A 72,089-nucleotide genomic window follows, 5' to 3' on the forward strand; every position below is an offset into this window, starting at 1 on the left:
GCATACATGCATATCATTTGATCTCAGTCCAAGGTTTTAAATACTGTTTTGCAAACTCAGCCATCTTTCTAAGATTTGAAAACTTAAATGATATTTCTAAATGATATTTCGGGCTGAGAACTACTGTTTTACAAATGCCCAAGGGGCTTATGATGATTTCTGGACTGAGCATGGATCGGGCTGCGCGCCGCAGCAGTGTTATATTGATATTGAGGCCGAGAGCCTGGTTGATTACATTGATATTGAGGCCGAGGGCCTGGTTGATTACATTGATATTGAGGCCGAGAGACTGGGTGATTATACTGATATTGATATGAGGCCGAGGGCCTAGATTTGATGTCACGAGATGGCTTTATATTGCGCTTGGGCTGTAGGAGCCCCTACGGAGTCTGTACACACCCCTAGTGAGCGACGTCGACGATAAATAAAATGGGTGGCTCGGGCTGCACACCGCAGTGGGTACTAGAGAGTACCATCATATGCATTGCATTGCACTCTTGTATAGAGTGTACCATCATATTCATTGAATTGCACTCATGCATTTGTTTTTATCTGTTATACATGTCTCAGTAATTGGTACTCTGATTTAATTGACTTGTTGCTTCACTAATTGTTGTTCTAAACTGCCAGTCATAGTTTACTTTGTATTTTTCCACGGTTTCTTATTCTCAGCCTTTATTTATGTTTATTACTCACTGGGTCGGAGTACTCACATTACTCCCTGCACCTTGCGTGCAGATCCAGGTACACCACAGGCTGAGTGAGGATTTGTTAGCTGAGCAGCAGTATCCGGGAGTATTGAGGTAGCTGCATGGCGTTCGCAGCCTTGATCTCTCCCCTATATCTCTATCTTTTATTCCGCATTTTTCCTAGATAGACTTGTAATAGGTGGATATTCTGTATTAAAGGCTCATATTCGTGACACCGGATTCTATTGGGCTATGGTGTGGTATTTTAATTGAATATCCGCAGATTCTATTATTAATTATACACTTAAATGTAATGACTTAGTAAATTCTCTGTGATATTTATCTATAATCTGAATAAGAATTTGGGTTAATGTTGTTGAATGGTCGGGCTTGCCTAGAAGTGTGTTGGGCGCCATCATGACCGGGGTTGGGGTCGTGACAGGACCAAAACCCATTTACTAATTAATTTTCGATCCCGATTATGTTATTGGTTTTAGAATCCGACCTCAAATTGAGGTCTAAATCCCTAATTTGCAAAACCCCCCAATTCTTACTAAATCCCTAGTTTTCTACCATGGAAGAACAAAGATTATGCTAAAAATTAATGGGTGATGTTAGAAATAGAAGAAAATGAGTTAAAGTGTACAAACCTATGAATTGATGTTGAGTTTTTTTTTCAAATCACCTCTAGGTCGAGCTCTAATAGAAGGTTTATGAAAAATGGGAGAAATCCCATTTTGGTTTGTTTTTAATCACCGATGCCAGGCCTTCTTCGCATTCGCGAAGGGCCTGACGCGATCGCGAAAGGCAGCGGCCCGTTGGCCTTTTCATTCGCGAAGGGTTGTAGGCATTCACGATGGTCTAACCCCCCTGGCCATCGCGTTCGCGTAGAGCAAGCCCTACTCCCCCACCCAGACCACTTACTCATCGCATTCGCGTAGAGCTGGACGTGTTCGCGAAGGGTGATCCCACCACTGCTTCAACTTCACGTCCTCAGCCTCGCGTTCGCATAGAGGAACATTCCATCCTAGCCCAGTTCACTTTTTGCGATCGCGAGAATGCCTTCCCGTTCGCGAAAAAAGAAACATCAGAAACAAGTAGAAGTTTAAAACCAGCAAATTTCCAAGTTCAAATCATCCGTAGCCTATCCGAAACTCACCCGAGCCTCGAGGCTCCAAACCAATTATGCACACAAGTCCAAAAATATTATACTAACTCGCTCGTGCAATCAAAACACCAACATAATACCTAGAACTACGAATCAGATACCAAATCAAATTAAATTTTCAATGAGACTTTAGAATTTTTATTTTAACAACCGGACGTCCGAATCATGTCAAATCAACTCCGTTTCTCACCAAATTTGGCAGAAAAGTCATAAATATAGTAATGGACCTATATCGAGTTCTGAACCAAAATACGGATCTGGTATCCATAAAGTCAAACATCAGTCAAATCTTTAAACTCTTTAAACCTTTAAACTTCAAATTTCGACAAAAAAGCGATAACTTGATGTAGGGACCTCCGAATTTGATTTCCGGCATACACCAAAGTCCTAAATCACGAAAAGGACCCATTTGGACCGTTAAAACACGGATTCAGGACCGTTTGCTCATAACGTTGACTGAAGTCAACTCAAATGGAGTTTTTAGGCATAATTTCATATTTATCAAATTTTAACATAAAATTCTTCCAAAAAAATACCCGAACTATACACGCAAATTGATAAAGACTTAAAGAAGCTATCAGAGGCTTCGAAACACCTAATTAAGGTTTAAAATTCTAGATGACCTATCGGGTTATCACATATAGATAAACACTAAATAAAAAAAATTAAATTATTATAGAACAAAAACTAATGTATAAAGAGGAGAATAGATATAATGTGATTCTATCCACAATTCAAATTTATTTGATAAAATAAGTAAATGAATAATACTCAAAAATATATTGATAAATTTAAATATCGAAATAATCTATCTATTTCATTCTATATAGAATAGCAGAAGCAAATCAATGTGATAATGCCATGTACCACAAAAAAATTCAACAAGTGTCAAATTTAACAAAATTAGTTAGGTTAGTTAATAATTAGTTACTCTTTTTTAATTTAAATTAAAAAATATCTATATATTTTAAGGAGACTATTATAAAAAATGAAAAATATATATATAAATAAATAATTTCAATGTAGAGATATATACAATGATAAGACTAATTTATTTTTTGAGATGAGAAAGTTTTTGAATAATAATTCATATGGTCATGCTATATGGATAAAATCATGTAACTAAAAATATTATAATAGATAAAACTGAAGACAAAACATAAACAATAATTTCAAGAAATAAATAAAATATATAAAGATATAATTTAACTTATTAGGTAGTAGTTTTAATAAAAAAATTAAACTTTCATATTGTCACGATCCAATTAAGGATCATGACCGGCGCTTAGGAGTAAATGCCCCCAAGTAAGCCTCATCGGTATTTTACAGAAAATCGGACAGAGTTTCCCCTATTTTAGGACTATCCACAAATTACCTATCTCAAAAAGCAACAACAAAACCAATCAATATCCAACAAAACAGCTCATAATCATCATCGACTACCCAGTCAGATCTCCATCACTATTAATCAATCACTTGTAAGACTGTGATGCTAAATCTATCTCCAAAATACGATAAGAAAGTTTGATCTAGTGAACAAGTCGAAAATGATAATTAATTCACATGACACTATTAAAATGACTATGGAGCGACTCTAAGAGTTTTAAAGAAAAGGACGATAACCATTAAATAAACTCTTTGCCCACTCGAAGCAATGCGGGGCTCACCAGACTTTCCAACTCGTACGCTCTAGCTAATAAGATCCTCGCATAATTAAACTGTTGTCTCTGGAAAAAAATATAGCGAGGAGTGAGACACTTGCTCAGTGAGTACTAACACTTAACCACAATAGTTTTTAATAGGGACAAGTCAGAAAATATGCCAGTATAATAATCAGAAAATATCATAAGAATGCCCTTTTAGAAACAATAAACAATAATCAGTCTCATCATGTATTTTCTCTAATAAAATTAATTTAATAATTCGGTAATAAACTCAGTAAATACTATATCATAGCGAATCTTTTTGTTTAGGAGATTTCTAAGAAAGGATCATGTAATCTGTATCACTGTGTGGACCCCTTCGTAAAAGGAGTCAAATATAACTGTAGGTCCCTACTCGAGGGAAAAACTGTAACTGTATACTAGTTCTACCTTCCCACTAGCGAGGGCTATAATTGTACTCAGTAATCGATAAATACAAGGTGCACCAGGTCTAACGAACCCGTCGTTAGCTACGGGATCCTTCAAAGTCTCCTCCCATTTATACTTTTTCTTGTAACCAATAAATATTCATAAGAAAGCATTTTCAAAATAATAAAGGGCATCTCAATTCTTATTAAATCATGTAAATCCATTTCGGTAATGGTAACAATATCACAAGTAACAGTAAAATATGAACATTTTAAATAACGGTTAACATCTCCAGTAAACTGTTCAGTACCATATCTAGTAAAGGACTTGTCACACATGCAATTCCAAACATTCAGTAACACATTTTATTTTCAAAATAACGTATAAACCATACAGGTTGTGAAAACACAAATTGTGGTAAGATTACTACTCACAGTTCTCGTACCGAAATATCGAACTTGTTGCTGCGAGCACTTCGTCCGACTTCTTCAACTACCTATATCGCTACAAAACAAATCTACGTATCAACTCCACAAGCACTAGTATAGTCGGTTAAATTTTGTTGATCTTAATTTTTTCCCTATTTTCATTCCACGGGATATGACTTGCTTTCTGCAAATCAATCAGTATACTTAACTCTCTGGATATTTCGTTTAATTCTTAAATAACCTAAGCTAGTCCAGTATCTCCTAAGAAAAGTGTTCAGATAGTTTATTAGCTATAATGTTAAAAAAGAAAAAAAAAATCTTTTTCTGGATGTACGAATCAGCCGTAACTAAGTCCTTTTTCTTGTCTCTGCCCTTAGTTAAACTTCAATAACTAATAATAGGCTAGGTATTAAGTAAAGAAAATCTCAGATAAATTACTAAGGAAAGAGGAATTCAATTACCTAGCTTGTTCTTCTCCACTCCATAAATTCCTTCGCTAGAAAGAAATAACTTTCTTTTCCATTGACTTCGATTGCTTCTGCCGAAACTCAGTGAATTGATGTTCATATTATTTCTTATTGGTATTTAGTTTTCAATACCCTATGGAATCCCACAACACATAAAACAAAACTAAAAGATTTGAAGTTCAAGTAACACCCGAGATAAGCATTAGCTTTAGATTTTTCTCCATTGTTAATATGGTTCCGAACATTGCATCGACTTTCTTTTTCCCTTTTGTTTGTTTCAAGTTTTGCTGCTGTGTAGAGCCAAAAATTCAATCCCTATATTCTCTTTTATATTGTTACGTTTGCAACCAATAATTAGGTTGTATTCTTATGGGCTTTAGCCTATTTTCCCACACCTTTATTATTTTATTTTCTTATGGGGTATCAATATGTCTTTATTTTAAATATAAGATATTACATTCTCCTCACCTTATGAAATTCGGTCCCCGAATTTCGAGTAAGCATGTACCTGTAGACTGAAACTGAAACAAGTGAGGATACTTGACTTATATAGTATCTTCCACTTCCCAAGTAGCTTCTTCAATGATATAGTATCTCTACCAGACCTTCAAGAACATAATTTCTTTCAATCGTAACTTTCTTATTTGTCCGTCAACATTAGCGATCGACTCTTCGTCATAAATTAACTTCTTATCAAGTTGTGTAATTGGTGCTTCACGCATATAAGAGGAGTCCAATATAATTTATTTTTTAATATATAGAATGATGACATGGAATACTAGATAAAAAATATAACTTAGGAATACGTATTAAATGGTAAACAATGACTCCTATCCCTTCAATTATTTCTTATAATCTTATAAACCTTGGATTCATCTTTCCTCTTTTTCCAAATTGCACCACTCCATTCACAAGAGAGACTTGTATGATCACTTGGTCTCTAACTGCAGATTCTAAGTCTAATTTTTCTCGTCCACTCAAGAGTTTGTTGCTTTGTGATGTAAGTAATATCTATCTGATTGGTTGGACCTTATCCATAACTTCTCATACTACTAAGTATGAACCTAATACCTTAGCCTCATTATTTTTTAATCATCTAATAAGGGAGCGACATGGTCATAGCATTTCATACAATGTCATCTTAATACTCTTACTGAAAGCTATCGTTGTAGGTAAATTTAGCTTAACGTTGGGAATCATCCCAACTACCTCCAAGAGAAAATATTCAAGATCTCAACATATCCTCCTAGATTTGTGTAGTACATTCAGACTGTCCGTCTGTCTGTGGATGAAACGCAGTACAAAGATATACTCATGCATCAATAATTATTGAAAAGATTTCTAAAAGTGTGAAGTAAATTGTGATCCTCTTTCAGAAATGATGGGCAATAAAATCCTATGGAGTCGGACAATTTTGAATTCATGTATATCTGTGCATATATCACCTCACTATAAAAGTATTTACAAGTAAGAAGTATGCTTACTATGAAATCCCATCTAAATTTTCCCACATATAATCATAACTTCTTATTGTTTGTGGTAGTTCCATCATAAAATTCACTATAATTATATTCCATTTTCACTTTAAAATCTCGAGTTGTTATAGTGGTCCAGTAAGTCAGAAATGCTTGCCTTGACATGCCAACAAGTCAAATAGTTAGAAATAAGTTAAGAAAATTTGAAATTGGTTCTTTCTTTTCTTACAAATACATTTTTTTCTAGTCATGGTACATCTTATTGGACTCTGAATGTATAGTGTATCAAGAGTTGCGAGCTCCTCACGAATAACTCGTCTTAACCCATTTACGTGTAGTACATGTGAGCAGTCACCTAGTCAAAGAATACCATCACTATCAATAATCATATCCTTGCTTTCACTACCCAGGACCTCACCACGTTACATAGTCGCTTGTTTTTATATTGAGTGGCCTTTATATACTCTACTAGTGAAGACTTAAGCTTTAACACAAGCCATCAATATCTCTGAATTCCCCATACTAAATTTGATACTAGTACCCTCTAGTTTATGCATATCTTCAGGCAAAAATCTCCAACTATACGTCCAAACTATCTATAGATTTTCTGCTCAATGCATCAGCCATAACATTAACTTTCCCAGGATAATACAAAATAGAATAATATTAATCCTTTAGAAGTTCAATCCATCGACGCTATCGAATATCCCAATCTCTGCTATAAAATTTACTTCAAGCTCTTATGGTCAGTATAAATCTCGTCAGTTTTGTCGTATGAGTAATGTCTCTAGATATTTAGAGCAAATACCATTACGGTCATCTCCAAATCATAAGTAGGACAACTCTGTTCATTTTTTAAGTCGTGTTAAAGCATAAGCTATCACATAATCATTCTACATAATAACACATCCTAATCCGACCTTTTGAAGCATTACATAATATCATGAATCCACTAGAACTTGATGGTAAAACTAATACTGATAGTGGTAAAATATGTCTTGAGATTCTAAAAGATCTACTCATATTTTTCGTTCACTGAAACTTTAAATTATTTTTTTTTCCTATGTTAACTTGGTAAATGGCGCCGCTACTATGGAGAAATTCTATAGAAATAGCTTGTGGTAGTTTCCCTAGCTCAAGAAGTTGTGAATCTCTATAGAGGTAGTTCATCCTTACTACTTCTGAACTGCTTGTATCCTTTTAGATATAATGTAATTCAATACCTAGTTATAATATGCCTGAGAAATTCTACTGATTCTAGCCAAAATTCATGCTTCGCGAACTTGGTAAAAAGCTAATTTTCCTCAGATGTCTTTAACACATTTTTCAAGTGATCCTCGGGTTCTTCCTGGCTATGAGAATATACCAGAATATCGTAAGTAAAAACTATAAAAAAAAATTCCAGAAACAACTTGAGCACTATATCCATTTTATACATCAATGCAGCTGGAGCATTAGCCAGTCCAAAAGGCATCACAAGTAACTCCTAATGTATGTACCGAGTTCTAGAGACGGACATCAAATTAGATGTAGTTGATGTACATTCTTAGGGACCTATTTTCTTTTCTTTTTTTAATTTTTTGTTTTCTTTTTAACAATATTGGTGCACCCCAAGATAAAACTTTTGGTATGATGAAAACCTTATCCAGTAGGTCTCGCAATTATTCATTTAGCTTTCTCAACTCTGTTAGTGCCATATGATATGGTTTGCCTGTTAGGTGTCAATTCAATACCGAAGTCTATTTCTTATATTAGAAGTAGTTCTAGTAAATCCTTACGAATATATTGGAGAATCTCTCATTATGATATTTTTTCTCAAACTAAGTTTTTTTTTTTCTCTCGTGTCCCCTTATCATATCTATGAGACCCAAACAACCTTTCTTCTATAACTGTTAAGCCTTCAAAATATATAATTTGCTCATCTCAAAAACCTATAATCCCTTTTTTTGGGCAAAACTAGCTTTTAAAGTTCATCAAACTTAATAATCTTTCCATAATAATCGAGGGTAGCCTGGTAAGAAGATAATTAATCCCTACCCATCAATACGTTAGAGTCGATCATATCAAGTACAACTTGGTTAGCTAGGGTTTCCTTCTCTTAACTTGAATCTTAAAAGTTTTAAACATATGTCTAACTACTATAAATTTTTCACAGATGTGGCAACCCGAAAAGGATCGCTTAATATCTCAAAACATTCTTGATTTTTAAATCTTTGACTCATATTAAAATCCATACTAAAAGATATTCTAATCTCGATCTTCTTATGTGAGTTCTTGCACGCCTATTATGTCCATATTTTCAATCTATCTAGTAAGTGCAACTGCTACAGAATAGGCTTAAGTCTTCATATATGCGGGTTACTATCTTGTTTAAACGATTAACCAACCTTTCAACAAGCCTCTAAACTTAAGATGTTGCTTGCGTATCCAGCTGAGAAAGTTTGGTGTTATATGTAAGTATACCCAACGTCTAAATAAATTTCTTAAATGATATAGCAGGAAAGTTCACGTCACAAACTGTCAAGAAGGAAGTGATTCATAAACACTTTAGTGAAATTATTCCCAAATTAGTTGTGTTGCTCTTGTTGGTATCTCTAAGAGTACAATAGCATTTCATGTATTCTCCATGTTCTCTAGTCTAAAAGTTTCATGTTTCATAGGCCTCTTCATGAAATATCCTATAGCTCATGTCACACCCCAACCTTGGGAGGTGTGGCTAGCACCCGATGCCTGAAGGCCCGAGCGAACCAACCATGAGATATGATCTGAAATATAATAACCTGCAGGCAGAAGAGCCCAAAATGACACACACACACACACACACACACACACACACACACACACACACATATATATATATATATATATATATAACCTAGGCCAACAAGGCTGCAACAACAGTATAACAACTATCCAGGAGGCCGATAGGGCCATACAAAAAATATATATATACAATGACCGCTAGTCTGCAAGCCTCTAAGAGTGTAAGACAATCTCAACAGGGCGGGACAAAGCCCCCGACATGCCCAAAACCACACATATACATCTGTAATAGTACCTATGGACTCAAAGTCAGCAACTCCGAAGAAGTGGAGTGCGAAACCCAACGCTGATCCTGGGGGTCCTACTGAGGAGGCACACCACTCTGTCTATTCGAACCTGTGGGCATGAACACAGCGCATAAAAATGCGTCAGTACGAAATATGTACTGAATATGTAGGGCGACAAGTGTAACATGAAAAATGTAATTAACAAGAGAAGAGACATAGAGATAATTTAAATTCTGAAACTAGCCTCGGTAGGAAACTAAAATTCAACATGGATATAAATGTATGCTCGTGAAATCGTCGTTCACTATTGCTACTTATAATATATCACATTATATAATAATAAATCCCTCTGTGGGGCTATAATATCCATAACATACCCGGCCATAATAAAGGCTCGGTAGAATCGTACCTGGCCACGTGAAGCTCGGTAATCCCAACTGATCAGTGGTTACACAATATGTGTCATACCTGACCGTCTATAGTGCGGATCAGTAATGAAAGTAAATACATACATATACTAAATCATGAATTATATAGGTGCAATGCGAAACCAACCTTAAAAGACGTATTCTAAGAAGAGTCAAAGTGGCCTACCATCATTATTCCTCGACTATCATGGTTGTTGCTAAAATATTTAATTTTTTTACTACGAGCCAACAAGTACTAAGAACATGAGAGTTATGTATTATGAATACCTTTGAAGTAAGTGTTACTTATTCATGATTTATATGAACGTCGAAATGAGAACAAGTAAAAACATTCTAGTTCTTTTTAAGCAAGGAACAAGGAAATCCGAGAATTCATAGATATCCTCTAGAGTAAGCAATCTATGAGAAAGGATCAGGTCTAAGCATCTTTATCAGTTGAAGGTGAAATAACTCCAATCCGATGAGACAATTCAATAAACGTTTATTCGAATTCTAGTTATGCCGAAAAGTATAGCGAAAGCCCTACATACCTTGTCGATGGAGTTATATACTGTTTCCGAGACCTCGAAAGCCATAGGAATGATTTCCTACATAATACGAACCATTCAAAATCAAATTCAAGCTCATAGCTTATATAATTCTTCATTTAGACATTTACGCGAACAACTTGTGGCCATGAATTTGTAGACTCTTTTGTAGATTAATTTCCCCCCAACACACCACCAAATTTTACTTTACTACATCTCCTCATCGACAGGATTCCATCCATGTCCTTACGGATCTAAACAACACAATAAAACCATATAGAACAACCCCAACAATCAAGCCATATTAAGAGAGGTTTCTTAAATAAATCAAGAACATTTCTATCGAGGTTTCAACCATTTCTTAGGAATTCTTATGATAGAAGTTTACAAAGATCAAATAGGAAGTTAAATCATACCTTATGTGACTAGAATTACTCAAAATTCGAAATTACTTCAAGGCGGAGTCTTGCTATGAAAAGTGAAACACCGAAGAATTCACGATTCCGAAGTTACCATGGTGTTCTCCATCTTGAGGATGACTAAATTGTTGTTATCATTGGCTAGATGGATGGGAGAAGTTGGAGAGGAAATCCCTAGGTGTTAGGTTTTGTTTTGGAGAGGATAAAACGCAGGGGTTTCAGTTTTAAAGAATGACTTAAATAATTTTTTTTTAACTAAACCCGACTAAGCACACTGTTCTCGTAACAGTGTGCACCCCTGTACGAAAAGGTTAATAGATCTCTACTGCGAAGTCGTATAACTGAATGGTTTATTGCATTGGAAACTACACTCATAGTCCTTCGATTAGGTAGGTAGAACACACCATAACTCCTAGTATATTTAGAGAAAAGCTCATCAACATTTTATCCAAATTCCAGTGAAATTTAAACCCGTAACTTGCAGCGATCTTTGTCGAATTTTTAATCACAACTTAAATGACTTCCAATCTTAACGTATAACTATCGCATCATTTAAATATCTCATAGAAATTATCTTCATATTGAATTAGCCCATTTACAACATGATAACGCCGAATACACAATGTATAACATTCTCCCCTCCTTAAGAACATTCGTCCTCGAATGTTAGTGGCTAACCTAACTTCTGAATTTTTTTTTAAAATTTCGCCAGAGTTTCCGCTATAAATAGGACTATCCAAAACCTTTCATCAGCCCAAACATACATATCTAAGGCCACACAGCATCATAATAACATCAACTTGGCCTCACACGACCATTTACTTATACAATAAATAAATAGGACTATCCAAAACCTTCTTATACAATAAGAAGGTTAGCCGTAACTTAATTACCTCAGTTGTCACTGGTTGATATCTGTGCAACACCTGCCATATTTGTCTCAAGCATATCACCTGAAGACTCAAATAAATGAGGGTATTTGGACTTCATGTCCTTCTCGGCCTCCCATGTCATTTCCTCTACATTATTTCTCCTCCAAAGTACTTTTACTGAGGCTACCTCTTTAGTCCGTAGCTTACGGATTTGACGGTCAAGAATGGCAACAAGTATTTATTTATTTGACAAGTTCTAGGAAACTTCAATATCCTCAATAGGGCTGATGCAAGAAAGATCACCTAAGAATTTGCGAAGCATGGAAATGTGAAATACCGGATGGATTGTTTCTAATTCCGGTGGCTGGTCAAGTTTGTAGGCTACTCGCCCAATTCTTTGAACAATCTGATATGGCCCGACATATCTAGGACTGAGTTTTCCCTTCTTGCCAAATCTCATTACACCCTTCATAGGCGACACTTTCAAGAATACCCAGTCTCCCACAGCAAATTCCAAGTCTCGACGTCGGTTATCTGAATGTGATTTCTGTCGACTTTGAGCTGTACGCAACCTTTCCTGGATCAAATTTACCTTTTCTATAGCTTGCTGTACCAATTCGGGTCCTAGAAACTTTGTCTCGCCAACATCAAACCAGCCAATAGAAGATCTGCATTTCCTCCCATATAGTGCCTCATAAGGTGTCATCTGAATACCGGTGTGATAACTGTTATTGTAGGCAAACTCAATAAGCGGTAAATGATCTTCCCAACTTCCCTTGAAGTCTAAGACACAAGCTCGCAACATATCTTCGAGTGTCTGAATAGTGCGTTCGGCTTGTCCGTCGGTCTGCGGATGAAATGATGTACTAAGGTTAACAAGAGTACCTAAACCTTTTTGAAAAGACCTCCAGTAATTAGCTGTAAATTGGGAACCTCTGTCAGATATAATAGAAAACGGAACTCCATGTAGCCGAACTATTTCCTTGATATACAGGCTCGTATATTCTTCAGCTGAATAGGTGGTCCTAACTGGGAGAAAGTGAGCTGATTTCGTTAGCCTATCCACAATGACCCAAATAGAATTGAACTTACGGCGAGAATTGGGCAATCCTGTAATGAAATCCATATTAATCGATTCCCATTTCCAAGCTGGAATCTCAATATTTTGAAGTAGCCCTCCAGGTTTCTGATGTTCAGCTTTAACCTGCTGGCAGTTGGGACACTGAGCCACAAATGTGGCTATATCTTTCTTCATGTCGTTCCACCAGTATAGCTGACGAAGATCATGATACATTTTGGTTGAACCAGGATGAACTGAGTACCGAGACTGGTGCATCTCTGTCATAATTTGCTTACGAAGCTCCCCAACATTAGGTACACACCATCGACCTTTATATTTTAGAATTCCATTATCAGATTGCTCGAACAAATGCTTCTTCTGGAAAGGGATGCTCTCTTTAATCTTGACTAGCTTTGGATCCTCAAATTGATGCATTTCTACCTCAGCTACTAGTGATGACCCCGCAATATTTTGGACTACTACACCCTGGTCACCTGTATCATGTAGCCGCACACTCAGGTTAGCCAATCGATATATCTCCTTAGTCATTTCTAATTTCCCAACTTCTACATGCTTCAAGCTACCCATGGATTTGCGACTCAACGCATCAGCTACCATATTCGCTTTGCCCGGATGGTACAAAATATCCACATCATAGTCCTTCAGCAATTCAAGCAATCTCCTTTGTCTCAAGTTCAAGTCTTTCTGCTTAAATATATATTGTAAACTTTTGTGATCTGTATAGATATCCACATGAACACCATAAAGATAATGATGCCATATTTTCAAGGCAAATATAACGGCTGCTAACTCAATATCGTGAGTCGGATAATTGTATTCGTGCTTCCGCAACTGCCTCGAAGCATATGCAATAACCTTTCCATGCTGCATTAGAACACATCCCAATCCCACCCTGGATGCATCACAATATACCACATAACCTTCAGATCCCTCAGGAAGTGCTAGAATAGGTGCCGATGTTAAGCGTTTCTTCAACTCATGAAAGCTCCTTTCACATGCATCAGACCATTGGAACTTAACAGCTTTGTGTGTCAATTTTGTCATGGGAGCAGCAATAGAAGAGAAGTTCTCAACAAATCTCCGATAATAACCAGCTAAGCCCAAGAAACTACGAACTTCCATAGGAGTTGTGGGTCTAGGCCAATTTTGTACTGCTTCAATTTTCTGACCATCTACTTTAATACCTTCATCGGAAATGATATGCCCAAGGAAAGCCACTGAATTCAACCAAAATTCACATTTGGAGAATTTAGCATATAATTTCTGATTTTTCAAAGTCTGCAACACCACACGCAAATGATCCTCATGTTCTGCTTCTGATCAACAATATACCAGAATATCATCCATGAAAACAATTACAAATATATCTAGAAATGGCTTGAAAACCCGATTCCTTAAATCCATGAAAGCTTCTGGCGCATTAGTAAGACCAAAAGACATCACAAGTAATTCATAATGTCCATATCTAGTTCGGAAAGCCGTTTTCAGAATATCTCTCTCCTTAACTCGCAACTGGTGATAGCCGAATCGAAGGTCAATATTTGAGAAATATTTGGCACCTTACAACTGATCAAACAAATCATCAATTCTGGGTAAGGGGTACTTGTTCTTGATAGTCACTTTGTTGAGCTGACGATAGTCAATACACATTCTTAACGAACCATCCTTCTTACGAACAAACAACACTGGTGCACCCCAGGGAGATGTGCTGGGCCTGATAAAGCCCTTATTCAGAAGATCCTTCAACTGGGCTTTCAATTCTTTTAACTCAGCAGGAGCCATTCTGTATGGAGGAATAGATATTGGCTGAGTATCTGGAAGCATATCAATAGCAAAGTCGATTTCTCTTTCTGGAGGAAGACCAGGAAGTTCATCAGGAAATACATCGGGAAATTCATTCACGACGGGAACCGATTGAAGAGTTGGAGATTTCACCTCCATATCATGCACTCGTACCAAATGATAGATGTACCCTTTCAAAATCATCCTTCGAGCTTTAAGGTAAGAAATTAACTTTCCCTTAGGCGCTGCAACATCACCTTTTCATTCAATAATAGGCTCACCTGGAAAATTAAAATGAACAATCTTTGTCCAGCAATCTACATTGGCATAACAAGAAGCCAACCAATCCATACCCATAATTATATCAAAATCAACCATTTCTAGCTCATGCAAATCAGCTAACGTATGGAGGTCATGAATCTTCATGTCACAACTTCGATATACCCGTCTAACTACAACAAACTTACCCATTGGCGTAGATACCTCAAATGACTTATGCAACAATTCAGACTTTTTATCCTATTTACTAGCAACAAAGGGGGAGATATACGACAATGTAGAACCAGGATCTATCAAGGCATACATATCGATAGAAAAGACGGATAGTATACCTGTAACCACGTCCGAAGATGACTCTAAATCCTGATGACTCGATAAAGCATATATACGATTATGCTTACCTCCTGAACCAGAAGCGCCAAATCTTCCCCTACCCCTGCCAGCTGATGTCTGCATACTCTGCCTAGGAGGACGTACCAAAGAAGAAGAAGAAGCCTCTGCAGGTGCCGTCGGTTGAGCCATACCCCCTCCACCTGTCATCGGACAATGTCTTATAATATGACCTGGCTGTCCATATGCATAACATGCATCAGAACCCTGGCAACATGGTCCAAAATGATTTCGGCCACATCGATCACATCTAGGAAACTGAGGCCTCATCTGACGGAACTTGCCTCTAAACTGTGGACCTGGGGTACGTGAACTCTGACCTGGACCAGAATAAGTGGTCCGATCATGTCGCTGTCCTTGAAACTGTGGCGGCGCACTAGCTACCGGATAAGATTGACGCCGGGGAAACTGTGGCCTAAATCCACCTCGAAACTCTCTTGTGTTACCTGTGAATCGCGCCCTCTTCTGTTGACCTCTATTATGCTCTCGATTGGCTCGTTGTTGCCTCTTGCGATCCTCTAGACCCTGTGCATATGCTTGAAAATGGGCAATATCCATTCCTTGGTTTAGAGAAGCTGTAGTGCACTCATTTATCAAATGTGCCCCCAAACCACTAACAAACTGGTGTACCCGATCACTCATATCAGCAACAATCGTAGAAGCATACCTAGCCAAAGAGTTGAACTGCATGCTATATTCTCGAACGCTCATATTACCCTGTTCTAAGTGTAAGAACCTATCTCGTCGGGCTCTTCGAAGCTCGATTGGCAAATATTGCTGTTAAAATGCCTCAGAGAACTCCTTCCATGTCACTGGTGGCACATTATGCCCCCGAGTCTGCTTCCAAGTCTCATACCATGTCACAGTAACATCACGTAGTCTGTAAGAAGTAAACTCCACTGACTCAATATCCGTGGCATGTATAATTTGTAAGGTCCGTTGCATAAGATCCAGAAAATCCTGTGGGTCAGCATTAGGATCAACCCTTGTAAATACTGGAGGATCCAAGTTGATAAAGTCCCGAACTCTCGCACTCACGGACCTATCAACAATACCGAGGGTCTAGTGTTGGGCCTGGGAGGCCACTATTCGAGTCAGTAATTGTACAACACTCCGCATGTCTAGGTCCTGATCAGGAACAACTGGGAGAGGGACTGGAGGTATGTTAGCTCCTCTACGCCCTTCTGGGGGTGGTGGGGGTGCTGCCCCGGAAGCTTGAGAATCAGGCTCATTCTGTGGCTCATGTTGATCTACATTAGCAGGTGGCACCTGACTTGTGTGCTCTCCCACCTCCTCATCCAACCTTTGAATAAATTTCATAGCCACTTGTCGTCTCGTAGTATTAGGCATCACTGAGAAGGTAAACAAAAAGAGAATTAGGAATGAACACTTATGATTAGGCTCTATTGCACGATCTAGATCAAGAAGAAAGTAATAATCCTAAATGCCCAATAGCCTCATGTTTATAAGTGTAGTGCACAACACACCATAAACAAGACTCTACTAGACACGGCTTGCAGACTCCCTAGGATTGACCTGCTCTGATACCAAGTTTGTCACACTCCAACCTTGGGAGGTATGGCTGGCACCCGATGCCCGAAGGCCCGAGCAAACCAACCATGAGATATGATCTGAAATATAATAACCTGCAGGCAGAAGAGCCCAAAATGACACACACACACACACACACATATATATATATATATATATATATATATATATATATATAACCTAGGCCAACAAGGCTACAACAACAGTATAACAGCTATCCAGGAGGCCGATAGGGCCATACGAAAAATATATATATACAATGACCGCTAGTCTGCAAGCCTCTAAGAGTGTAAGACAATCTCAACAGGGTGGGACAAAGCCCCCGACATGCCCAAAACCACACATATACATCTGTAATAGTACCTATGGACTCAAAGTCAGCAACTCCGAAGAAGTGGAGTGCGAAACCCAACGCTGATCCTGGGGGTCCTACTGAGGAGGCACGCCGCTCTGTCTATCCGAACCTGTGGGAACGAACACAGCGCATAAAAATGCGTCAGTACGAAATATGTACTGAATATGTAGGGCGACAAGTGTAACATGAAAACTGTAATTAACAAGAGAAGAGATATAGAGACAATTTGAATTCTGAAACTAGCCTTGGTAGGAAACTAAAATTCAATATGGATATAAATGTATGCTCGTGAAATCGTTGTTCACTATTGCTACTTATAATATATCACATTATATAATAATAAATTCCTCTGTGGGGCTATAATATCCATAACATACCCGGCCATAATAAAGGCTCGGTAGAATCGTACCTGGCCACGTGAAGCTCGGTAATCCCAACTGATCAGTGGTTACACAATATATGTCATACCTGACCGTCTATAGTGCGGCTCGGTAATGAAAGTAAATACATACATATACTAAATCATGAATTATATAGGTGCAATGCGAAACCAACCTTAAAAGACGTATTCTAAGAAGAGTCAAAGTGGCCTACCATCATTATTCCTCGACTATCATGGTTGTTGCTAAAATATTTAATTTTTTTACTACGAGCCAACAAGTACTAAGAACATGAGAGTTATGTATTATGAATACCTTTGAAGTAAGTGTTACTTATTCATGATTTATATGAACGTCGAAAGGAGAACGAGTAAAAAGGCTCTAGTTCTTTTTAAGCAAGGAACAAGAAAATCCGAGAATTCATAGATATCCTCTACAGTAAGCAATCTATGAGAAAGGATCAGGTCTAAGCATCTTTATCAGTTGAAGGTGAAATAACTCGAATCCGACGAGACAATTCGATAAACGTTTATTCGAATTCTAGTCATGCCGAAAAGTATAGCGAAAGCCCTACATACCTTGTCGATGGAGTTATATACTATTTCCGAGACCTCGAAAGCCTTAGGAATGATTTCCTACATAATACGAACCATTCAAAATCAAATTCAAGCTCATAGCTTATATAATTCTTCATTTAGACATTTACGCGAACAACTTGTGGCCATGAATTTGTAGACTCTTTTGTAGATTAATTTCCCCCCAACACACCACCAAATTTTACTTTACTACATCTCCTCATCGACAGGATTCCATCCATGTCTTCACAGATCCAAACAACACAATAAAACCATCACTACTAGAAATCCGGAAAAAAGCGACTGCAAAAAGCGACTAGAGTTGGTCGCTATTGGCTAAAAAGCGACCAAAAAGTGACCAAAAGGGCCTGGTTGCTATATTGATGGTCCCTTTTATTTAGGGACCAAAGTTGGTCGCTAATTAGCGACCAACTTTGGTCTCTAAGCTAAATGGACCAATTTTTCCGGATATTGACTATAGAGACCAACTTTGGTCGCTTTATTAATTTAATAATATAAATTTGGCGACCAAAGTTGGTCTCTAAATATAAAATACGTTATTTATTTATTTATTATTAATCATTAAAAAGCGACCAACTTTGGTCTCTAATCCAAATATTATATTTTAAAATCTGGAAACTAGAGACCAATGTTGGTCGCTTTTTTATTCAATTATTTATTTATTTTATTAAACTAGCGACCAACTTTGGTCCCTAAATACATGAATTTAATTTATTTTTTAAATATTAGCGACCAACTTTGGTCGCTATATCACCAGAAATTTTATTTTTTTAATGAAATAGCGACCAAGTTTGGTCGCTTTTTGTAGAAATCTGGGTAAATAGCGACCAACGTTGGTCGCTATTCTCCAGAAAATTATTTTTTTTAACATGAAAAGCGACCAAATAGAGACCAACTTTGGTCACTTTTCTGTGTATTATTTTGGCAGAAACTACCTGTTTTGGCAGCTACACCACCTGCCAGTCATACCAAAACCCTAACAAGCAACAACAACAACAATTCAAACAACAATTCCAATAACAATACCAAACAACAACCCAACAACAACAACAACAACACAAAAACAACATTAAAAGCTACATTAAAACCAAGAAAGTGTAAATTTCAATAGAACTACCAAACTAAGTTAACTCTTATTACAACCCAATGGAAAACAAATTGTATTTGTCTAGTTCAAATTGTCTAAAATTCATTCATTGTTTGGTACATCATTATCATCACCGTCTGATGAAGTTTCATCATCATCACGGTATTGAGAAGGGTCTACTTGTCGATGACGGGAAGAATAATCACGGGGAGGACGGGAAGAACTGCCACTTGGAGGACGGGACGAATGAGCACGGGGATGGGCAGCCTCTGGAGATGATGGCCGAGACCGGGGAATCGAAAAAGATCCAGCTAAGAGATTTTTGATCTGTTCTTGCATGCTCTGGCACTGAGCGACCACGCCAATATACTGAGCATCTCTAAGCTTTTCTCTTTCCTTGGACGCTTCTAGTTCGGATGTGAGCTTTGTCAAAGTCTCCCACATAGCGGAGAGGCTCTCCCCATCAAGTTGCTCGGCTTGCGAGAAAGTCCCTATTCCTTGCATTCCACACCTATAGCGATGGAATTTCTTAGTAGGAAGGCCGTATACCTTCCCCCATTTTGGACCGCCTGCAGCCTGCGTCCATAGTCTTTCAACATCCTCGGCCAAAAGTTGGAATGGCGCGCCCGACTCATTAGGTGGCTGGCCGCGTATGAATTCCTCAGCTTCAACTTTGAAGCGATCCTATAAGAAAAAGTAAATTGAATTAGTATTTCAGTCGAGGCACGTCCCTCGACCCACCTTTCTTGATCCGTCTCTTTCTTCTTCTTCACAATATGAGTCTCCCTGAATAGCTCATCTTGGTTCATCGGACGACCCAACTTCTTTTCCTGAAAACTCATAAATTTTAATTAATAAATAGAATAGATATACTTTGAAAATTAAAATAAATTAAGCAATTACGTACCATTCTTCTTTTTATTGTCCCCTGGCTGACCGCACCTCCAGTGTGCAATGATCCTCCCTTCTCAGATGCGCGAGCTTTCTTTCCCTTTTCGCTCTTCTGTAAGAACTCTGCAGTAAGTCATTGCCTTTGCAAATAATCCCAAAACTCCTGAAGCAACCAACCAGGCTTCTGGTTCAGCTGTTTAGTTATGGAGAAAGAATGCGACAACCGCTAGCGAGCTTTGAGATTAAAATTTGCAGCCACGTCCGTGCTATACTGGTGTTCCCATACACACTTGCTCTGTATTTCAAAAGTTAAATATTATATGGAAATATCATAAATATAAATAATTATACTGCTTAAAAGAACATTTATACCTTAAATTCATTGAAAATTGCCTCCTTCAGTGAGAATGGGAATTCACGCCAAGACGCATAAGGGGCATCATAAAGCTTTCTGGTTGCTTTGGTGATTATCCTCGTAGTAATATTACTCGGGAGGAACCTGCAATTTAATAAATACAACAAATTAATATCTTAGTAAAAACTGTACAAAAAAATAAACATAAAAATAACAAATAACTCTTACCCATCACCCTCAAGGACTATGATGATCCTGCCATACTGATCATAATGCACCTCCTCGTCAGAAGCAGTAGCAACATCAGCATCATCGTCCGAAACATGTGCATCAGAGGTATGTGTGGAAGGATTAGGGTGGTCAGAGCTACTATCCCGCAAGCGAAGGCCTCCAATAGGTGGAGTCGCTGATGACGATAGATGTAATCCCTCTGACTGTGACATAGCTGCACGGATCGCAAGTGGTTGTGATACTGACTGCTGTGACCCAAGTGGCTGTGACCCGACTGGCTGTGACACTGATGACTGTGATCCATGTGGCTGTGACATGGATCGATGTGATCCATGTGATGCTACTGGGTGGGATCCACGTGGTAGTGAGGCAGGTGGACTGTATGTCGGACGGACAGTCCGATGGCCCTGTGAAGAAACACCCGGGGTCTTCATGAAGGTGTAGGGCTGGTGATGCTGTGGCAGCTTAGTATAGCTATGGGGTAGAGGCTGTGGCATAGTGATAGGCAAATCAGAAGATGGTGGAAAAGATTGATGAGTAGTATCTTCTACCCTCCTCTTTTGCTTCCTAGCCTTTTCTCGACCCCGAGAACCACTACCTTCATTGTTACCTTGACCCTTGCCTGTCATCTGCATAATATAATACATATTTAGATTGAAACATATAAGGAAACTATCTATAAACGAGAGTTATCAAAGAAACCAATTTTTTAAAGCTCATCGACGTATTCTTCCTCGTCAGAGAATTCTTCTTCCTCACTAGTTTGAGCTTCATAAGTTGATTCTTCTTCCTCGTTTTCTATAATTCTTACTTCATTTATATCAACTTCTTCCAATATGTGTTCAGGATGTTCCAAATCATTTTCTAAAAGTTCGTCCACTATTTGGTGAACACTGGAGATATCGTTTTGATATGCAACATCCAACACATTCTCGACTTTGACCCTACCTACAGGCTTAGTTTTGATTACAACCCACCAATCAGACTTATTCCGCCGAAATGGATAAGGAGCATAATACACTTGCCTAACATTATGTGCAATTATGAAAGGATCATAGCGATCATACTCCCTCGTATGATTAACCTCAATTATGTTGTATTGATTGTGTACTCTCGTACCTCTTGTTGGATTTGGGTCAAACCACTTGCATCTAAAGAGAATAATTTTCTTAAATGGCCTACCTGAATATTCTAGTTCTATTATTTCTTTGAGCACACCATAATAATCAATATCTCCAACTTGGTTGCCATCACCACCTTGAACCCACACCCCACTGTTGTTGCTTTTTTTTATTTTTAGAGCAACCCTCTGTATGAAACTTATAACCATTCACAACGTACTTGGAATATGTTGTGACCTCAACCCCAGGTCCCCAAGATATATCTTTCAAAAATTGATTTACACCATTATTTGGATCATTTACCTACATATTGTTAACAAAATTCATAAGTTAGCATAACTTCCAAACATTGTTTACCTACATAGTGTTAGAATATTTTAAGGATATACTTACAAATTGTTTGAACCACCTATGAAATGCCGTATATACAGCATCTTGGCCAAATTGACCCACGAAGTGACTGTGACACATCAAATATTTTTAGTAGTTGCATTGAGATGTAATCACAGTAAATTTTATATTTTGATAACTATTAAATCAATACTTACTTGAGAAATGGTACTACTTCGGGACAATTTAGCAACACATGAAGTGTAGCTGACTTGAACTCCATATCACTCAAATTTCTCTTTCTACCATCCTTAGAACATCGGCCTGGTTGATTGAATATGGACATAGGCGGATATAATGGATCATTCGTAAGGTCGACCGTGTGCCTGTTGGGCCTATTCCTAGCACATGGCACGTTGCTCTCAAAATAATAAGAACAAAAATGAGCAGTTTCCTTTGCAAGATAAGCTTCGCATATAGATCCTTCAATTCTATTCCTCCTGCTTAACAAATTGTTTGCATTTGCCAATTGTCCTACATAATTTCAGGTTAGCCAAGAACATTCAAATAAAACAGAAAATTATATATGGACTATAATATTACCTCTCAAAGGGATACATCCATCTGCATTGAACAGGCCCTCCAAGTCATGCCTCGTGTACAAGGTGGATTGGAAGGTGTTCCATCACATCAAAAAACCCACATGGAAATATCTTTTCCATCTTACCCGAAGTTACACGAATGTTCTGATCCATTCGGCGTAGGTTTTCTTCCCTTAATGTGGAAGAACACAAGTCTTTGAAAAACAAACTAATCTCAGTGATGGGTTTCCAGATTCTTTCAGGCAAACCAGAAAACGCAATAGGCACTAAGGTCTCCATGAAAACATGACAGTCATGACTTTTCAAATGGCTCAACTTCCCTACCTCCATATCAACTTTTTTCTCAAAATTCGACGCATAACCCTCAAGCATCTTCAATTTAGTTACCCAATCACAAATCTGTCGTCTTTCCTCCAAAGTGAATGTGTAACTTGCTTTGGGCTTGAATAACTTACCATTGTTTGCGGTCTGCAAGTGTAATTCAGGCCGCCTGCAATATTCTTGTAAGTCCATTCTAGCCTTTGGGTTATCCTTTGTCTTACCTTTAACATCCATCACTGTGTTGAACAAATTGTCAAAATAATTCTTCTCAATATGCATGACATCAAGGTTGTGACGGAGAAGATTATCCTTCCAATAAGGCAACTCCCAAAATATACTCTGTTTGGTCCAATTATGAGTAACACCGTATCCGGGGAATCTATGCGGTGGAACTTCAGTAACTTTACTGAAGTTCTGGACCCTCTCCCAAATTTCATCACCTGAAAGTATCGGAGGTGGATAATCATATTCCAGTTTATTCTTTTTGAAAGCATTTTTCATCCTTCTAAACTCATGACCCTCAGGCAAGAATTGACGATGACAATCAAACCATCTTCACAACAATCAATTCTCATTGACGAAAGTCCTAACTTAGAAACTAATCTCTTTGCCTTATAGAAATCACCAGGTAATTCGATTTCCTCGTCAACTAGTTCACGCATAAGGTCAATGAAAGAATCCATGGCTGCTTGAGAAATATTCCAATCAGATTTGATACTTAGTAATCTAACTGCAACAGACAACTCAGAGTGCAGACGTCCTTCACGTAGTGGACGACTAGCTTCCTCTAACTGTTCATAAAAATGTCTTGCTTCATCATTAGGAGTTTGTTCAACATTTTCGTTGGGCTCACCCCCAAAGTGCATTCCAAAAGCATTCGCAACCATATCATGAATTCTGGAATCACTATTTCTATTCTCCCTCGACCTACTACTTTCACCAACAACCATGTTATGAAATATCCCATGGCTACCATCCATCTCTCCATGATTAGTCCACACAAAGTAATTCGCTATAAACCCCACCATATAAAGATGAACCTTAACTTCCTCCGGTTTTCCAAACTTCATACAGTCGCACTTAACACAAGGACACCTAATTACTCCTTCTTTTATGTATGACGGAAGTGACATTGCATGTCTAATAAAGTCCTTAACCCCTTCTACAAAATCCTCCCGCAATCCCCGCCGATTAGGATAATTCCTATTGTACATCCAGGAACGATGTTCCATCTATTTAAATAAAGCAAGAACAAATTAATTAGTTAATTCATAGCCTAATCTTTTTTTAGTTAACTAAAAGTCCAATTCATATTCTATTATTGTTGCTTCATAAAATGAAATTTAACCCCATATATAAATTAGTCTACCTAAATAGTTAATTTAATTGAACCCTAAATTAATAAGTACCCTAAAAATTGCAAATTGAACCCTAACATGGAGAAATTGAACCCTAACATGGAGAAATTAAACCCTAACATGGAATTAATTTTGAACTAAACATAGTTGAACAAATAATATGTAACTTTGAACCCTAATATATTGCAATTGAACCCCTAAAATCAATGTTTTTTTCGGAAAAATAAAAGAAAGGAGAGAGAAACTAACCTTGGGAGTGGAGGTCGCCGGAATTTGCTGCTGCCGTCAGGGGTCGCCGGTGGCGGGGGCGTCGTTGCTGCTGGAAGTCGGAGGGGGGAAGGGGTTTTGAGTGTTAGAGGAGAAAGATTTTAATTTGGGGAATAATTTTGAAAGAATGGACCTAAAACCCGTTTTGGCTCCTGTTAAAAAAAATAGCGACCAAACTTGGTCGCTATTTTGGTAGCCAAATTATTTTTGACTGTTTGACCAAAATAGCAACCAATGTTGGTCGTCGCCATTTTTGACCGTTTGACCAAAATGGCGACCAACTTTGGTCGCTATATTTGAAAATAAATAAATAAAATAATTATTTTCCTCTTTTATATATATATTTATATCCTACAAAAGCGACCCACTTTGGTTGCTTTTTGGTCAAACGGTCTAAAATGGCGACCAACGTTGGTCGTTATTTTGGTCAAACAGTCTATACTTAGTGCATAGTATAGCGTAAATATATATATTATATATATATATATAAGCTATATTCGATACGGTCTTACCTAATACACTTATACTTAGTGCATAGTATAGCGTAAATACATATATTATATATATATAAGCTATATTCGATACAGTATTACCTAATACACTTATACTTAGTGCATAGTATAGCATAAATACATATATTATATATATAAGCTGTATTCGATACAGTATTACCTAATACACTTATACTTAGTGCATAGTATAGCGTAAGTACATATATTATATATATATAAGCTGTATTCGATACAGTATTACCTAATACACTTATACTTAGTGCATAGTATAGCGTAAGTACATATATATATATATATCTAAGCTATATTCGATACAGTATTACCTAATACACTTATACTTAATGCATAATATAGCGTAAGTACATATTATATATATATATATATATATATATATATATATATATATATATATAAGCTATATTCGATACAGTATTACCTAATACACTTATACTTAGTGCATAGTATAGCGTAAGTACATATATTATATATATATAAGCTATATTCGATACAGTATTACCTAATACACTTATACTTAGTGCATAGTATATAGCGTAAGTATATATATATATATAAGCTATATTCGATACAGTATTACCTAATACACTTATACTTAGTGCATAGTATAGCGTAAGTACATATATATATATATATATATATATATATATATATATATATATATATATTATATATTTATAAGCTATATTCGATACAGTATTACCTAATACACTTATACTTAGTGCATAGTATAGCGTAAGTACATATATTATATATATCTAAGATATATTTGATACAGTATTACCTAATACACTTATACTTAGTGAATAGTATAGCGTAAGTGCATATATTATATATATAAGCTATATTTGATACAGTATGACCTAATATACTTATACTTAGTGCATAGTATAACGTAAGTAGATATTATATATATATATATAAGCTATATTCGATACAGTATTACCTAATACACTTATACTTAGTGCATAATATAGCGTAAGTACATATATTATATATATATATAAGTTGTATTCGATACAGTATTACCTAATACACTTATACTTAGTGCATAGTATAAAGCGTAAGTATATATATATATATATATATATATATATATATATATATATAAGTTATATTCGATACAGTATTACCTAATACACTTATACTTAGTGCATAGTATAGCGTAAGTATATATTATATATATATATATATATATATATATATATATATAAGCTATATTCGATATGGTATTACCTAATACACTTATACTTAGTGCATAGTATAGCGTAAGTACATATATTATATATATATATAAGCTATATTCGATACAGTATTACCTAATACACTTATACTTAGTGCATAGTATAGCGTAAGTACATATATTATATATATATATAAGCTACATTCGATACAGTATTACCTAATACATTTATACTTAGTGCATAGTATAGCATAAATACATATATTATATATATATATAAGCTGTATTCGATATAGTATTACCTAATACACTTATACTTAGTGCATAGTATAGCGTAAGTACATATTATATATATATATATATATATATATAAGCTATATTCGATACAGTATTACCTAATACACTTATACTTAGTGCATAGTATAGCGTAAGTACATATATTATATATATATAAGCTATATTCGATACAATATTACCTAATACACTTATACTTAGTGCATAGTATAGCGTAAGTACATATATATTATATATATATATAAGCTATATTCGATACAGTATTACCTAATACACTTATACTTAGTGCATATTATAGCGTAAGTACATATATTATATATATATAAGCTGTATTCGATACAGTATTACCTAATACAGTTATACTTAGTGCATAGTATATAGCGTAAGTATATATATATAAGCTATATTCGATACAGTATTACCTAATACACTTATACTTAGTGCATAGTATAGCGTAAGTACATATATTATATATATATATATATATATAAGTTATATTCGATACAGTATTACCTAATACACTTATACTTAGTGCATAGTATAGTGTAAGTATATATATTATATATATATATATAAGCTGTATTCGATACAGTATTATCTAATACACTTATACTTAGTGGTATATATATTATATATATAGACACACACGCCCGCTTCGTAGTACTATTCATCCCTTGTATTACAAAAGTGTTAACGACTTACATTTATATTATTTACATAGTAAATACAAAAGTGATTTTTAATTTTGACCATATAGAGACCAACTTTGGTCGCTAACTGTAAATGAATTTAATTTAGCAATCAAAGTTGGTCACTAACAGTACATGAATTTAATTCAGCGACCAAATTTGGTCACTAAATTTTAATCAGATTTATTTATATTTTATATAATATTTAAATTAATATTAAAAATTGTTAAACGTTAGAACTGGGTCCCACATTGGCGACCAACGTTGGTCTCTATTTCATTAAGCGACCAACTTTGGTCGCTAGCTTTTGAATTATATTTATTTATATTTTAATTTTTTTAAATAAATATATATTTATTAAAATATTATAACTGGGTCCCATGTTAGCGACCAATGTTGGTCGCTATCAACTTATCCTTCAATTAGCGACCAACGTTGGTCGCAAGTTTTAAATTATATATATTTATATTTTATAAGTTTTATAAAATAATAATAAAATTATTAACAAATTTAATGTGGGTCCCACTTTAGCGACCAATATTGGTCGCTAATCTCAGTATATATTTGACCAAGCAAGTCTGACCAGTCCAGTCAATAATTTGACTAAATTTGCGGCCAAATAGCGACCAACTTTGGTCGCTAAAGTATTTCAAATATTTTTTTATTATTTTCGGCAGTTTGGCGACCAACTTTGGTCGCTTTTCTTGATAGACCAAATTTGGTCGCTAATTTTTGGTCGCTTTTTACAGGAATTCTAGTAGTGCATATAGAACAACCCCAACAATCAAACCATATTAAGAGAGGTTTCTTAAAAAAATCAAGAACATTTCTATAGAGGTTTCAACCATTTCTTAGGAATTCTTATGGTAGAAGTTTACAAAGATCAAAGAGGAAGTTAAATCATACTTTATGTGACCAGAATTACTCAAAATTCGAAATTACTTCAAGGCGAAGTCTTGCTATGAAAAGCAAAACACCGAAGAATTCACGATTCCGAAGTTACCATGGTGTTCTCCATCTTGAGGATGACTAAATTATTGTTATCATTGGCAAGATGGATGGGAGGATTTTGAGAGGAAATCCCTAGGTGTTAGGTTCTGTTTTGGAGAGGATAAAACGCAGGGTTTCAGTTTTAAAGAATGACTTAAATAAATATTTTTTAACTAAACCCGACTAAGCACACTGTTCCCGTAACAATGTGCACCCCTGTACGAAAAGGTTAATATCTCTCTACTCCGAAGTCTTATTAACGAACGGTTTATTGCGTTGGAAACTAGACTCATAGACCTTCGATTCGGTAGGTAGAACACACCATAACTCCCAGTATATTGAGAGAAAAGATCATCAACATTTTATCCAAATTCCAGTGAAATTTAAACCCGTAACTTGCGGCGATCTTTGTCGAGTTTTTAATCACAACTCAAATGACTTCCAATCTTAACGTATAACTATCGCATCATTTAAATATATCATAGAAATTATCTTCCTATCGAATTAGCCCATTTACAGCATGATAACGCCGAATACACAAGATGTAACAACTCATAACATGGTAAGTATTTTACTAAAACCCTTAGGGATCCTTTGAACTATAACTTAGTAGTTTCAAATTTACCATGTTACACAAGGTGTAACAGCTCATAACTGTTTCAATCCGAATATCTTTTATCCTTGACAAAAGCTCGTGGCGCGCAATAATATTTACCAACCACGTTTATAATGAAGAACCATAAGCGGCTAACTGATTCAGCTATAGTGAGGGATCATACATTCAGGAGCATACATAACTCTATACAAGATTCCAAGACCCATTATGTGCAACAACAATGACAGAAAAATCAATCAAGAAGTGCTTTCATAAAATATAGCACTTTCATTTCTAAAGATGGCAAGTAAACGAAGCCCGTAGGAAGAGCAAAAGAATAATGTAGTGGAGAATTAAACACCGCAGGCTTCCAAAGCAACAGATGCATACATACAAATGTTTGGAAATTTTCTTCTCAGACCTTCTGTTAATCCTTAGTAACCCACCTTCGACCACGAACTTGAATACCACCAAAGTTCTGATCAGTGCTACTCTCTCCACCACTTTCTGCACTGGTATTTCCAGATTTTTTACGGTGCTTCTTCTTCCTAGAAATGCCACTATCACTAACGCTACCGTTCAAAAGGGGATCATCTATCCCACGTATGACTCTTCGTGTTGGAGATGATGTGGTAACGTCACTGTCGTCCTTAGTTTTTCTCCCTTTGTCGTGTTTCTTTATGTTCTGAGAGATTTTATGTAATTTTTGAATTCCTTTCTCTACAGGTTCCACTGCATGGGTTACTGTGAATTTCAAGTCATTCACTATCTGCTTGCAGGACCAGAAAGCATTGTTAACAAGGGAGACCATGTAACTAATGTAAAATGGTCCAAGATATCTCTTACATTGTATGCCTTGTCTTTGTAGGTATCCGTATATGGCTGTGGTTTTAAATTTCAGTCAATCATGGGCATTGTATTGCTTAGTTCAATTTTATACTATTACAAAGGATGAATTATCTCACATCAAGCCGCTGTACAAGTTTCTAATATTCAAGTCAATTGTTTTCCTAACTTGGTGGCAAGGCGTGGTGATAGCCCTGTTTTCTACACTTGGTTTCTTTAGAAGTCCAATAGCTCAAGCTTTGCAGTTTAAATCCAGCGTTCAAGATTTCATCATATGCATTGAGGTAATTTTTTTGGGGTTGGGTATGTTTCTATTACTTCTAATACTATACATTTTGGTTGGCTATCGGGATTTTTGCCTTTGTTTATTGCTTCTGGTTAATTGCACACAAATCTCCTTGTTATGCTATTAAGGGGTGGGCAAGAAGCTTGAAAGATAGCTTTAAGCATACATGATGGTTTTTGCATTTGCTCAACATGTTTTGTTACAACTGATGCATGCTTATGTGCCAACTGATCCGCACGTATGATGCATACTTATGTGGTATTGGAACTGATGCATATTAATGTTGAAAGCTACTCTTATATTAAATCTTCTTGAGACGTTTAACTACTTGTATAGCGCTTTGCTTGGAGATGGCTGCATGTCCATTGACGAAATTTGACGTCTTTAAAGTTTGAACCTCTAGCCAAATTCTATTATATGATAATTGGTCTGAGCCATATACGAATAGGATAAGTAATGACAGATTCAGTTATTTGACCCTAATCGCCACATACGTACAGAGGAATAAGAAAGAAAGACACAAATATCCTATCACGTCCTCGAAGAATCACGATTATGGGAATGACCAGTTACATAACCATAATTGAGATTCTACTACTGATGTGTGCTCATTAGTCACAAGAATAACCTGGCTCTGATACCAACTTTGTCACGACCCAATTAAGGATCATGACCGGCACTTAGGAGTAAATGCCCCCAAGTAAGCATCATCGGTATTTTACAGAAAATCGGACAGAGTTTCCCCTATTTTAGGACTATCCAAAAATTACCTGTCTCAAAAAGCAACAACAAAACCAATCAATATCCAACAAAATAGCTCATAATCGTCATCGACTACCCAGTCAGATTTCCATCACTATTAATCAATCACTTGTAAGACCGTGATGCTAAATCTATCTCCAAAATACGATAAGAAAATTCGATCTAGTGAACAAGTCGAAAATGATAATTAATTCACATGGCACTATTAAAATGACTATGGAGCAACTCTAAGAGTTTTAAAGAAAAGGGCGATAACTATTAAATAAACTCTTTGCCCACGCGAAGCAATGTGGGGCTCACCAGAATTTCCAACTTGTACGCTCTAGCTAATAAGATCCTCGAAAAATTAAACTATTGTCTCTGGAAAACAAAATATAGCGAGGAGTGAGATGCTAGCTCAGTGAGTAATAACACTTAACCACAATAGTTTTTAATAGGGACAATTCAGAAAATATACCAGTATAATAATCAGAAAATATCATAAGAATGTCCTTTCAGAAACAATAAACAATAATCAGTCTCATCATGTGTTTTCTGTAATAAAATCAATTTAATAATTCAGTAATAAGCTCGGTAAACACTATCTCATAGAAAATCTTTATGTTTAGGAGATTTTTAAGAAAAGATCATGTAGTCTGTATCACTGTGTGGACCCCTTCGTAAAAGGAGTTAAATATAACTGTAGGTCCCTACTCGAGCGAAAAACTGTAACTGTATGCTAGTTTTACTTTCCCACTAGCGAGGGCTATAACTGTACTCAGTAATCGGTAAATACAAAGTGCACCAGGTCTAACGAACCCGTCGTTATCTACGGGATCCTTCAAAGTCTCCTCCCATTTATACTTTTTCTTGTAACCAGTAAATATTCATAAGAAAGCATTTTCAAAATAATAAAGGGTATTTCAATTCTTATTAAATCATGTAAATCCATTTCGGTAATGATAACCATATCTTAAGTAACAGTAAAATATGAATATGTTAAATAACGGTTAACATCTCCAGTAAACTGTTCAGTACCATATCAAGTAAAGGACTTGTCCCACATGCAATTCTAAACATTCATTAACACATTTTATTTTCAAAATAACGTATAAACCATGCAGGTTGTGAAAACACAAATTGTGGTAAGATTACTACTCACAGTTCTCGTGCCGAAATATCGAACTTGTCGCTGCGAGCACTTCGTTCGACTTCTTCAACTACCTATATCATTACAAAAGCAATCTACATATCAACTTCACGAGCACTAATATAGTCGGTTAAATTTTATTGATCTTAATTCTTTCCCTGTTTTCATTCCACGATATGACTTGCTTTCTCCAAATCAACCAGTATACCCAACTCTTTGGATATCTCGTTTAATTCTCAAATAACCTAACCTAGTCCAGTATCTTCTAAGAAAAGTGTTCAGATAATTTATTAGTTATAATGTTAAAAAAAAAAATCTTTTCTTGGATGTACAAATCAGCCATAACTAAGTCCTTTTTCTTGTCTCTACCCTTAGTTAAAATTCAATAACTAATAATAAGCTAGGTATTAAGTAAAGAAAATCTCAGATAAATTACTAAGGAAAGAGGTTTTCAATTACCTAGCTTGTTCTTCTCCACTCCATAAATTCTTTCGCTAGAAAGAAATAACTTTCTTTTCCATTGACTTCGATTGCTTCTGCCGAAACTCAGTGAATTGATGTTTATATTATTTCTTATTGGTATTTAGTTTTCAATACTCTATGGAATCCCACAACACATAAAACAAAACTAAAAGATTTGAAGTTCAAGTAATACCCGAGATAAGTAGTAGCTTTAGATTTTTCTCCATTGTTAATATGGTTCCGAACATTGCATCGACTTTCTTTTTCCCTTTCGTTTGTTTCAAGTTTTGTTGTTGTGTAGAGCCAAAAATTCAACCCCTATATTCTCTTTTGTATTGTTACGTTTGCAGCCAATAATTAGGTTGTATTCTTATGGGCTTTGGCCCATTTCCCCATACCTTTATTGTTTTATTTTCTTATGGGGTATCAATATGTCTTTATTTTAAATATGAGATATTACACATATAAATTACAAACGGAAAGAAGAATTCAATTTTTTTTTTCTTATTGAAAATAATACAAAATTAATAATTGTTACAATTATTAGTAGATTTATGACATATAATAAAAGAACTTCTCTATTTAGAGGGCGTTTGAATTGCTTTTAAGCTGGTCAAATCAGTTTTTACGCTCTTTTTAGTTTTTTTTCATATTTGAAAAAGTTAAAAAGTGCTTAAAATAAATTAAAAATTGCTTAAAACAAGCCAAAAGCAATAGGCTAGGCATCCCCAACTTATTATTTTTTTAACTTAAAAGTTATTAATGCTGAAAAGCTATTTTTTAAACCAATCTAAACTGGCTCTTAGCATTTGAACTAATTCAACACCATCCATTTAGAAAAATAATAAAATAATATTCATATTATAGATAAACACTAAATGAAAAAATTAAAATATTGTAGAACAAAAACTAATATATAAAGATGAGAATGGATATAATGTGATTCTATCCACACTTTAAATTTATTTGATAAAATTTAAAAAATAAATAATATTAGTAAATATTATTGATAAATTTAAATATCAATATAATTTGAGAAAGTCATACAGGATAAAGTCAATTTAAATTTCAAGAGTAATACAAAATTATATTCATTGTATTTAAAATTCATATGTTAGTAACAATAAATAAACTATACACAATACTTAAAAGACAATTACCCTGTATAATTTTCTATTGATTGCCTGAAATAAATACTAGACATAACTTGATATAATATGTTAAAATCTTTTGAGTAAATTATTTTAAGCTATTATAGTAATAGTTTAGTTTATATGATACACTTTCTATATTTAGTATGTCCAAAAAAGAATGACATATTTTCATAATTATAAATAATTTAACTTTTGATTTTTTATTATTAATGAAATGATTTTATGTCCTTAAAAATATTATATCTAATACCATAATTTAAAAAAAAAAAAAGTTTCTTAATTTCATACTCATCAAACACTTTCACGTAAAAGGAAGAGTATATTGGTATAGCAATTGTCACGTTGGTAAACAATTATACATCTAGTAGGTGAGTCAGCTCTGACGACAAGAAATGTTGATGTGACGCACTACAAGATGCGACCAAAAAATCTAGGTAGTATTACGTAGCAGCTAATCAGAGGATCAACTATACCAGAAAAAAATGTCATGCATTTGCACCACAAAAACAAAACCCCAGAAAAAGACTACCTTGTTAATTAAGGGGAAAAAAAACGTATAAAATGGTTAAGCTATATGTTCTCTCTCTAATTTTTTCTCTTCTTTCTCTCTTTTTAAGGAAAAAACTGAGAGTTTTGTAACTCTTATTGATTATAAAAATAAAATTCTTCCATTCCCCATTTCCCTGTTGGGTTCTGTTTTTGAGAAAAAGAAGAGAGAACAAGAATTAGGTACGTGTAGAAAAGTCATATTGAACAGAATATAGGCAGTGCCGTGGTTTTATAGATAGTTTAAAAAAATAATTATGGGCTGTTTCCCTTGTTCTGGAGATGGAGATACATCAATCAAGAAACCGGAGAGAAAAATAATTCATACCAATAACCAATACAAAAGGGTTAATCATCAGCCTCAGCCTAAACAAGGTATGAGCTTTATACATGATTGATTCGTAAAGATTATTCCTTTTTTGTGCATTTTGGAAATTTTAATGTGGATTTTTGCCAACAACTTTTGTTCTGAATCAACCCGTTTTGTGAATTTTTCGTTTGTTTTGAACTGATCGTCTGTTTTTATTGTTGCATGCATCTAATATTTGGCTAATCTTTTTTGAATAATTTTCATCGTTAGATCATACATAGATGTGACATGTTAAAGTTGTATGTTCTGTACATCCATTTACAATTGGTTTCGCGTTTAAAAACCAATGGTTTGTCTATGCAGCTCTCTTTTTGCCTATATATTCTCTTTTTATGCATGTTTTATGGGATGTGAAATTCCTGATGTTCTTTGAAATTTCCATGGAAGGAATAAAAAGGTTGAATATTTGATGGGCGTGTCCATTCTGCTTTTAGTGGCTTGAGTATTTTGAATCAGGGTGATGTATATTTACTATTTAGCAACAATTGCAGACGTCATTTATTGGTTTTTCTGAATTCTATCATTTGTTTTTTTTAAGAAAACTTGTTGGGTATGGTTTGGAATTTGGATGGTGGTGTTTGTTGCAGTACCACAGAGTAGTATATTTTGTTGAAAATCTGATTCTCTTAATTTTGTCCTTTCTGTGTATGAATCTTTGTTTGCAATTCTTTGTGTACTACAATGTGAAAATCTTTGCTGGAATCAGTAATTTGGCCATTTACTATCCATGTGCTCTTTCAAATGAGGCCTCCTTCGTTTCAAACTCCCACGTTTTTGGTGCCTCTTGTTTTTTTGTGTGCCTTAGATACGCTGGTGGCTAGTCAATTTAAATTTGTGAAGAATGAAGAGGCTAAAGATGCAAACCGATCTACGTCTAGGAAAGAAGGGGATTATAGCAACAACACCCCTCCCACAGATGGAAAAACTGGTGGTGCTAAGGCGCGGCGGTTTAAATTTGATGAATTGGTAGCTGCAACAGATAGTTTCAAGGAAGATTACTTCTTGGGAGAAGGCGGTTTTGGCAAAGTATATAAAGGTCATTTGCTGGATACTGGTGAGGTCAGTTCAACTACATTCTTGTGCTCCTACTTATCAATTTTCCCTTAATGGCTGCAATAAACAACAGGATTATTTGCATATGTCTCCTTTTTTTTATAAATTTACATCCCCTTCATTCTTGCAGTAAGTGAGTGGTTTAACATTAGGAATAATTGGTCTGTTCACTTAGGCCTGAGGATGTTTGTTCTTTAATATTTGTTTTTGCTAATGCAGATTGTCGCCATCAAACAACTCGATCCGTATGGATGTCAAGGAGTTAGGGAATTTGTTGTTGAAGTACAGACACTAAGTAAGGCTGACCACCCTAATCTTGTTAAACTTATTGGTTGTTGCGCCGAGGGAGTTCAAAGGCTATTGGTCTATGAGTACATGCCTCTTGGTTCATTGGAAGACCATTTGTATGGTATGTTATAAATAATTGTTTGCTTTTCATGTTATCTTCTTCCAATCTTAGCTCCCTCCATCCTGATAAACATGCCTATTTTGCGCAGACCCCTGGCCAAATCAAAAACCTCTTGATTGGAACACTAGAATGAAGATAGCTGCAGGTGCTGCAAGAGGCCTGGAATATTTACATGATAAGATGAAGCCTCCTATAATTTATCGTGATCTCAAATGCTCCAATATTCTGCTTGATGAGGGGTATCATCCAAAGTTATCTGATTTTGGCTTGGCTAAAGTGGGTCCTAGTGGAGACAAGACTCACGTTTCCACCAGAGTGATGGGCACATATGGATACTGTGCACCAGATTATGCTATGACTGGCCAACTGACTTTCAAGTCTGATATCTATAGCTTTGGAGTTGTTCTTCTGGAGATAATCACGGGCAGGAGAGCGATTGACTATACAAAATCTCTCGCGGAGCAAAATCTGGTTGCTTGGGTGAGTTTCCTTTCTCTCTATCATTGCCACGTGATATGTTTTTGTGAGTTCTCCTTGCCTCCTAGCTACTTAATTGACATCATTCTCATTTTTCTAAGAGGAAATCGATGTTACTAAACTACTTCCAATCAATTTGTTGTTATTTGTACAAGTCTTTCAGTCATTTTTTTTATCAGAATGGAGGTCGTCTGTGGTTTATGAGGTTGAGATAAGAGGCTCTTGACCTTATAAATATATGGAGATTTCTGCTTGAGAAAGTCGATATGCATTTACTGGAATCATCTTTCATTTTTGGTACATTTAAGGTGTCATGTATTATTTGTTTGGGTAGTGATTTACTTCCACTGCCTTCTCTTTTTCTTTTCATAGTAAACATTGTACATAGTTGGGCAGCCAGGTGAATAAGCGCTAGTACAAATGTTCCAGAGTGCTTAATGTGAGTGATTAAAAGGGATCGTTCTTTTATGACTCATAAAAAGTTTCTGTCCATTTCTTGCAAACTTGTAAGAACAGTACAGTGCCAATTTGGAATATAATACTGCTTTAAGGACTAGATATCTGTTGATATAGTGTAAACATGCATATTCCTGCCTGTCTTGCCCACTTCTGGACGCAGCAATATCAGATAAACAGCTGAATTAATTCCAGTTGCTGCAATTTAATTTTGTGGTGTTGGATGATTATGTTGTTATCTGTGTATGTTTGCAAATCAAATTTACGCTTTGTTTCCTGATAGAGGAAAACGGAGTGCTTTGTTAACATTATGACACCCCTTTCAAGATTTGTGTTAAGTCAGGAGTGAACTAAGGCGAGCCTTATATTACTTGTGCATATATGCTACTGAATCCTTCGTTTGTTAACCATGTGTGACCACCTCTTGTAAAAGGTTAAATTGTTAGGGAGGGTACACCTTTTTTATATATTTTCAAGAGATGCCAATCTTCATTTGCAGGCAAGACCATTATTCAAAGACAGGAAGAAATTCTACAAGATGGCAGATCCAGCACTTGAAGGTCAATATCCAATTAGGAGCTTATACCAAGCTCTTGCAATTGCTGCAATGTGTGTCCAGGAACAACCTAATATGCGTCCTCCCATTGTTGACATCGTCACTGCTTTGAACTACCTTGCCTCCCAAAAGTATGACCCCGAAACTGAGCCTCCTGTCCGAAAGTCCACCAAAAGTCAATCTTTTCACAAATCTAAAACAGATGAAAAATCCTGGTAATGGTGATGGACATGATAACAACAGAGCTTGAGGACTAAAACAAGAGAAAAACACACAAAGTTACGTGGTTGTCATATTTTTTGGGTCACATAAATTACAGGTGCAGATTTAAAATCATATAATGGACATAATAAAGATGTCCTATGGCACAATCTTCTGTATATCCTACAGTCCCCAACTTATATGGCACTATGGTGTAAATCCAAGTTCCACTTCATAGTATATATGTAAAAACTCGACGCTTCAATGATATACTAGAATAACAACAGCTATGTCTCAATCCCAGGTATTTTGTATTGCGAGGATTCATCATAAATAGAATAGTTTTTATGATGGCTGTCAGCTTGTCGGAGCTCTCATTTTTTTTTTTTTTTTTTCTGGCTTCAAACTGGCAATGAATAAACTTTTTAACAGAAAATTCTTCAATGTTGTCGATGAACTGCTCGATTTTATTATTTTTATTTTAAAAAATAAAATAAATTAAAGAAACATTAAATTTTACCTTAAAATCGGACAGTTTCACAAAAGGAAGAAAATAGATGTCACAAAAAATTAGAGACAAGGGGCAAAAGCATCCTATTCTGATGAGTGAAAGAATCATTTCACCTGCCAAACTGCATCATCCAAGAAGGATATTAACAACTTGAAATTCCTATCATCCTCTGAGAGTCGATCCATATACAGAATGTGAACAATGAAACTGCAGCAGACACGATGAGCAATATTGTGGAGCATTGAATGGGGTTGATCAAAATGACCAAAATTGAAAATATAATGAAGTGTCCCCAACACACGAGGAGCAATATTGTAATGGGTTCTTATTAGTTCCTCTTGAGGTCTCCACAGATATGAAGTGAGATTTGAGATAAGAAATGGAAGAATAATTATGCTCAACGACATTCCTCTGTATCCGAATGATAACCACCTTCATTTTGCAATTATGGAATCATCAAATAATAGCTTTTTGTTTGTTATTATTGCTCGTTGACTCTGTAAATAGTTGTCTCTTAGGGTGAATTCATTTAGAAAAGGTAGTCTAGTCTAGAGTTTTCCCATTTTTATTCCGTTTGATCTGTTCCAAACTGGACAAGTAACATGAAAGTACCGAGTAGGAATTACTATCGTTTCAACCAGAATTAGGGGGCAATGTCTCAACTATAATTAAAAGTCATTCCTTCATTTCTGGATTCTCTTTGTTCCTAAAAATCATTCTTAGTGTTATTATCTCTATGTTTTATATTCTGATTGTATTTTCTGGACATGTTTAGGTTGGAATCTAACTTTTCATGCGGTTAACATAGCTTTGCAGTATGTTGGTTAAAATTTGTATATTGCTTTTACTAGCTGAAGCAAAATACATTTTTGGCTATCCACTGTGTGTTAGTCTAGTACTAGCATCATTTAAGTTGCAAAATTATAAAATTCTCTGTTCTCAACATAGAATATTTCCTATCCTAATCTACAGGTACAGCTGATGAGTAGAAAAAAGTAGAGTAAGAAAAACTATAGCCCTCCTTCTAACAACTACATTTCACTGGTTTCACCTTTTCCGCAATTGTCTACCCAAATGTACAAATTGGAGTTGTTTGATGGTAGAACTTTACAACAATCCCTTCTCGGTGCCTGCAAATCATAATATAATCCACTTAGTACATAGTCCTTAGGGATCAATCTTGAGAAATTTCACGACAAGGTAACTTACTTTTTGCCAACGATCGTTATCGGGCTTTTTCAAGACAACAATGGCGTTGATATTCTCAGGTGACTCAATTTTCCACCTGCAATAAGGATACGACTCTCTATGACGATGGTAAATCCCAACGATCTGATTTTTGCTTCGATCAAATTTGGCTGTGCTAATGTAGTAGACGAAAGGCTTCTGGCACGGGTGCTTAGTCACGGGCCTAGTGTTGAATGCATAGGCTGTGTAATCAGCTCTTTTGTACCAGTTAAGAAATGTTCTTGTGGGCATTTCTAATTCTCTAGGAGAGATATTACCCCTTGTGATCTGAACCACATAGCCCCATGACACTGAAATAGACCAGTATTTTTGCTTGTCGTAGCAGATTGACTGCTGCATTATGCTGGCTGTGTCATATTTCATCGATTCAAAAAGGCGTTGGAGTCCATCAACTCTGCTCATTCTTGGGATTATAGGATCCACTACATCTAGATGGTGAATTGATACCAGAGGTGTTACAGGATGTGCTCCCAAAAGGCCTAGCAAGTTCCCATACACATCATACTATACTACCACAAATTAAAGAAAAATTCATCAACTTCAGTTAAAACTGCTTTTATTCGATGCATAAACAAATGATGTAAAATAACAATTTTCAATAAGGAGTTGATAGTCATAGAATGAAATGAGAGTGAGTTTCTCATTTACTTGGATTGTTTGGTATCGTGGCTCTTGGACCAAATATTATAGTTGCATAGCCTAGTAATGCATGAAAGTTTGGTTACGACTCTTATGAACAATTTGACTTCTATGTGTAAAGAAGTTTTACACTATCAGTCTATTTTACTCAGTTATAGCAGCTTATTTGAAACATCTATGTTACCAAATTAGGATTACTATAAACAGTTTCCTATTATTTTAAGTAATATTAAGAAAACTCTATATTGTCAATGCACAAAAATTAAACTCTTCGCAGAAGAACTAGTTTGGATATATATATATATATGCTCCAAATAATGCGGTCGAAAAACAAGACTTCCATCCAAGTAACATGAATCAAGGATGATTGTCGAAGCCTTTATTTTCCAGATTATTAATCCAACTAATTATGAAAGGTTACCTATAGTTATCTTTTAAGCGGAGCAAAAATTCTTTTACACTATTAGTGTATAGAAGTTAAACTGTACGAACGATACAAAAGGAACAACTTGTGTGTGATCCAAATAATGTGCTAGGAAAACAAGAATTTCATTCAGTTAAATTACCTGATGAAATCCAGGTTCTCGAGTAAGAGGGACACCAAGCTCAGCCATACAAGCTTGAATTCGATCATCACTTCCATATAATCCAGGGTATCGCTGAATGCAACGATCTTGAATTTTCTCTAACTCTTTAGCCAATGGATAACTAATAGCAAATCCACCCCCACCATAAGCCATGGCATATGAGAAAAATATGTTCTGAATATGACTTTCTGAAGAGCTCCCAATGTAATAATACTGGTTATGGTCATATTTTGAAAGCACTCTCACAACATTATCCACAGCAAAAACTGTGTCATCATCTCCCATTACAAACCATCTCACATCTTTAAGACCTAACCTTAATGTCTCCGAAACCACACGTGAAATCCTAAGAGCTGATCTGTTCCCCTGTCGATTCGTGTAAAGAAACTTAGTTGTGTTCCCTGAAATACGAATTTCGGGCAAACCTTCATTTTTCTTAATTGTAACATTTTTGTCTAACCAAACTACACCCCTCATTTCCCCTGGCTTCCACCATAATTTTATGTACTCTTTTCTTTTATCCCACAAATTCGAAGACGCTGCTATTCCAAATACAATGTGTTGTAGCCCTGTTTCAGGCTCCCCTGAATTTTCTTGAAAAGATGAGTTTTTGGAATGAGAAGGTGGAGGTGGAGGGAGAGAAAAAGCTTCTTTTGTGGATAAGTCTGAGGAAGAATTGGTACATTCAGAATCTTTATTGAGAATTAGGGTGAAAGAGTAAAGAAGATAGATGATTAATAAGGTGATAAATAGCCAAGTTACAGTTTTGCGAAGGTAGCTAAGGCCAAATGCCGGTCGTTGAGAAGAAGAAGAAGTCATTATTATTATTATTGCTCCAACGACTCATTAAGTTTGTTTATTTTAGAGTTTCAAAGTGTTATGGTGCTGAATTCCCTGTTGAGCAGAAGCGGTAGAGTAGGAGGAAGAAGAAAGTGAGTGATGGAGAAGGAGGTTGGATTGAGATTTGAGAGGTGCTCGGATCTAACTAGGTAGGAGAGGAAGCGAGGGATTTTCTCAAGTTTGTTTCATGAATATTTTTTTTTTTAAAAAAAAATTCTAAATCAAAAAATCATATAAATAATTGAATATGTAAGAGGTGATTAAGTAGTATGCACACATATTTAATTAGCCGTTGTCTGAATTCTACTTTCCATAATGAACTCATAACAAATGTCTCATCGATTAAGACCACCATGGTATGTGACCTTTCTCGTGGATGACCCTCATACAATTTCCCCAACACTTAATTAGTTGAAAAAGGAAGTTGAAATATATTGGACAGAGTTTGACAGTGTATTTATAAATTAAGTAATTTATAATGTAATTACAACTCAATTTCTATGATAAGTAGGAGTTATTTGTAATTACAGGCCAATTTCTATGATAAGATTTTTTTTGTTGATATTAATTGACTTTATTTACCAAGTGAAAATATGTACAAGAGAGACAAACGAGCAAACTACCCCACCGGACATGTAGCTCCAATTTGGGTCCTTCTACAATTCTACTTTCCTACTTTTCTAGCCTCTATCACTGTTCCATTGTATCCGGGTACCAGTTCACTTTGGTCATATTCCTTTCTAACCTAGGAAACATGGTGGTTCTAATGTGGATTTCCTGAATAGCAGATAAAGAGCACCATCACCTTACTTAATGCTTCCTGACCTCAACGAGATTCCAGTAGGCCTTTCGCCTGCTGAAATAGCTATGGCTCCTCGATTGCACCGTTCTTCGAAAAGAATTGGTTGCTGCTGTTCTTCTTTTCTGTTTGAAGATGATATTGTTTCTTTCCTGCCATATACAATAAACTGCAACAGCTAAAGTCATTCTGCATAAAGCTGCTCCTCCACTTCTTCCTTTTGCTACTCTTTGTATCCATGCCAGTTCTTCTTGCCATTTCAGCTTCTTCCTATGTATTTCTTGCCAATGTAGCAGTTGCTGTCATATTGTTCCTGTCATTTCGCATTCAAAGAATAAATATTGAACTGTTTCAGTGCCTTGTTGGCATAGTGCACATGTGGTCTCTATATTTACTCCTCATCTTGCTAATCTTTCCTTTGTTGCCAATCTTTCCAGAATTGCAATTCTCAATATGAATATCCATTTTGGAAGTCCATAGTTATTGCATATTATTTTCCTCCAAGCTACCTTTTGGAACTCCCCTTGCATGGCTTTATACATTTGTTTGATTGAGAAGCTGTCTATCCTCTGCACCTCTTGTTCAGTGTAGCCAGTATTTTCAAAATACTCTTTTGCCTTGAAGATCTGTTGAATGACTCAAGATGCATTCTTATGTGTTGTACTCCATACTGTATTCCCTTTTATGTAATAAGCATTAACCCATTGTATCCATAACTTTTCCTTCTGCTTGCATATGTTCCATAGTAACTTGCACTATATTAACCTGCTAGCATAATTTCTATGATAAGAATTAAATGGTAATATATTAACCTGCTAGCATATATTAAAAACCACACTAATAATGGCATAGTTACATAGTTTCAAAGATGGTCAAGTGAACATTGTTCGCCGAAAAATTATACGGCGTATATAAGCCAAATAACACCTTTTATGGGTATACATTATATTTTGAACAGAAGCAATTGTGAAAGGTAGGCTAGAGTAGCGACAAAGAGTATTCAAATTTAGTTGGAGTTCATGAGTTTAAATCCCTATGTTAACATTTTTATCTGCCTATTTAATTTTTCAAAACTAAACGAGGACCACATTAATTGGTCTATTCCACTCTTTTTTTTTTAATCTAAGAATTTCCTAATAATAACTCTTCAAGCTTAATATTTGTGTAGCAACAAACCAGCAATCTTAAAAGTAGTTTTTAAACTAAAAGTTATTTATTATTTTATAATTTAAAAATCAAGCTTAAAACAAAATTAACAAAAAGATTTCTACAAACCCTTTCGTCTCTCTCTTTCTTTTGGTCCTATGTTTATTTTATTATAGAATTTCTATTGTTATCCTTTTTATGTAAGTTTTAATTTATAAAATTGTAGTTATATTATAAAGTATTTTTATGGTTTAGCTAATGCGTGGTTTGATTTAAAATTTCAATGCATCCATTCATAAAAAAATTATTGGCTTCTTTATAGTAAGAACACCTTTCGCAAAGTTCCTGTCTAGCCACCGTTTTAACACTAATAATGTAAAAGCTATTTGCACTATTGTACATATCAATATAACTATTGAGATCGATGTACATATATCAATACATTTGTAGTTTGTTGTTAGTGTTGTGTGGACGATGTAATTGGCGAAAGAAAGTCAATTACATTACATGCTTTGCCTAGGAGGATCTAAGATTAGTTGTCACGATCCAAAATTCTCATCCTCGGGATTGTGATGGCGCCTAACATTTCATTTGCTAGACAAACCAACGTTAGAATAGTTTTGAGCTATTTTTAACTATTCAGATTAAATAATAACCAAGAAACTAAATAAACTGAAATCGAGTGAGAAAACTATAACAATAATAATATCTAGATGCAATTCCAGAACTGGTATCACAAGTATACGAGCGGCTATGTAACAACCCAACCAGTCGTTTTGAGCATTTGTATTACGTTCATTTGTTTGAAGCCTTGAGTAGTTTCATATGGTATTATGACTTGTGTGAATCATCGGTTTTGGTTTTCAGATGGTCCGAAGTTGGTTTGAGAGAATAATTCTCAACTAGAAAACTTTAAGTTAGAAAGTTGATCAAGTTTGACTTTTGTATTTTGACCCCGGATTGGAGTTTTGATGGTTTCTTAGGTCCGGATAGCGATTTTGGACTTGGGCATATGCCCGGATTTGCATTTGGATATTTTTTGAAGGTTCTAGCATTAATCGGAGAAAGTTGGCAGTTTGAAGTTTTGAAATGTTCATAAGTTTGACCGAAAGTTAACTATGGTGATATTGGGTTCAGATTTTGGTTTCAGGAGTTGGAATAGCTTCGTTATGCCATTTGAAACTTGCGTGCAAAATTTGAGGTCATTCTAAGTTGATTTGATATGGTTCAGCACGAGTTTTGGAAGTGGAAAGTTCATTAAGTTTGATTTGAGGTACGATACGTGATTCGTATAGTATTTTAAGACTTGTTGGTATGTTTGAATGGGGTCCCAAGGGGTTCGGGTGTGTTTTGGATCATTGATTGAGAAACTAGTTAAGTTAAGGATATGGAGTTTGACCATAGTCAATATTGGGTCAAGAGGACCTCTTTTCAGTATTTTGAGTGCACGAGCAGGTTCGTAGCATGTTTTATGATTGATACGCATATAGTCAAACCTCTCTATAACAACATCGTTTGTTCCGAAACTTTTTAGCTTTTATAGTGAATGACTGTGATACACCTATAACAACATTTGACATTTAAATGTATTTTGGCTGTTATAGACAAAAATTATCCAAAAACTAATTGTTTTTCCTTTTTAATCTTATATAAAAGATTAATAAAATATTTAATTCAAAATCTCAAAAGATATAAATATTTCACGAATTAAATGCTAAAGAAATCTAATACATTATTAAAAAAATTCTTAATTAAACGCACAAATATTTAAACTCTAAGGCACACAATTAAAAAATACGAATAGATTATATTTACATATTATTGGTAATTGTCCAATATAAGATATATCATGTGTACATCTTCAAATAAAAAAAATAATGATATGCATATCTTCAAAAAGTATAAATAGATCTTTTAAGTATCTTTTGGCATTTTTCTAATGCAAGATATATCATTTGTAGATCTTTAGTTATAAAAATATTTGATGTGTATATGTTCATGGAACATACTACTATCCTTAAGATAATATATATAGCTATTATAAGTTGTACATTAAAGTTATAAAATATTTGCTTAAATATTTAGCATTATTATTAGTAATAATCTTAGAAAATTTGCATGGCTAGTATAGAATGATAATTTTACAAAGAGTATACTGTCATAAAGATGGATGTTGTTGTTATAGGCAGAATGCTGTTATAGAGAGGTAAAATATAACATTGAAAATCGGTTCTGAGAAAAACTAGGCTTTTATAGTGAATGACTGTTATATAGGAATGCTGTTATAGAGAGGTCTGACTGTATATAGTTTGTGTTTGGGAGATTCCGAATGAGTTTTGGGTGCTAAAACAAAAATTCTTTAGTTGCTAATTTTCTGGTTTAAAATAATTACGAAAATATTATTTTTATCCGTTAAATTTTCAGACTTTATTTTAAACATCAAAACATCATATCTCCCTCATTTTAAGGCCAAATGTTACACCCCATGTTTTCGTACATAAGAGTACGTTGTAAGTCAATTGATGTAAGCTCGGAAATGAATCATCTTTGAAAAGTTTACAAAGTTAGTTAATGATGTTAACGTGGAGATTACAAATATTTAAGATCATGAATACCAAGTACCAAGAGGGTTTGAAGCCTTAGAAGCTAAACGAATTGAAGAAAATAAGTTTCGTCGAAAGTCGACAAGTTGGAATGTTATAACATGTACTTTTGGGGTGAGACTAGGGTTCTTAACATTATAAGAAAATTATTTTATGAGTTATTTTAGTCGTATGATAGTCGTGTGTTATTTTTTGAAGTCAAGCGAGTTGTGGAACAAAAGTTGAAAAATGTCATCACAAATTCTATTCATAAATGTTTTGAAACTTAGGCCAAATGTAGCTGAGCTTTTCTACCAATATACTTGGAATTATGGGATGATCTACCTACAAAATTGAAGATCTAGGAGTCTAGTTTCTAACGCATTTAACCGTTCATCGATACGACACTGGAGTAGAGAGATATTCTCATTACACAAGACTGACACACTTGGGCTAAAAAAGGGACGCATAAAGTCAGGGGGAACTTGTGAGCTCCTGTTACTTTATCTGGTTCTCCTTGCTCTAAATACACGTTATCAATGTTTAAGTTTGTCATCATCAAAAAGGGGAAAATTGATGGGTTTTCAATGTCTTTGCCTTATGTTTTGATGATCTAACAAACTTACTGTCAAGAACCAGATAGGGAACCTGACACACTTGGGCTACAATGCAAGGTAACGGATTCCAGCTAAATGTGAACTACTATAGCTTTAGAAGATAGAGAACCAAACAAGTACCTGATACCCTTGTGGTTCCCTCATAGCAGTACGAAGTCAATTGGACACAGCTGGAAGCGACGTGACTGCCTTCACTGTTTCTGCCTGCACTGCACTGTTTCTAGTGGCCACTTATCCTTTGACCAACTAAAGTTCTTACATCATTCAAGTTATGTCATCAAGGTGTATTAACAAGGAGTTTATATCAAAACATCACTTGAACATTTGAGAATTTTCAAGCCTTCTGCAAAACAGTGAACTTAATTCTCAAGAGCTTGAAGAACAAAGTTAAACGCTACTACGGACCAGTTCCTAAATTTAGTATTTTGTTGTCCTTAATTGAGTTGTAACTTTGTGATTGTTCTTATTGTATCTCCTAAATTGCTTAGCTAGAAGCGTTGATTAGGAACCCTCTTGTAAAATTCATAAACTCTCTGGGTTTGTGTTGTGACTAAAGTTGGTCATAAGTTAAAGTCTTTGTAACTAGAGAGTGACAAAGTGGCTTGTGGTAAGAGTATCACAAGTTAGTTGAGTTGAAGTCTTTGTAATGGAGTTATTACAAAGTGGTTTGTAATAGATATTTACAAGTTAGTGAAGTTGAAAGCCTACAAGTGTAAGTCGTAGTTTTTGTCCCCTTGATTTAGGATTTTTCCACGTAGAAATCCCGTGTCTTATTTACTTACTATTTCATTAGCATTCTCAATAAAACCTCATAGAGGACCATGTACTCTACTATTTGGTGGACTCATACAAACTAACAATTGGTATCAGAGCAGGTTCCTCCTATCAGGCTAACACCTAGGAAGGATCCTTATGGCTGCTCCACCAAATTTTGAAGAAGGTCAATCTACATGCAGACCACCCAGGTTCAATGGACAATACTATGGGTGGTGTAAGACAAGAATGCATGATTTTATCATGGCTAAGGATTCTGAGTTATGGGACATCATATGTGACGACCCTTATGTCCCAATAAAGGTATTTGAAGAACTTCCATTCTCAATGCCAAAAACTAGAAAAGAATACATCGACACAGACAGGAAAGCTGTGGAGAAGCATTTTCGTGCCAAGAAAATTTTGGTATGTGGAATAAGACCTGGTGAATACAATAGAATCTCTGCTTGTGACACTGCTAAGGAGATATGGGAAGCTTTGCAAATAGCTCATGAAGGAACCACCCAAGTAAAACAATCTAAGATCGATATGCTCACTACCAAGTATGAACTCTTTCGGATGAAGGACAATGAATCTATTCAAGATATGCACACAAGATTCACTTCCATTATAAATGAGTTACACTCACTTGGTGAAACCATTCCTAGAAACAAGCTAGTAGGGAAAATCCTCAGTATTCTGCCTAGCTCTTGGGAAAGCAAGGTGAATGCTATCACTGAAGCAAAGGACTTGCAGGAGCTGACCATAAACGAGCTGGTTGGAAATCAGAAGACCTACGAGATGAAGAGGAAGATATACAGTGAAAGAAGAGAACCAAACAAAGAAAAGAACCTGGTATTCAAAGCTGATAGCAATGACTCAAGTGAGGAGAATAGTGACATGGCTTACTTAGCCAAAAGATTTCAAAAGATGGTCAGAAGAAATAGAGGAATGCTAAAAAGGGGCAGCTCTAGCAAACCAAAAAACTATGATCTCTGTCATAAATGTGGAAAGCCTGGGCACTTCATCAAAGACTGTCCTGTCCTGAAGCAAGAATTCTCCAAGTACAACCCTGAGAAGGAAGCTAAGCAGAACCCGGTTCCTGACAAGTACTTCAAAAGAAAGAGATCTGCTGACAATGTGGTGAAACAGGCTCTTGCAGCATGGAGAGACTCCTCTAGTGAGTCTGAAGATGAAACTGATACTGGAGATACTTCCATGATGGCAGTTGAAAGCGAGGAAAATGAATATGACTCAACTTTTTCTTTGATGGCCCAATCAGATGATGATGAAGACGATGACAACATATAGGTAAATTTCAGGGATGTTCAGAGAAATCTGAAATCCTACTCTCATAAGAAACTTATGTCTTTAGCTAATGTATTGATCGATGCCTATCATAACCTTGTGGAGGATAAGGATGCCTTGATCTTAGAACTAGGGGAAGCTGAACAAACCAGAGATAATCTGGTAGTGTGTGTAGTGGATCTGAAGGAAACCATTTATGAGTTGAAGAAAGAAAATGACCAAAAAGATTGCCAACTTAGAGCATGAAAGAGATGACTTAGTGGTAGTAGTAGTTGACCATAAGGAAACTATTGAGAACTTTAGTGAAGAAAAGGAAGCCCTAGCAAAAAGAGTGACTGAAATTGAGGAATAAAGAGATGATCTCTTGGTAGTAATTGCAGATCTGAGGGAAACAATGGAGGGACTAGGAACTAAGTCTAAACCTGGAAATACTGGAAAAGGAAAAGAGATAGCCAGTGAGGAACATATTAGGCTTGAAAACGAGTTGAAATCTGTGAGAACTAGGATGTGTGTTGAAACTGAGAAAAACAAGCACCTCCAAACTGAACTGGAAAGAGTAAAAAATGATCTTGAAAAGTCCCTAAAGTGGACTTGGTCCTCAGAAGCTATCACTGCCATGTACACTAATAATGGTGGAAATAGGCAGGGAATAGGGTTCCGAAGGGAGAAAACCCCTTACAACCCACATAGCAAATGTGTGACTGTACCCGAAAACTGGCTGAGTACCCACTATGGGAACAATGGAAATTTTATGGAAAATTGTCAAGCTAGGGTCCAGTTCACTCTGAAAAACAGAATGGTTGCTGAAAATATAACTACTAAAAAGGGACCTGGTTCCACTCACAAAAAATGCATATTATCTGCATGGACTAAGAGAGCTCTTATTCATCCTCCTGCCTACTACAAGGGACCCAAACTTGCTTGGGTTCCTAAAACTAACTCTTGATCTTCTTGTGCAGGGAACAGTGAAAGGAAGCGATCAACAATGGTTCATGGATAGTGGGTGTTCAAAGCACATGAATGGGAACACCGTAGACTTTCTTTCACTAAAAGCCCTGCAATGAGGGAGTGTATACTTTGGTAATAGGAAAAAAAGGGTACATTCTTAGAGTTGGAAAAATCGGGAAATCACTCACTCATTCTATTAAAAATGTGTACTATGTCAATGGTCTTAAGTACAGTCTCTTGAGTGTCTCTCAGATCTATGATAAATTAAACAAGGTGGAATTCTTGTCCAAGATATGTACAATTACTAATCTGGTAACTGGTGAAGTGGTACTTGTGGCCAAAAGATTCAAGAAAATCTATGTTGCTGTTTTCGAGTCCTTACAAAGTGGTGATCTGAGTTGTCTGAAAGCCGTTGATGATGATGCTGAACTCTGGTACAGAAGAATAGGGCACACAAGTTTCTCTCTTCCGAACAAATTAATTCAGAAGGACCTGGTCCATGGTCTGCCCATGTCAAAGTTCAAGGTACAGAAAGTTTGTGATGCCTGTGCTAGAGGAAAATATGTGAAGTCCTCTTTTAATTACAAAAGGGATGTGAGCACCTTAAAGCCACTCAGGCTTCTACATATGGACCTATGTGGCCCTATGAGAGTGCAAAGCAGAGGAGGAAAAAAATATATTTTTGTGATAGTGGATGACTACTCCAGATTCACATGGACTCTGTTTCTTAGAACTAAAGATGAAATCTTTGAGGTGTTTTTGGCCTTTGTGAAGAAAATCCAGGTGAAGATGGAATCTAGAGTCACATGCATTAGATCAGATCATGGAACAGAATTTGACAATGCCAAATTTGATGATTTCTGCAATGAAAATGGCATCACTCATAACTTCTCAGTTCCCAGAACCCCCTAGCAAAATGGAGTAGTGGAAAGGAAGAATAGAACTCTTGAAGAAATGGCAAGAACAATGCTAATCGACAGTTGAATTGCAAAGAACTTATGGGCTAAAGAGGTCAACACCACCTTCTACTTGGTGAATAGGTGCATGATCAGATCACTCATGAACAAAACCCCATATGAGTTGCTGAATGGAAGGAAACCCAAACTGACTCACCTAAGAACATTTGGATGCAAATGCTATGTTCTCAATAATGGAAAGGATCAACTTGGTAAATTTGATGCCAAGAGTGATGAAGGAATATTTCGGGGCTACTCTTCTCAAAGCAAAGCGTACAAGATATACAATAAGCGGACTCAATATTTTGAGGAAAGTGTTCATGTTATTTTTGATGAGTCTTATCCATCCTGTGAGAATAGTGCTGAAGAGGATCAAGATGGAGAACTCTTACTAGTCCTTGGTGAAGTCATTGACATGACAAATGGAAAGGCAGATATGATGAGCCAAGTAAAAGAACTGAGTGAAGATAATACTGCCTCGTCTTCAATGGAACCAGGTACTTCAATTACAGCCACTGAAGCTGAAGAAAGAGTGGTTGATGTAGTTCAGGGTACTCCACTAGCACCTGAGAGAAGAACACAGGAAAACCAGTTAAATGTACCCATATTCTCTACAAATGAACCTCAAATGTCTAACTGGAGACACAAAAGCTCTCATCCTCTTGAAAACATAATTACCCCTCTAGATTCCGGAGTACAAATCAAGTCAAAAGCCAGAAATTCACTTGCCTTCTCAGCCTTTCTCTCCTAAATAGAACCCAAGAATATCAAGGAAGCCCTGAAAGATGCCGATTGGATTACAACCATGCAAGATGAGTTACATCAGTTTGAAAGGAACAATGACTGGCACCTGGTACCTAGACCCTCAGATCGAACCATTAGAGGAACCAGGTGGGTATTATGGAACAAGCTTTATGAACATGGAAATACCACAAGGAACAAGGCTAGGCTAGTGGTTCAAGGCTACAATCAGGAGGAAGGGATTAATTATGATGAAATATTTGCTCCGGTCGCTTGCATGGAAGCTATTAGAATTCTAATCGCTTTTGCATCTCATATGGAATTCACCTTGTTCCAAATGGATGTCAAAAGTGCATTTCTGAATGGGCTTCTTAAGGAAGGAGTCTATGTGAAGCAACCTCCAGGGTTTGAATGTCATAAACACCCTGAATATGTGTTTAAACTGGACAAAACATTGTATGGGTTGAAGTAGGCTCCTCGAGCTTGGTATGAAAGGCTGTCAAAGTTCCTCTTAGTAAATGGTTTTAAAAGAGGGAAATTTGATAACACCTTGTTCCTAAAGAAATGGGGAAGGAACCTGCTCATTGTTCAGGTCTATGTTGATGATATCATTTTTGGGGCAACAACTAATTCTCTTTGTGAAGAATTTGCAAAACTTATGGGAAGTGAGTTAGAAATGAGCATGAAGGGGGAACTGAACTTCTTCTTGGGTCTTCAAGTAAAACAGTCCTCAAAGGGTACATCCATTTGTCTGCAAAAATACATCAGGGAGCTCTTGAAGAGGTCTGACATGGAAGCATCAAAGGTGATAAACACTCCCATTGCTACGACCACTCGACTTGACATGGATGAAACTGGATCCCCTGTGAATCAAACCATGCATAGAGGTATTATTGGGTCTCTTCTATATCTCACTGCCAGCAGACCTAATATTGTTTTTAGTGTGGGGATATGTTCAAGGTTTCAATCAAATCCCAAGAAATCTCATTTGAAGGCTGCCAAAAAAATTCTGAGATACCTTAAAGGAACACATGACCTGGTTCTTTATTATCCCTCAGGTGACATTTTTAATCTCGTTGGATATGCTGATGCAGACTATGCAAATTATTTTGTGGACAGGAAAAACACTTCTGGAATGGCTCACTTCCAAGGTTCATGTCTCATCTCTTGGGCACAAGGAAGCAAAACTCAGTGGTTCTTTCAACAGCTGAAGTAGTTTATGTAGCTGCAGCATCCTGCTGTGCTCAACTTCTATGGATTAAGCAACAATTGGAGGATTTTGGGGTACTTACTGAGAGTGTGCCCCTTCTATGTGATAACACCAGTGCACTCAACATGACCAAGAATCCAGTTCAACACAAAAGGACCAAGCATATTGATGTGAGGCATCACTTTCTGAGGGACAAAATGGAGAAAGGGTTGATCTGTATGAAGTTCTGTTGCACAGAAGACCAAATTGCAAATATCTTCACCAAAGCATTAAGCAGGGAACATTTTGAAAGAAACAGGGTGAAGCTGGGACTTTTAAAGCCCAATTGAGAACCTGATTCCTTATCATTTGGCTATGAAAGTCACCTTCAGGTAAAACTAGCTAAAGTGTTTTCTGGCCAAGTCTAACTCACTTCAATACTGTTACAGGTAAACATGCATGATGAGTATAGAAGCTACAGATGCAGTGCATAGACGATTAAAGAGGATTGATATTCAAATAATAGGTCAAGAACTGGATCTTGCACCAAAAGTTAGTAGTTCAGTGCATTCTTTAATACACGTCTTAAAAAGGTACAAAACTCAACTGCTATGTCATCCACCTTTCCAGACCCTGCTATCACGTCTCTTCACTTCAAATCATTCTATCTTCCTCTGAAACGTTGCACTTCTCCATGCACAACCGCCATTTCAGAACTGTTCCCTATCTCTCTCTTCATAATTAGGCATTTTTAATAAAACCCTCCTCTTTTCTCCACAAACCATAAGTCTTCCAGTGAAACTTCCCAAAGTACCTTCACTCCATCTTTTCAATGGCTGATACGAACTCCGACATCCCTGCCTCAGTCATCCCTGGTACTGAAAAACCTATAGAGTCCTCCGTCCCTTCTGAGTCTTCTATAACCACTCCTACTCTCCTCGCTGAAATCTCACCTCACCTAGATTCCCCATCTTTCTCCATTTCAGAAACATCCTCTCTATCTTCTGAGGTTCCCATTAATTAAGGAACAAGTGGAGAACAAGATCAAAGTCTTGAGGTCGCAGAAGTTTCCACCATTGTTGCTGCAGATTCCGTGGTGGCAGTGGTGCCGACTGAGGAAGAAAATGTTGTAACTATTTTTGTGGTATCTGCTGATGGTGTCCTGCATGAGATAATTTCTCAGAGAAACTAGGTACATGATATGGGGGAAGAAGGAGCCATAGTGACTGTTGAGGGGGCTGCACTAGCAGAAACTAATGGGCACTCACATGAGGAACCTGATCCCTCTCCAGAGGACCCAGGTCAGGGTTCTCATTCCCAAGACAGTTCTGCTTCTGCATTTGTTGTTGCGCCTCTGGACATTCAAGCTTCTGAGATGAGGTCTAGCGATGAGGAGGATTTAGACAACCTGGCTCTTGATGCGTTCATAGTTAAGCAAAGGGTGGTGTCCACTCCTGAGTCTTCCACCAAGTGACCTACTACTAGGTTGCAAGCTAAGGTGGCATGTGACTCTGCCCTTCAAAAAAGCAGAAAAAGTAGTAAGAAGCAAAGAAGGAGGTTGGTGAAAGATAATGTGCCTGTATGTGATAAAGTTGTCCCTATGGTAGAAGTGGAAGAGGAAACATCAGAGGAACCTGGTTCATTGGTGAGATGGTCCCAGAAATAGAAGCAGCCTGCATTAGTAGAGAGAGTTTCAACCCCAAGTTCCAAGTTGAAGGATATTGTGAGTGGGGCCTTAATTTCTGATGAGTGTGTATTAGTCAAGTCTAAGGGAAAAAAGAAATCAAGTGGTGGAAAGTCTGGCAAAGAGAAGTCTGAAAATATTCAGGAACCTGGTTCTGTGAAAAGGATGAGGAGTGAAGGCAGTTCTGCTGGGTCGTACGTTTGACCCAGCAATCTCTGATAAGGTGGGTATGCGACAAGTTCTTGAGATGGTTGAGTTTCAACGATGGGGGCATCTATTCCAAATGGATGCACCTAAGGTGTATGAGGATGAGGTTCAAAGCTTCTTTGCTAGTCTCTTTCCTGTTGAGACCGACCATATTTGTGCTTTGGTAAGTGGAGTAGATATCGTGTTCGATGTAGGTTTGCTTGGGGATATTATTAAAGTCCCTACAGTGTGAAGGATGTGTGTCAGTATAATTTTAGGAATGATGTGGTAAAGGACAATGCGAACCAAAAGGGGTACCAGATCCACAAGAAGGCCTTACTCCTTGTTTATCAATTGCTTTTCGAATTGGTAAACAAAGTTCTATTGCCTCGTGCTGAGAGGAGTTCCATGACCTCTAAGACTGACTTGTTTTTGATGGAACAACTAGATAGCTTTACTCCTGTCAGCCTGCCTGCCATTATGATCGAACACATGCAAAAAGTAGCAACCTTCAAGGATGGTATTCATGGTCTTCCATACGGGTTTTTGCTTACGCAAGTGTTTAAGTTCTTCAAATTGCCGCTGGGGCAAGGCAAGGTAGGAACCAAGAAGCAGGCTTTCTCTTAGACGATGTTGGAAGAATGCGAGTGCGCAGAAAAGAATTAGGGGGGGTAGGCAGTACATCAACCGTCTCACAGCTCATTAATGCTCAAAATAGTGCAACTGAGGAGATTAGTCGGTTGAAGGCTAGGAATGCTATCCTGGAAGGTCAGCAAGCCCAAGGGGTTCCGGCATCAACTGATGAAATGACTCGTTTGACAAAAGAGAATGTTGATCTCAGGGCGCAAGTGGAGAACCTGAAAGCAGAACTGCTCAATGAGCAAAAGTTGTCCAATGCCCGAATAGACCTAGTTCTCCAGACTCTTGCTGCAGCTACAAAGCCATCTACTCCTATTGCCCCCTAAGTACCCTTCAGTGACCAGTTTCTGGAATGTTCTTTGAAGTTTTTTTTGGCAGATATTTTGTTTCTTTTCTGATGTGGTTGGGATGTAACAATAGCGCTCCCTTCTTTAACAGTCCAATTTTGCCTTTGCTTTTTAAGCAAAGGCATATATTTTTATCTATATAAAATCTATCCTTTTCTATTATCTCATTGCTTGCATTTTATGATTCTTTTCTCTATCATGTTGTGTGCACATATGTGGTATGAGTTAGCTCGGCTAGACTTCTTTATGTTGTTTGACTGCTTGTGTCTTTTTAATGATGCCAAAAGGGGGAATAAATAAGTGTAGATAAAATGACAAACTTTGAGAGTATAAAATTGAATAAAAAGGGAGGCATAAAGTCAGGGGGAACTTGTGAGCTCCTGTTACTTTATCTGGTTCTCCTTTCTCTAAATACACGTTATCAATGTTTAAGTTTGTCATCATCAAAAAAGGGAAAATTGATGGGTTTTTAATGTATTTGCCTTATGTTTTGATGATCTAACAAACTTACTGTCAAGAACAAGATAGGGAACCTGACACACTTGGGCTATAATGCAAGTTAACGGATTCCAGCTAAATATGAAATGCTATAGCTTCAAGAGATAGAGAACCAAACAAGGACCTGATACCCTTGTGGTTCCCTCATAGCAGTACGAAGTCAATTGGATATAGCTGGAAGCGACGTGACTACCTGCACTGTTTCTGCCTGTACTGCACTGTTTCCAGTGACCACTTAGCCTTTGACCAACTAAAGTGCTTACATCATTCAAGTTATGTCATCAAGGTGTATTAACAAGGACTTTATATCAAAACATCACTTGAACACTTGAGAATTTTCAAGCCTTCTGCAAAACAGTGAACTAAATTCTCAAAATCTTGAAGAACAAAGTTAAACGCTACTACAGACCATTTCCTAAATTTAGTATTTTGTTGTTCTTAGTTGAGTTGTAACTTTTTGATTGTTCTTATTGTATCTCCTAAATTGCATAGCTAGAAGCGTTGATTAGGAACCCTCTTGTAAAATCCATAGGCTCTCTGAGTTTGTGTTGTGACTAGAGTTAGTCATAAGTTAAAGTCTTTGTAACTAGAGAGTGACAAAGTGGCTTGTGGTAAGAGTATCACAAGTTAGTTGAGTTAAAGTCTTTGTAACTAGAGAGTGACAAAGTGGCTTGTGGTAAGAGTATCACAAGTTAGTTGAGTTGAAGTCTTTGTAATAGAGTCATTACAAAGTGGCTTGTAATAGGTGTTTACAAGTTAGTGAAGTTGTACGCCTACAAGTGTAGGACATTGTTTTTGTCCCCTTGAGTTGGGATTTTTCCACGTAAAAATCTCGTGTCTTATTTACTTACTGTTTCATTAGCACTCAGTAAAACCTCATAGAGGACCAAATACTCTACTGTTTGGTGGACTCATACAAACTAACAAAGCGCTTATGAGCGAGCCCAGAATGGTCTAGATACAGAGCCTAGTATGGCCGAGCGCCTATGAGCGAGCCTACTACGGTAGAGAAGCTATATACCGAGCCTTATAGAGCCAGACAACTATTTTACTTACTATATTGAGATAGTTGAGTCAGTATCAGCGGGTAAGCATATCTTCATATTATCTTTCACTCCCAGTTACTTTCAATTATCATATTATCAGTTTAGTTTCATCTTTCATTTATTCAGTTGTCTTACATACTCAGTACGTTATTTTGTACTAATGTCCCTTTTGCCGGAGACACTGCATTTCATGTCTGCAGGTCCTGATAGATAGCTGGATAGATCTTTCAATAGACAGAGTCAAACATCAGCTTGGTTGGTAAACTCCACTTCCTTGGAGTTACCGGGTCTAGACCCCGAGTCCATTTGATATATACAGGTTTGAGAGGTTGGCCGAGGCCTTATCCTAGCCGTGATACAGTTCAGTTATCTTTAGAGGCTTTTAGACGAGTCTTGTATATTTTATATATTAGTAGATGGTTATGGCGGGTTCGTCCGCATGCATAGTTATATATATATATATATATATATATATATATATATATATATATTAGCTTTTGAGTATGTTTACCCCACAAATGGGAGGGATGTTATTTTTATATGATACAGAATATGGCCTCATCGGCCTAAGTTGAGGGTTACCACTCCAGAGTTCACAGTTACAGAGTAGTATGCTCGGCCGAGTATGACACCGGGTGACGGCCACGCCTCTTCAGGTTTGGGGCATGACACCAAATTGGGTGATTCAAAAGGCTATCTTAAGCGTAATCTTGCAAGGATTTTGTTGGGCTTATCAAATGTGAGTTTCGAGGTCATCTAGTATCTGGTTCTAGCCATAACAGCTGGTTCATTATTTTACTTGTTCTAGAATTTAGTCTTTTTTTCTCACATGGTTTTGGAGCTCGAATTTTGGCGATTTTGGAGGTGATTTTCATCATAGGTATTGGGGTAATTATTTTCTACTCAGTTTTGATTATCTTTCATGAATTTATCTTCGTTGTTTTGACATTTAATTGATAATTTCAAAGGAGAAATTGGAGATTTTTGTCTAAACTTTCCTAAAGTGAAATATTGAGTTATGAACATCGATTCGAAGTCGAAATTGAGTGAAATTAGTATGGTTGGACTCGTAATTGAATTGGTTGTCAGAATTTGTGAGTTTTATCGGATTCCACGGTGCGGGCCTAGGTTTGACTTTTTAGTTGAATTTGAGTATTTGATTAAAGATTTGACTTTTATCATTTGGGTTTGCTTCCTATAGCATTATTGATGATTTTGAGTTTCTTTTGGCTAGTTTCGAGCCGTTTGGAGGCTGATTTGAGCAGGATGACACTTCTAGTTTATTGATTTGGCTTGATTGAGATAAATGTCTTGCCTAACTTTGTTGAGGGAATTTTCCTACTAATTGCCATTATTTTCTACATGTGGGGGTGATAGATATATGAGGTAACGAGTGTATATGCAGGTGCTAGGGTTAATCATGCTGGGGGTAAATTATACTATAAACTACGCCTTGTAGAATTACCTGACCTTCTTGCTTCATGTCTTACTTGACTTCTAGATTACTAAGAATATGGAATTAAATATTAGAAACCAAGATCTAGTTTATTATAACTTGATTAAAATTTGGTGGAATTTTGAGAAATATTGATGTGTCTAATTGGGTCATCATTATGCTTAATCACTAATACATTGCTACGACTATTATTCTTGAGATATTAGATCTATACTTGAGTTGTATATCATTTCTGAGATTTGTTGAAATACTTGAACAATAAGGCTCTTGAGGGTTTATTGAACTATTGTTGACTTGAGAGTTGTGATTGAGGCTATGGATGCTTGATTATCATCGCGATATGCTGCCTAGTCTCGGGAGAAAATGCAGTGTTAGATCTTTCAATCGTTCATTTATGGTATGAAGCGGATTCTTGTATCTGGTTGGGAAGAACAAACTCGAAAAGACAGGCTGGAGGCCTAGTTGTTGTGATTGTGGTGGGTTCATGGTAAGGTGTTGATTTGAGTACATCTGGTGGGTTATCTCCTACGTGATGAGTTTGGATTATGTGTTTATTATGAGGTTTTCATTAGGTGGAATGCATATTTTATCGTTTAAGAGCATTTGGGGAAAGTTTGCTTGACTATTTCTAGGATGGGTAAGCGTTTGGCAGAGTCTTCGGGGTGTTCTACGACCAGTATTGCAAGAGTTTTGAACTATTCAGCTGAATAGATGTACGGGATCAGGGAAGTTGTGAAGATATGATATCTTCGACTATCGATGATGTGTTCTATGGCTTCGGGATAAGTGGGGGAGTCTGCTAATGAAGATCGAATTGTAGTATCATACGTTGTATCAGTTTCTAGGTGGAGGGATTGCTTGGTTATTTCTTTGAATAGTCATGTACTGGTGAAGCACGGGTTGTTCGATGCGTATTAGCTATATATTGAAGATCAGAGTAAGGTGAGTGGTTATCGAGAAGGTTTTGATGAGTTCCTGGTCTTATATAGTATTTAAGGACTTTTGAATTTATGTACGGGTAGGGTTGAGATCAGTAGCGAATGGTGATCGGATCTACTGTGGCTCTATGTCAAGAATGAATCTACATGGCAATATTTGAGAGATGCAAGAAATGGCTTCAAGTTCGCAGAAGGTTTCTTCAGAGCGAGCGCATCAGATTGAGTTACTTTTGGGTTGGCAGTCTATATGACTCGATTGAGTTAGAGGCGATCAGTTCCAGTGACTCGATTATGTATTAATGAGTTCCAAAGAATTCATCATGGTTATGACCATGGCCGGAGTTGGTGTTTGCTATAGGTATAGAAGCTATATTGTGTGTGTGGTGATGTTCTCCTAGATTGAGTTTAATGAAATGTTCGCGGTTGATGAGATTTTCAATTTGCTTATGGTTCAGAGTTGATTATGAAATTTTTGTAGTGTCACGAGTTGGCATGTTAGAGGTGATGCGCCGTGTAGGGTCGAAAAGTTGCATGTACAAGGTTGCAGTTTAGTTTTGGAGGGAAGGATATGAGTTCTTGATGACAAAGACAATTTCGAGTGTTTAAGATTATGCTGGCACTATTTGTTATTGCCGGAGGAGAGTTCGCCTATTAGCTGGTGCATTGTGTTTTGACTTGTGGGTATTTTTCTATAAGATGATGGGGCATGAGTGACATATCAGCCATTTGAGTAGCGTTGTTGAGATTGGATATAGAAATTCTGGTAGACATAGGGTCCGAATATTGAATTTTCCTGTTGGCAGACTATTCCTTGATTGCGAATTGTGAAGAAATATTGAGGATTGGGTGATGGATGGTGTGTTATGGAAATGTTGCTATGGAATTTTGGAAGTTATTTACCTGTTTGGGAATGGTCGGAATTTGGTTTGGGGAGTATTTGTGGGTCTAATGAGAATGTGTATTCTGTTTTAGATCGGATTTGCTTGCTCCTGCACAACTAGTACCATAGGTATATCATCGGGCAGAATGGATGTTATTCACACCTTGGTCTAAGTTATGCATTTCTCTCTTATGCTATGACGGGTTGTGAGGGTTACATGATTCTTTGCATGCATATTGTAATTCCATTTAGGCCTTATGGCGTTATGGGTGAGATGGCCCTCGTGATGTTGATTTGCTTATTGCACCATAGTTGCACTTGTCTTTCTTAGTATTGTTAGTACCTAACCATCTTCCCACAATCTTATCCGTGCATTCTATCGTGCTTGATGTTGACGCACATGTGATTAGTGAGCTCAAGCATTATGGCTCGATGGGTAACCCTATGTGGATTGATATGATTGGATAGGGTTGCACGTAACAACAGTACAGTGATGTGATGTAATTCCTTATGCTTATCTAGTATGTTTTCCTTTTACTTTACTGAATATAGTTCATAGGAAGATATTAATATTACCCTGCCTGCTTAACTTGCTTAGTAGCCTTCTTATTTAACTTTCTTACTATTATCTGTCATGTCTAAATTATTACTTGTTTGGTGAACAGAATCGCGTTGTCTAGGGATCCATATGCTTTTTGGTGTGACTTGTCGGTTAGGCTACTTATATTGGCAGATATGAGGTTTCTAGATCTGAGAATTGCACTATCATATTAGTGTAAGGCCCCGTGAAATTTCTACTCAAAAACCCGAGTCTTGTGGTTCCAAGTTAGGATCATGTGTTCGGACCCTTTGGATGGATCTGTGCATGAAAAAGTTAAAGAGTAGTGTTTCCCAGAAAAGTGCAATTCTGCGGTCGCATAATAGCTATGCAGACCACATAGTCACCACAGAGTCAGGCAGTGTGACGGTTAATTTTAAGGTCAACTATGCGGCCAAATATGCGATCGCATAATCAATATGCGGGCCGCATAGTCGTCGCATAATCCCCCTGGAACTTTTGCGTGGAGCAGTTCTTCGGTGCATTTTGTGACCGGAGAACGGGTATGCAGACCGCATTCTGGTCGCATACCCAGGCAGATTGTTCCGGTTTTTGGGAGCATTTTTGCGGCCCATTCTGCGGGCCGCATATCAATTTTGCGATCACATATGTGATCGCAGATCTGAGTCGGGGCTCCAGATTTCTAAATTTTAAACCCGACCCCCTGTCTTTATATTCTGTGCAATAGCTCATTTTGAGCCTATTTCCTGATACTTTTAGAGTGAGAGGGAGGGTCTAAGAGAGGGGAAATGCCTTTCATCAAAAGTGCTCCACAAATCCTTGTTAAAAACATTGAAGATAATCAAGTGGAGCACCAAAACCTTCATCCCAGGAGGTAAGACTTCATCACCTCAGCTTTTAATTTTATACATAGCTATAAGGGATCATTAGTGAGGAAGTTCCGGGGATAAGGGTGATTGCATTGCATGCATGGGTTTTTAGAAGATATGGGGAAATTATAAATAGAGAAGCATGGGGAATGTGCTAAGTGTGATCTTGCATAAAAGGACCATAAGGCCTTAATGAACACTCAATGCTTGATAAAATTCTCAAGTGAGCTTAGATTATAATATTTTCTTAATTATGGGTTCAGTTGTGCTGTATTGCTTAAATAGATTGAAGTGCGAACATTCCGGAACATTATAGGATTAAGGAAAGCTCAGTTGAGGTATGTATGGCTAAAACCCCGTTTTTTAGAAATCGAGCTCCGTCGGTGTTTGCCTAATTATGGTAATATTAGAGTTGAATTGTTGTATGGATTGTTGTTTCACATGAATTTGGGGTTGCGACGTTATATGCGTGAAAGAGGTGTCTCAATATGGTAAATGTGCTATTCTTGTTAACTTGAAAGGGTGCCAGGAATATGAATCATGTACTAAAATGCTTAGACCTTAAATTGAGATTGAACCTTTATATGTTGTGTCCTCTATGTGAAGTCTCATCTACACTCACAACATTATTTGCTCTTGTGTGCACATATTATCCTAAATTCCCAATCTAACATTGAAATGGGAATGATGTGAAATGTGGCCTAGCGCCAAATATATGACGCGATAGTTGTGGCCCCAAGTGCCTATGAAATGATATATGTGATACAAAGATTGAATTGAGATGATTGATGGAAAAGGGAAACACCTTGGTATGGCGGCCTAGCCGATCAGGCCGAGATCGGATGCCATGCCGCACGCATGGTGGTATGGTGTTGATATTGAACCCCGAATAAAAAGAGGAAAATGAGATTGTGATTGAAATGTATGTCTCAAATGAGGCAACCTAGTCGATCGGGTCGAGATTGGACTCCGCTCAAGCTAGCGGTGGTATAGCGAACAGTGATGAACAGTATGAAATGCCCCAAACTAAAGGCTATAGAAACATAATGCAAAAATTGTATGATTCTTCTACATTAATAAAGTTGTGATCATTAAAAGCCTTTGAGTTATACTTGTGCTTTCCTTATGTTTGGTATGAAAGTTCTTTCTAACTAGATGGTGTTTAGTTATACATACTAGTACTATTCCATGGTACTAACGCCCCTTTTGCCGGGGGCGCTGCATTTTTAAGTGAATGTAGGTGGCTCCATTGCGGATAGTGTCGATCGCGCGTAGCGGAGTACCTTCTTCTTAAAGTCTTGGTGGGCCCCTTTCTCCTTCAAGGGGTTATATTGCACATTTTTTGTTGTGGACATCCACTTTTGAGGTATAGCCAGGGCCTTGTTGCCGGCATTGTCATACTTGTCTTTTACATCTTTAGAGGCTCCATAGACATATACGTGGGTTATGAATGGGTGTTGGATAGGTTTACAAAATATGTTGTAATTCTAACTCTTGCTTCTCTAAATTGTAATTGTATGGAATCTTGGAACTTAACTACGGCTTAACGTTATGATATAAAATGAACTAACAACGTTGAATGTACTATCTTTCCTCGTCTAAATCAACGAAAACATGGTTTCCTTATTCATATTGAGTTGGGTAGGAAGTGTTTGATAAGGCTTGCATAGTTGGGTTCACTCGATTGAGAGCCGATCGCGCCTCCCGAGTTTGGGGCGTGAGAAACTTGGTATCAAAGCGTAAGGTTTTGAAGTGTCCTAGGATGTCTCGGAGCTGTGTCTGGTAGAGTCCTTCTTATCGGTGTGTAGTCGACCACATATATAAGTTGGAGGCTATTGGGCATTTAGGAATAACACCCTTCTTTGATATTCTGGATCGTGTGGTGAAACTGATCCCTCTCTAATTAGTGCATTGTTCTATCTTTCAGTAAATGGCACCTAAGAAGAAAGCGAGAATTGGCCAAGAAGCCAATGCCACCTCAGGAGTGGCTGATGATCCACTGCTTGATATTGCGGGTGAGGGTAGCCTCCCTGCTATCACCCTGCCTGCTTCTTCTATTCCAGAGCAGACTACGCCAGTTCCTACACCTGCGGAGGGTACCACTATCCATCCCATTGATACTTCTGTTCCGCCTCCAGCCCCAACTTCCGGTTCTGGTATTTCTGATGGGGATCTTAGGGGAGCTATTCAGATGTTGACCCAGCTGGTGGCCTCTCAGGCCCGAAGGTCAAATGTTGTGCCCAGTTTATCCAGCCAGCAAGGGGATTATACTAGTTCCAGGGTGAACAGATTTCTCCAGTTAGACCTTCCAGTGTTTACGGGTGCCAATCCAAAAGAAGACTCTCAGGATTTTATTGATAAGATGCACAAGATCCTCAGGGTTATGCGTGCAACTGAGATAGATGGAGTAGAGTTGGCTACCTACCGTCTGAAAGGGGTGGCCTATTTGTGGTTTGAGTTGTGGGAAGATTCCCGTGAGGAGGGGCGCCCTCCAACAAGGTGGAACGAGTTTGCTGATGCCTTTATAGATCATTTCCTGCCCGCTGAGACAAAGGCATCCCGTGCAGCTGAGTTTGAAAATCTGAAGCAAGGTAACATAAGTGTGTGGGAGTACCACATGGAGTTTTCTTTCCTGTCCAAGTATGCCATTCATATGTTGCCCACAATGGAGGCCAGGGTGCGCCGGTTTGTTCAGGGCCTTAATTCTTTGACTATTAATGAGGCTTCTACGACTGTATTGAATTCTGATATGAATTATGGTAAGATGGTAGCATTCGCTCAGGCCATAGAGAATCGTAAATTGAAGAACATGATGGATAGAGAGGGTAACAGCAAGGCCCGGTCCACGGGCAACATGGGAGAGTCACTAGGTGGGGGAAGATCAGCTTTCAGGGGAGATCATCATGGCCGTCCTAGTCTGTTGCACAATCTTCAGCTAGTGCACCACCATCAGGGCCCAGCCAACAACAATGGAGTTGTTTTAGGCCCGGTCAGGGCAATAGGGGATCCCATCAGCGGGGTTAATCAAGAGAGGTCCCACCAGTAGCAGAGGTCCCCGTGCCCCAGGTGCGAGAAGATGCACTCAAGGACTTGTTATTTGGAGTTACTTATATGCTACAGATGTGGGATGAGGGGTCATATTCAGAGGCATTGTCGCATATCTCGCCAGGGAGTGGGTAGGGGCACAACTCAGTCATCCAGTCCAGCAGCTACTACATCTTCAGCTCCCTCTCCAGCTCAAGGTACCCTAGCACCTGCAGGGCATGGTGCAACTAGGGGTGGTGCGTAGAGTTCAGGAGGACCCAGCCGGTTCTATGCTATGAGTGGTCGCCAAACTGCAGAGGCTTCTCCAGATGTTGTTACAGGTATTCTGACTGTCCAATCTCATGATGTGTATGCACTTATTGACCCCGGTTCCACCTTGTCCTATGTTACCCCTTTTGTTGCAATGGAATTCGGGATAGAACCAGATCAGCTTCATGAGCCATTTTCGGTGTCTACTCCTGTTGGTGAGTCTATTACGACTGCTCGAGTTTATAGAGGTTGTGTTGTTACGGTATGGGGTAGGGATACCAACGACCGACCTTATTGAGTTAGGGATGGTCGACTTTGATGTAATAATGGGAATGGATTGGCTTTATTCATGCTTTGCCAAGCTTGATTGTCGGACTAGAACTATGAGGCTTGAATTTCCTAATGAGCTCGTTGTTGAATGGAAGGGAGATAATGTAGTGCCTAAGGGTCGGGTTTATTTCCTACCTTAAGGACATGCAGATGATCAAGAAGGGGTGTATCTATCATTTAGTTTGGGTGACGGACACCAATGCCGAGGCGCCTAACCTTGAGTCTGTACCAGTTGTAAATGAATTTCCGGATGTCTTTCCAGATGAGCTCCCTGGGATTCCACCAGACAGGGAGATTGATTTTGGGATCGATGTGATGTCAGGCACACAACCTATATCAATTCCACCTTACAGAATAGCACTAGCGGAACTGAAAGTGCTAAAGGAACAATTGAAGGATTTGCTAGAAAAGAGTTTCATCTGGCCGAGAGTATCACCGTAGGGCATACCGGTCTTGTTTGTAAGAAAGAAAGATGGGTCACTGCGGATGTGTATTGACTACCGGCAACTCAACAAAGTCACAATCAAAAACAAATACCCTCTACTAAGAATAGATGACTTGTTTGATCAATTGTAAGGTTCTATGCGTTTCTCAAAGATTGACTTGCGGTCCGGGTACCATCAATTGAAGATAAGAGAGCAGGATATTCCAAAAACAGCTTTCAGAACTCAGTATGGGAACTTTGAATTTATGGTGATGTCTTTTGGGCTAACAAATGCCCCGGCATCCTTCATGGATCTTATGAATCGAGTCTTCAAGCCTTTTCTAGACTCCTTTGTGATAGTGTTCATTGACGATATTCTTGTGTATTCCCAAAGTTGGGAGGACCATGATGAACATCTCAAGGCAGTTCTACAGACCCTTCAGCAACATCAATTGTATGCAAAATTTTCAAAATGCGAATTTTGGCTTGAATCCATCACATTCTTGGGCCATGTCATTTCTGGGGAAGAACTTACGTTTGATCCTCAAAAGATTGCAGCAGTGAAGAATTGGCCTAGGCCTACCACTCCAACGGAGATTCATAGTTTCTTAGGTTTGGCTGGGTACTACAGGAGATTTGTGGAGGGGTTTTCTACTCTTGCCTCTCCATTGACTAAATTGATGCAGAAAGCAGTTAAATTCCAATGGTCCGATGCTTGTGAAAGGAGTTTCTAAGAATTGAAATCAAAGATGACAACAACACCGGTATTAGCCCTGCCAAAGGGTACAGAAGGATTTGTGGTGTAGTGCGATGCTTCGATGATCGGGCTTGGGTGTGTGTTAATGCAACACCGTAAGGTTATAGCCTATGCTTCTTGACAACTCAAGAATCATGAAAGGAACTATCCAACCCATGACTTAGAGTTGGCGGTAGTGGTGTATGTGGTCCATGTGGATATATTTACGGATCATAAGAGCCTTCAATATATTTTCAAGCAGAAGAAGTTGAATCTGAGCCAAAGAAGATGGCTAGAGTTACTCAAGGACTATGACATTGATATTCTCTCTTACCCGGGAAAGGCTAATATTGTGGCAGATGCTCTTAGTCGAGAATCTATGGGAAGTTTGGCTCATTTGGAGGCATATCAGAGGCTGTTAGCCAGGGAGGTTCACCAGTTGGCTAGTTTGGGAGTTTGCCTTGCGGACTCTGATGAAGGAGGGGTAACTGTGCAGAATAGGGCTGAATCATCGCTTGTGGCGGAGGTGAAAGAGAAGCAATTCAACGATCCATTTTTAGCACAACTGAAGGAGGGGATTCATAAACACAAGACCACAATTTTTTCCTTTTGCAGGAATGATGGTACCCTACGGTACCAAGACCGCCTATGTGTTCCTAATATTGACGGTCTTCAGGAAAGGATCATGAAAGAATCTCAAACTTCCAGGTATTCCATGCACCCAGGTTCTACAAAAATGTATCATGATCTCAAGGAGGTTTATTGGTGGAATAACATGAAAAGGGATGTGGCAGACTTTGTGGCTAGATGTCCGAGCTGTCAGCAAGTGAAGGCTGAATATCAACGACCCGGGGGATTGGCTCAAAGCATACAAATTCCAATGTCTAAATGGGAGATGATTAACATGGATTTTGTAGTAGGGTTACCGTGCACTCCGCGCAAGTTTGACTCAATTTGGGTGATCGTGGATTGACTCACGAAATCAGCGCACTTCTTGCCAGTTAAATCTACCAACATAGCGGAACAATATGCTTAGTTGTATATCAAAGAAATAGTCAAGTTACATGGCACCCCAGTATCAATAATCTCAGATCGAGGGGCTCAGTTCACAACCAACTTTTGGAAGATATTTCAGCAAGGTTTGGGCACGCAGATAAATCTTATCATAACTTTTCACCCTCAAACCGACGGGCAAGTAGAGCAGACTATTCAGACGTTTGAGGACATGTTGCGTGCTTGTACTCTTGATTTCAGGGGTAGCTGGGATGACCATTTTCCACTCATAGAATTTGCTTACAATAACATCTTCCATGCTAGTATCCAGATGGCACCATTCCAGGCATTGTATGGTAGGAGATGTAGGTCTCTCATTGGGTGGTTCGAGGTTGGAGAAGCTGATTTGATAGGGCCGGACCTCGTGCACCAGGCTATGGTGAAAGTCAAGATTATTAAAGAGAGGTTGAAAACTGCTCAAAGTCGTCAAAGTCTTACTCAGACGTTTGTTGCAGAGATTTGGAGTTCAAAGAAGATGATTGGGTATTTCTGAAGGTTTCCCCAATGAAGGGTGTCATGCGATTTGGAAAGAAAGGGAAATTACGTCCGAGGTATGTCGGACCGTACAGAATCATTCAAAGGATTGGTCAGGTGGCATACAAGCTTGAGCTGCCACCCGAGATATCATTGGTACATCCGGTCTTCCATGTTTCTATATTGAAGAAGGTAGTAGGAGATCCGTCTATTATTGTGCCAGTTGAATCTATTAAGGTTAATGAATAAATGTCGTATGAAGAAGTTCCAGTTGCCATTCTTGATAGGCAAGTGCAGAAATTAAGAAATAAGGAAATTGCCTCCGTGAAAGTGTTATGGCGGAACTAGAATGTTGAGGAAGCCACTTGGGAAGCCGAGAATGAAATGAAAAAGAAGTACCCACAATTGTTTGAATAGTCATGTAATAGCTTTTATGCATTTAGCCCATATGAACTATTATCTTTTGATTTGATCTATGTAAGACTGTCCTGTTTTGGTTATATATTGCCTATGCGGCCATGGTTAGTATTGTACGAGTTATGTTATGTCTATGGAATGTGTACCTGCTATTAGGATATGTTTCTGGGCTCTCTGACAGGTGGATAGGCCTAGTTACAAGGGAAACTCTAGCGAAATTTTTGGAAATTTAGGGAGTTAGCCAAATTTGGGGTTGTGGATATGTTTCATGTTGTGAAAAGCTTAAGTTGCATAAAGATTGCTAATAAGTGGACCTTGATCCTCATTCAAGGACGAATGATCTTAAGTGGGGGAGGATGTAAGGCCCCGTGAAATTTCTACTCAAAAACCCGAGTCTTGCGGTGCCAAGTTAGGATCATGTGTTAGAAATTCATAAACATTCTTCGCAGTGAGCTTGATCGCCGCGGTTCGAACCCTTTGGATGGATCTGTACGTTAAAAAATTAAAGAATAGTGTTTTCCAGAAAAGTGCAATTCTGCGGTCAACTTTGAGGTCGCATAATAGCTATGCGGACCGCATAGTCACCGAAGAGTCAAGCAGTGTGAAGGTTAATTTTGAGGTTAACTACGCGGCCAAATATGCGATCGCATAATCGACATGCGGGCCGCATAGTCATCACATAATCCCCCTGGAACTTTTGCGAGGAGCAGTTCTACAGTGCATTTTGCAACCGCAGAATGGGTATGTAGACCGCATTCTAGTCGCATACCTAGGCAGATTGTTCAGGTTTTTGGGAGCATTTTTACGGTCCATTCTGCGGGCTGCATATCAATTTTGGGATCGCATATGCAATCGTAGATCTGAGTCGGGTCTCCAGATTTCTAAATTTTAAACCCGAGCCCCTGTCGTTATATTCTGTGCAGTAGCTCATTTTGAGCCTATTACCTGGTGCTTTTCGAGTGAGAGGGAGGGTCTAAGAGAGGGGAAGTGCCTTTCATCAAAAGTGCTCCACAAATCTTTGTTAAAAACATAGAAGATAATCAAATAGAGCACCAAAACCTTCATCCCAGGAGGTAAGACTTCATCACCTTAGCTCTTAATTTTATACATAGCTATAAAGGATCATTAGTGAAGAAACTCATGGGGATAAGGGTGATTGCATTGCATGCATGTGTTTTTAGAAGATATGGGGAAATTATAAATAGAGAAACATGTGGAATGGGCTAAGTGTAATCTTGCATAAAAGGACCATAAGGCCTTAATGAACACTCAATGCTTGATAAAATGCTTAAGTGAGTTTAGATTATGATCTTTTTCCTGATTATGGATTCAATTGTGCTATATTGCTTAAATAGATTGAAGTGTGAACATTCCGAAATGTTATAGGATTAAGGAAAGCTCAGTTGAGGTATGTATGGCTAAAACCTCGTCTTTTAGAAATCGAGCTCCGTCGGTGTTTGCGTAATTATGGTAAGATTAGAGTTGAATTGTTGTATGGATTGTTGTTTTACATGAATTTGGGGTTGCGACGTTATATGTGTGAAAGACATGTCTCAATATGATAAATGTGCTATTCTTGTTAACTTGAAAGGGTGCCAGGAATATGAATCATGTACTGAAATGCTTAGACCTTAAATTGAGATTGAAGATGTATCTGCTGTGTCCTCTATGTGAAGTCTCATCTACACTCACAACTTTATTTGCTCTTGTGTGCACATATTATCCTAAATTACCAATCAAACATTGAAATTGGAAATGATGTGAAATGTGGCCTAGTGCCAAATATATGACGTGATAGTTACGACCCCAAGTGCCTATGAAATGATATATGTGATACAAATATTGAATTGAGATGATTGATGGAAAAGGGAAATGCCTTGGTAAGGCAGCCTAGCCGATCGGGTCGAGATCGAACGCCATGCCGCACATATAGTGGTATTGTGTTGATACTGAACCCCGGATAAAAAGAGGAAAATGAGATTGTGATTGAAATGTATGTCTCAAATGATACAACCTAGCCGATCGAGTCGAGATCGGACTCCGCTCAAGCTAGCAGTGGTATAGCGAACAATGATGAACAGTATGAAATGCCCCAAACTAAAGGCTATGGAAACATAATGTGAAAATTGTATGATTCTTCTACATTAATAATGTTGTGATCGTTTAAAGCCTTTGAGTTATACTTGTGCTTTCCTTATGTTTGGTATGAAAGTTCTTTCTAACTAGAAGGTGTTTAGTTATACATACTAGTACTATTCCATGGTACTAATGTCCCTTTCTCCGGGGGCGCTACATTTTTAAATGAATGTAGGTGGATCCATTGCGGATAGTGTCAATCGCGTGTAGCGGAGTACCTTCTTCTCAAAGTCTTGGTGGGCCCCTTTCTCCTTCAAGAGGTTATATTGCACATCTTTTGTTGTGGACTTCCACTTTTGAGGTATAGCCGGGGCCTTGTTGTCGGCATTGTCATACTTGTCTTTTACTCTTTAGAGGCTCCGTAGATATATGTGTGGGTTATGTACGTGTGTTAGATGGGTCTACAAACGATGTTGTAATTCTAACTCTTGCTTCTCTAAAGTGTAATTGTATGGAATCTTGGAACTTAACTACGGCTTAACGTCATGATATAAAATGAACTAACACCATTGAATGTACTATTGAGTAGGAAGTTTTTGATAAGGATTGCTCAGTTGGGTTCACTCGATTGAGCACTGGTCGCTCCTCCCGAGGTTGGGGCATGAAAATTGGGATGAGGAATGTCTGGGAGAATGATACCATATTTCCGCTCAGAATTTAGCAATAGTCCTTGTCGGACGAGTGGGCCTCTTGTCTTGTTAATATGATAAGTCGTGATGAGTTTCTGCGTGTTTTTTTGTTTCATCATCGGTAGAGTATGAGGGTTTTAAATGAGGTTTTTATTTGATATGAGGTTTACTACTAGTACCAACTTTGTTTTTGGGTAGCTATTGTGGTCAAAAGTTATTGCGGTAATGTGATGACCCGACCAGTCATCTCATGAGTTGCCACTCCGTTTCCCCCATTCCTGCTTCTTATTTCTTTGGCTATCGGTTCTATGAGTAATCGGGTTGGTTGGCTCGGGTTCGGAAAGGATATGGTAAGGTTTGGGATAATTAGTCTCTTTTGAGGAAGCTTAAGTTGAAAAAGTCAACCGGATATTGACTTATATGTTAGAGGGCTCAGATGTGAGTTTTGAGGGTTTAGATAGCTTCGGGAGGTGATTTGGGACTTAGGAGCGCGATCAGAATGAGTTTTGGAGGTCCGGAGTAGATTTAGGCTTGAATTGGCGAAATTGGATTTTTGGTGATTTCCGGTTGATAGGTGAGATTTTGATATAGGGGTTGGAATGGAATTCCAACAGTTGCAATAGTTCCATTGTGTTATTTGGGATGTGTGTGATAATTTTCAGGTCATTCGGATGTGGTTTGGTTGGGTTTTTGATCAAAAGCGTAATTTAGAAGATTTTGGAATTCTTAGGCTTGAATCCGATGCGAATTTGGTGTTTTGATGTTGTTTTAAGCGTTCTGAAAGTTGGAACAAGTTTGAATGAGGTTATGGGATATGTTGGTATGTTTGGTTGAGGTCCCGGGGGCCTCGGGTGAGTTTCAGGTCATCAATCGGGCCATTTCATAATGTTTAAAATTGCAGAAAACTACTGTGTGTTGCAGAAGATTTAGACCTTCGCGTTCGTGAGTGGGTCCTCGCGTTCGCAAAGGGCCAGTTGATGAAGGCTGGGATTTAAGACTTTGCATTCGCAAGGAAGGCTACACGTTCGCGAAGGGCTGGGTGATTAGTCATCGCGTTCGCGTGAAGAGGACCG

The 72,089-nt window shown here is 37.4% G+C and overlaps 3 protein-coding genes across 3 annotated transcripts; 1 reads left to right on the forward strand and 2 right to left on the reverse strand.

The window, feature by feature from the left end:
- Window positions 1-14,977: 14,977 nt before the first annotated feature.
- LOC138871158 (uncharacterized) lies at window positions 14,978-15,817 on the reverse strand. The gene has a single exon (XM_070149018.1). The coding sequence runs from the start codon at window positions 15,815-15,817 to the stop codon at window positions 14,978-14,980; it is 840 nt and encodes a 279-aa protein (XP_070005119.1).
- An 18,222-nt stretch (window positions 15,818-34,039) lies between these two features.
- On the forward strand, window positions 34,040-37,917 carry LOC104245308 (probable serine/threonine-protein kinase PBL7). Its single transcript, XM_009800899.2, has 5 exons — window positions 34,040-34,410; window positions 35,211-35,464; window positions 35,678-35,867; window positions 35,956-36,347; window positions 37,300-37,917. Exons 1-5 carry the CDS (start codon window positions 34,293-34,295, stop codon window positions 37,573-37,575), a joined length of 1,230 nt encoding a protein of 409 aa, XP_009799201.1. The 5' UTR covers window positions 34,040-34,292; the 3' UTR covers window positions 37,576-37,917.
- A 1,007-nt stretch (window positions 37,918-38,924) lies between these two features.
- On the reverse strand, window positions 38,925-41,442 carry LOC104245307 (uncharacterized). The gene is made up of 3 exons (XM_009800898.2): window positions 40,522-41,442; window positions 39,278-39,820; window positions 38,925-39,198 (listed from the first exon to the last, which is right to left on the reverse strand). The coding sequence occupies exons 1-3, from the start codon at window positions 41,359-41,361 to the stop codon at window positions 39,100-39,102; spliced, it is 1,482 nt and encodes a 493-aa protein (XP_009799200.1). The 5' UTR covers window positions 41,362-41,442; the 3' UTR covers window positions 38,925-39,099.
- Window positions 41,443-72,089: the final 30,647 nt, after the last annotated feature.

This window comes from Nicotiana sylvestris, chromosome 6, assembly GCF_000393655.2.
Source record: "Nicotiana sylvestris chromosome 6, ASM39365v2, whole genome shotgun sequence".
NCBI lineage: Eukaryota > Viridiplantae > Streptophyta > Magnoliopsida > Solanales > Solanaceae > Nicotiana > Nicotiana sylvestris.

What these genes read in the sequence shown, in the direction of transcription:
- LOC104245308 (XM_009800899.2), top strand. Translation starts at nt 34,293, where the DNA reads ATGGGCTGTTTCCCTTGTTCTGGAGATGGAGATACATCAATCAAGAAA. An exon ending in TCAGCCTCAGCCTAAACAAG is followed by an intron (nt 34,411 to 35,210) that starts GTATGAGCTTTA and finishes TGTGTGCCTTAG; the next exon opens with ATACGCTGGTGGCTAGTCAA. An exon ending in AGCAAAATCTGGTTGCTTGG is followed by an intron (nt 36,348 to 37,299) that starts GTGAGTTTCCTT and finishes CTTCATTTGCAG; the next exon opens with GCAAGACCATTATTCAAAGA.
- LOC138871158 (XM_070149018.1), bottom strand. Translation starts at nt 15,817, where the DNA reads ATGCAGTTCAACTCTTTGGCTAGGTATGCTTCTACGATTGTTGCTGAT.
- LOC104245307 (XM_009800898.2), bottom strand. Translation starts at nt 41,361, where the DNA reads ATGACTTCTTCTTCTTCTCAACGACCGGCATTTGGCCTTAGCTACCTT. An exon ending in GAGAACCTGGATTTCATCAG is followed by an intron (nt 39,821 to 40,521) that starts GTAATTTAACTG and finishes GTGGTAGTATAG; the next exon opens with TATGATGTGTATGGGAACTT. An exon ending in ATAACGATCGTTGGCAAAAA is followed by an intron (nt 39,199 to 39,277) that starts GTAAGTTACCTT and finishes TATGATTTGCAG; the next exon opens with GCACCGAGAAGGGATTGTTG.